A 72,089-nucleotide genomic window follows, 5' to 3' on the forward strand; every position below is an offset into this window, starting at 1 on the left:
CCCGACAGAGGTCTGCACAGCAAGTCAGCCATGGGCACACTGAGAGCCCCCGGGGCGGTCACTTATCTTTATACCCGAAGTTACGTGTACAATATTTATAATTTTTCCCCAATACCTTCTACTCTTATTAACCGGTGCACTTTTAGTAAAGACCAATCCCAAAGTGCCACCATCACCACAGAAGATGGAGGCCAAGAAGAAGAAGAAGAAGGACAGGACACGCCCCAATTCCTCCATCTTACTTCTCTAGACCCCCCTGTACAGAAATCCTAAACCCTGTGTATTATACTCTAACTAGCTTATCCCTTCACCATTCACCCCAGTGAAATCCTCCCAGTCCTCATACAGATGTTATCTCCTGTGTAGGATCAAAGTCCAGCCACCAGACACTTCTGGCAACATTCCAGGACTCCCGAGCCCCCCAAGGGTGGTCTTGGTCGCTCTGCACCCTCATCCTGAGGTGCTGAGATCCCACAGGTAAAACCAGCACAGCAATTTAACTCTGTATTAACCCCAAATTATCTATTGAGTCGTATTACGAGACTCCAAGCAGTTATAGAAATGACAGCAAATAAAGCCGCCCAGGCATTAGAGTAAATATCAAGTCAGCTAAGCCAAACAAAACCTGTAGTGTATCAGAAGAGGTTGGCTTTAGACTATTTATTGACAAAAGAAGGGGGTGTTTGTGGAAAGTTCAATATATAAGATTGTTGAAAATTGATGACCACAGAAAAGCCATCCTAGCAAAAGCAATAGAAATCAAAGAAGAAAAATATATATATGCATATAATAACCCAAGTACCAGTCCAAAAATTAGAAAACAATGTTAAAACCTAGCTGGTGGGGTAATGTATTAGAAGAAATTAAGATCTTTCATTTTATGTGTTACAACTGTTTTTATATTTCTTCCTTGTGTAATCCCCTGTTTCATTTTGCCAGCATAGTCCAGAAGATGCAAGTAGATAAGAAATATTGCTCAAGCCAAATGATTTACAAAGAATAAGAGTGGGGATTGTGAAAAATGCATGTATTTTATGATTGGCTTTTTGCAAATATTAAAATGAATATTATATGTGTTGTGTTAGAAAGTAATGCTGTATTAATTCTCTTAAGTACTGTGTTAAATATAGTTTTAGGTTATAAAAATTGTTAAAATAGAAACTATGCTATGTAGGATATTTTTTCAAAAAAGAAAGGACTTGCAGCGAGATAGCAGCCTCAAGACACCTAAATCATTCAGAGAAAAAGAATTTATTGCTCTCTTATCAGAAGAAACTAACTACTTCCTGCCTCGAAGGCGCTGTTAGGATTCGGAGGAAGAAGTTGACTATGACCAGACAGAATCCTGTATTTGAATGGAATTTATGCATCATGTATGAAGTGTATGAATATGCAACAGGCTATTGCTTTTAAGGGTTAATCCTTTGTTAACGGGTGTCCTTTTTCAGGCTCATGCTGCTCAGAAAAAGGTACCCGGACGTCCATAACTCTTTGTATTTGTTGTCTCATATTGCCCTAATTGAAATTGTCCAAATTATTATTACTCTAATTGTATTACTATTTTTATAACCATTTTAATACTATTAAACTTTTAAAATTTTAAAAACAAGTGATTGGCGTTTTTAACACCAAATAAGTGTGTATAGGGAAAATTTGCGATTTTTTCTTTCTTTCTCCGGTTCCCACTGTCCTTGCCCACATCAACATAGGCTAGTATGACTCATTCAAGAGAGATAAAAAACCCGTTTTTTTGAGTTAATTGCTTGAGCCAAATGACTTAAAGGAAAGGAAAAGGGGGGTTTATGATAAATGAGTAATGAAATGGCTGACTCTCACAATTAAAGGGCAAATATTATGTATATACTAAGAAAAGTTTTATAGATTTATAGTTATTTCCCCCTCCTCGTTTTGCATTGTTCTCATGGGATGTCCGGGGAAGCTGGGGCTTTTGGGAGGGTCGGCTCAATACTATGGCAGCATCTGACCTCCAATCAAGATGTCAGGAAGTGATCTCCACCACTGGACAGCGAAGAAGGAGTCAGAACTTTGGGAGGGGCCAAAGGGTTAAAAGGGGGAACATCCATTGTGTGGACGAGTACATGGTGGGGAAAATCCTTTGCTCCCAGTGCTGTGTTTATTTTATCAATTCAGTCTTCTGTTGTAATTTTGAGAAGATGTGCAGACCCTGAGAGGCCTTCCCTGGGTTAGAGAGACACAAGAAGCTTCCCTCAAAAGTTATTAGACTGCATTGGCTCCTTCCCTTGTTCCTATGTCCCTCAGCCACTCCCTACCTATTACCCCATTGGCCTCATCTTTGTACTGCCCCGATGCTACCATTCAGCCCCTACCTCTCGATACACAGAAACCTGGACTCTCCCCATGAGTGATGCCCTTGGACCCTGAACATCTTACTTTGCAGCTGAATTGAACATATATGGATACAATGCAAAGGCTCTCTTTGCTTCCTTACCCTGGACTTTATTAGCAGCTATTTTGGCTGCAGCAATAAGGTTTTAATAAACCTTTTAAAATTCTTGAAAGTGAGTAGCATTTTCTCACAAAAGTAAATTGTGGTCTGTTGTCACAGACATCTTTTGCGAAAAATCCTTTCTTTAGGATTTTTACCTCTTCTGGAAGGCTGAGGCCCCAGAAAGAGAATGTAAACAATTGTTATCTGCTGCTGTGGGATGCAACAGGTGCACCTGTGATTGGCCCATGTTGCATGCTTACAATTAAGGGCCAATCAGGGGCCAAGCTCTCTGGGACACATTCACAGAGAGCTCCTTTGTTGATTCATTCCTTTTCTATTCTTAGCATAGCAAGCTTCTGAACTTTTCTCTCTATTCCTTTTAGTTATAATCATAATGTAACATATATATCATAAAATAATAAATCCAGCCTTCTGATCATGGAGTCAAGATTCTTGTCTATCTCTTCACCCCTGAGGAACCCTTGCAAGCCCGGCAACAGTCTATGAAATAAATAGGGCAGGAGATCTTTCTCCTTTTTAATGCCTTTATTAAACATCAGCTCGGGTGGGGAGAATGGACGGGTTGCGCACACGCTGCTGCTGCTCCCAGGAGTGGCACAGAGGAGGAGGAAGAGTGCAGCTATGTCCGCTGGTATGCAGGCAGAGCTGGGACTTCCATCCTCACAAGAGCACCAGGAGATTCCCGGTTTTTTAGTTTGACATTCGAGGTCTTCTTTCTAGCCGACATCCTTAGGTTAGGGTGAAAGGTAAAAAGGGTCTTAGCAGACACTGGAGTCCATTCCTCACCTCTAGACATCACTTAGATCTCTTAATTCCATGGTAGCTTGTTGTTTTAGGGGTTTTTCCTGCTAGATTGGGTGAGATGTTTCCACATTTGCATACCAGCCCCAATGTCACCTCCTCCTCACAGTCCCGGGTGCCATTTTCCAGGAAGCAGCAGGGTGATACTGGACAAAGGGGGATTTCTCACCATCAACAACAGGTAATTAAAGAAAAAAACTATTAACAACAGGTGATTACAACACGAAATTATTAACAACAAATACTTAAAACTCCAACTTAGCAGCAATTGGTTTAACCTGTTAACTCTGCAACTTTAAAAAAAAAATAGACAACTGTTCTACTCATAACAGTGTGCACTCAGCCGCCAGAGGGACTGAGAAAAATGCGTTAGCAATGTCAGTTGTGGCAAACCATTTGGATGCTTTTGACTCCAGCTCATATTGGAGTTCCAGTATGTCTGGTACGGCAGCACTTATAGGTGGCATGACTTCATTCAGGCCCCGATAGTCTGCTATCAGCCTGCATTCCCCATTTGACTTCCACACTGCTCATATGGGACTGTTGAAGGGTGAGGGTGTTCTGCTGATTACTCCTTGACTCTCCAGTCAATGAATTAGTTCACGGATAGGAGTTACAGAGTCTTGGTTTGTGCAACACTGCCACCAGTGCACTGTCCTGGTAGCAATTGGTTCTTGTTGGTCTTCCACCTGCAGCAATCCTACAATGAAGGGATCTTCCCCCTGTCACTCCAGAGATCCAGATAGGTTCTGCACTCTTGGGCCTTGATGGCATAAGTGTACACTGTGCACCGATATCTACTAAAGTTTTATACTTTTGTGGACTCAGTGCCTGGCACATTGCCTAAAGCGATGAACTTCACCTTGGTCAGACCCAATACACATGGTGAAGCAGGTTGTTCCCCTGCAGGCCATGGAGGTCCATGGGGATGCAAGAATTCACCCACAGCCTGTGGAGGAGACCCACACTGGAGCAAGTGGGTGACTGAGAGTAGGCTGTGAGCCTGTGGGAGGCCTGTGGAGAGAAGCCCACACCGGAGCAGCCTGTCCTTGAAGGACTGCATCCCATAAGAGAGTGACCCATGCTGCAGCAGTTTGGGAAGGATTCAGACAAGCAAGGGGCAGTTATAGGACCCTTTGTAGGTGATTTAAAAGACCTGATCAAGCAGCTCCTGCCATCTTGCCAGCTATTCAGGGAAGCAAGGTGTGGTCACAGGGTCATTTGCAGGAGATTTAAAGGGTTCTAGGGAGTGTGGCATGGCAGTTTGCATGGCAGCAGGAGCAGGAAGGGCACAACCCGCTCCTGGTGGTGGGCTGTTACCGGGCTTGCAAGGGTCTTTCAGGGTGAAGAGATAGACGAGAATCTTGATCTCATGATCAGAAGGCTGGATTTATTATTTTATTATATAAGTTATATTATTAATATACTAAAAGGAATAGAGAGAAAAATTCAGAAGCTGCTAAGCTAAGAATAGAAAAGGAATGAATAACAACGGAGCTCTCTCTGATCTGTCCCAGAGAAAGCTTGTCTTTGATTGGCCCTTAATTGTAAACATGGAACATGGGCCAATCACAGGTGCACCTGTTACATTCCACAGCAGCAGATAACTATTGTTTACATTCTCTTTCTGGGGCCTCAGCTTCCCAGAAGAAGGAAAAATCCTAAAGAAAGGATTTTCCACAAAAGATGTCTGTGACAGTGGGCTGTGTTAGGTGGGTGTAGTGTTTTGGCTTTTTTTTTTTTTTTTTTATTTTTTTTTTCTCATTGGCCTTTTTTCTTTTTCCTCAACTTGGCTAGATTCAGCAATGGTTTACAGCCATTGTTGCTGCTGCCAGCAAGAATGTGCTAATATGAACAGAATCCCCCAAGGAGCACACAGCTATCCAGATCACTGGCTGCAGAGAGTGTCTGAGCCTGGTGTTAGTACCAGAGGACAGTGTAAAAGACACTTTCTTGCGGTATGAGCAAGTGAATCATCTGCTCTGTCTAACGGCTGAGTTTAAAGAAGTGGAAAGGCTAAGGAGTATTAGGAAGAGTGAAAGATAAATAGATTGGAGTTACACCCTTCCAACCCTGAGAGGAGTTCAGCATGAGTCAGAGAAGCCCTGATCTTATTGCCATCAGGCAAAAGGAGGCCAAGTAGATGAGGGGAAAGGAAATGGGTCCCTGCTTGGAGAGGCAAAATATTCCCCTCCTGACTCCCTTCACTTTCCCAGATGCCCTTACAGAAGAGGTACGAGGCCCTGGATCTAGACGGTCAGGCAGATGACACTAGAGAAAAAAATCTGTTTGGAGGGTCTCCCAGTTGCACTCCATCTATCAAACAGATCACAGCCTCAGGTATTAGGAAGAAAAGAAGGGTAGTTGTACTAGGTGACACCCTTCTGAGAGGAACTGAGGATCCTCTATGTTGACCAGACCCATCCCACAGAAAGGCCTGCTGCCTCCCTGGGGCACAGGTATGGGATATCATCAGGAGACTCCCTGCACTAATGTGGCCCTCTGATTATTATCCACTGCTGGTTGTCCAGGTTGGCAGGTTGGTTGACAAGAAGGATACCAGGGTAATTAAAAAGGACTTAGAGGCTCTGGGTCAATTTGCTGATGGGACAGGAGCACAGGTGGTGTTCGGCTCAGTTCTCTCAGTAGCAGAGATGAATGATGAAAGGAACAGGAAAACCTGTGTTATCAATAAGTGGCTTAAGAACTGGTGCCATCAGCACGATTTTGCTTTTTTGATCATGGGACAATTTTTTTGATACCAGGCCTGCTAGAGTCAGATGGGCTTTATCTATCTAGCAAGGGCAAAAGGATTTTAGCCCATGAGTTGGCAGGGCTGATTGAGAGGGCTTTAAACTAGGTTTGAAGGGGGAAGGGGATAAGACCAGACTCTCCAGAGATGAGCCTAAGGGTAGTAAGCCAGAGTCAGGGGTGAAGTCAGCAGTGTCACAGACATCTTTTTGTGAAAATCCTTTTCTTTAGGATTTTTCTCTTCTGAGGAGCTGAGGCCTCAGAAACAAAATGTAAACAATGGTTATCTGCTGCTGTGGAATGCATCAGGTAGATCCGTGATTGGTCTCCTGTGGATGTTTTGATTTAGTGACCAGTCACGGCAGAGCTGGCTCTCGCTCTCTGTCGGAGCCAGCTGCCTTTGTTATCATTCCATTCTATTCTATTCTATTCTATTCTATTCTATTCTATTCTATTCTATTCTATTCTATTCTATTCTATTCTATTCTATTCTATTCTTAGCTAGCCTTCTGAGGAAACCTTTCCTTCTATTTCTGTTTAGTTAGTTATAATGTAATATATATATATCATAAAATGATAAATCAAGCCTTCTGAACATGGAGTCAACATTCTCGTCTCTTCCCTCATCCAAGAACCCTTGTGACCACTGTCACACAGCAGCCCAGCTGAAGTGCATGTACACTAATGGCCACAGCATGGGTAACAAACAAGAGGAAGTGGAAGTCATTGTACAGAAGGAAAGCCATGATGTAGTCACCATCATGGAAACATGGTGGGATGACTCGCATGACTGGAGTGCTGCAGTGGATGTCTACATGATCTTCAGAAGAGACCTGTGAGGTAGGAAAGGTGGAAGGGTGGCTCTGTATGTTAGGCAGGCTCTTGACACTATAGAACTTGAGGTTAATGACAATAAGTTTGAGTGCCTATGGGTAAGAATTAGGGGAAAGGCCAACAAGACTGACATCCTGATGGAAGTTTGTTGTAGACCACCCAATCAGGATGAAGAGGTGGATGAATTATTCTATAAGCACCTGGAGGATGTTTCAAGATTGGCAGACCTCATTCTTGTGGGAGATTTTAAACTGCCAGATGTCTGCTGGCAACTCAACACAGCCGAGAAGAAGCAGTCTAGGAGATTCTTAGAGTGTATGGAGTACTGCTTCTTGTTGCAGCTGGCAAGCCAACCTACCAGGGGTGAGGCTCCACTAGACCTGCTGTTTACAGAGAAGGGCTGGTGGGAGATGTGGTGGTTGGAGGCTATCTGGAGTACAGTGACAATGAAATAATAGTTTTTAATATTTGGTGAAACAAGGAGGGACATCAACAAAGCTTCTACACCGGACTTCCAGACGGCAGATTTTGGCTTATTCTCAATGCTGATTTGGACAGTACCTTGGGAAACAGCCCTTAAAACAAAGGAGTCTAGGAAGTATGGACATACTTCAAGAAAGAAATCTTGAAGGCACAGGAGCAGACTGTCCCTATGTGCCAAAAAATGAGCTGGCAGGGAAGACAACCAGCTTGGCCAGGCAGAAAGCTTTTGAAGGAACTCAGGGAAAAAAGACAGTGTATTGAGACAGAGTAGAAATCCATTTTGATTTAGGAAAATGTACATCTTTGAATTAAGTCTGCAGCTTGCAAACACAACTGTTTGGTCTAACTGCCTGTTCTCGCAAAAAAACCTATGCTTGAAGAAACTGCTTCAGCAAAGGACAGAGATAAAGGGGGGAGCCCTTGAACTTTGAAACAGACGAAGAGAGACTGTGGGAGAGAGGGTAGGGTGACTCAGGAGTTCTTTCTGTACTTTCTGATAAAAAAAACTAGCTTCAAGGGTAACTAGCTACAAGGGTAACTAGCTGCAAGTGTAATGCAAAATCAGTAAAATTAATATGTATGAACCTATTGTGAAATGCCATGCATATGGATTAGTAAGGGAGATAAAAAGGATCTGGAGTTCCCAGAGGTATGCATGTCTTTTAAGAGGAGCAGTCCCCACATGCTCCAGCGCTGTAATAAACATACTGACTTTACAAGTTTTACAAAGTTGTGGAGTTTGTTTTCTTTTTCCGTAATTCAGTATCACATTGAAAAAAGGGGCAGGCAACTCAGGAAGTGTTTAGGATGTCATTAGGTCATGCAGAAAGAAAATTAGAGAGGTAAAAGCTCAATTAAAACTTAATCTGGTCACTTCTGTGAAGGATAATGAAAAATGTTTTTATAAATACATTAATAATAAAAGGAGGGGAAAGGCAAACCTCTATTCTTTATTGGATGCAGGGGGATATATATTTACCAAAGATAAGGAAAAAGCTGAGGTACTTAACACCTTCTTTGCCTCAGTTTTCAACAATAAAACAGGCTGTCCTCAGGACAACTGGCCTCCTGAGCTAGTAGATGAGGACAGGGAGCAGAATAGCCCCCCTGTAATTCAGGAGGAAGCACTTAGTGACCTGCTGGGCCACTTAGATGATCACAAGTCTATGGGACCTGTGGAGAGCCTGGTTCAAGCATGGCTTAAAGAAAGAGGCCATGAAGGTATACAGCTGATGGGAAAGTAAAAGGTAGCTGTAAAGCAGCATTTCCCAGGCTTGATTCTGTAAATAATTAGGTTCTCAGGTAATTTTATAAACAATAAGATTCTCAGACAGTCTTCTCATAACAGGCAAACATTCTGTCCTTGGCTGCTACTGGGAACAGATAGCTGCTACTGGGAACAGATAGCTGCTCTGGGAACAGATATGAAGGTTTTGAGAACTTTTCATATCACAGTGAGAACACTGAGCCTGATTTCAGTAAACAAACCACAGGTATTGTAAACAAAAGGAGGGGTTAGAGTTTTCTCTGTAGCCTATCGTGAGCTCGAATTTTGCAATATGCATGAAGTCAATTAACACTGTTATAAAAGGTGGCTGATTTGATCAATAAATCGGAGTCGATGCTGATCAATAAAGATGGGTTGTCTCCCTTCGCTTTCAACAGGGACCAGATGGGATCCATCCTAGGGTGATGAGGGAGCTGGCAGAACAGCTCATCAAGCCACTCTCCACCATTTATCATCAGTCCTGGCTCACTGGGGAGGTCCCAGATGACTGAAAGCTGGCCAATGTGATGCCCATCCATAAGAAAGGCCAGAAGGAGGATCTGGGAACTACAGACCTGTCCTCCTGACCTTGGTGCTTGGCAAGGTTATGGAATAGATCATCTTGAGTCTGATCACACAGCACCTACAGGACAGTTGGGGGATCAGACCCAGCCTGCATGGATTAAAGAGGGACAGGTCCTGCCTGACCAACCTGATCTCCTTTTATGACCAGGTTACCCACCTGGTGGATTCTCGGAGTCACTGCGGTCAAGATGACCCCGAGGTGTTAGAAAGTCTCTTTTTCCCAGCCCCGCAATCGAAGGAGTCAGGATTCCTTGGCTCTGGTTTTCAAGGTTGTTTATTTTCTCTTATCTAATGCATTCTTTTTCTGACCTGCTGAGGTCTATCTAGCAGGTCGGTCTGTGGCACACTGCACGCCCCTGAGGTGGTGTTAGTTTTTTTACACTAAGAACTACATGTACTTTATTTACAATAATTTTCCAATACCTATCACCTATGTTAGTCCGTCTCTACTCTAAACCAATTCAAAAGTGCCACCATCACCCAGAAGATGGAGGCTAAGAAGAAGAAAGAGGAAGAACAAGGCACATACAAATCCCTCCATCTTGGCTACTGAATCCTCATTCTAAAACCCCAAAATTCTACTTTTCCACCCTGTGACAAACTAACTATCATTCTACTTAAACTCTTGTGGCTTGTAAATCTTCACATAAAGTTGGTAATTTTCTCCATGGGTTAAAATCAAAGGCACAGGTGTCTTTGGCTTTGTGCCAAGGTCTCTGAGCTCCTAGCCAGGGGCTTGAGCCATCCAGGACAGCCAGAGGGATGTCCTGGGTTCCGACAGTGGATGAGGAGAAGGCTGTGGATGTAGTGTACCTGGATTTCAGTCTCCCATAGCATGTTCCCAGAAAAGATGGCAGCCCTTGGGTTGGACAGGGGTACTCTTCACTGGGTTAAGAACTGACTGGACAGCCAGGTCCAGAGAGTGGCAGTGAATGGTGCCACATCCAGTTGGTGGCCAGTCACTAGTGGTGTTCCCCAAGGATCAGTGTTGGGCCCAGTCTGTTTAATATCTTTATTGATGATCTGGATGAGGGGATCGAGTCTACCATTAGTAAATTTGCAGATGACACCAAGTTGGGTGCGAGTGTCAATCTGTTGGAGGGTAGGAGGGCTCTACAGAGGGATCTGGACAGGCTGGATAGATGGGCTGAATCCAATGATATGAGGTTTAACAAGATCATATGCCAAGTTCTGCATTTTGGCTACAACAACCCCCTGCAGCACTAGAGGCTGGGTACAGAGTGGCTGAACAGAAGCCAGGCAGAAAGAGACCTGGGGGTACTGATCAATGGCAGACTGAACATGAGGCAGCAGTGTCCACTTGGCTAAGAATACCAATGGGATCCTGGTCTGTATCAGAAATAGTGTAGCCAGCAGAACGAGGGAAGTGATTTTTCCACTGTACTCAACAATGGTTAGGCTACACCTTGAGTGCTGTGTCCAGTTCTGGGCCCCTCAGTTTAGGAAGGATGTTGAGATGCTGGAGCGTGTCCAGAGAAGGGCTGATGAAGGGTCTGGAACACAAATCCTATGAGGAGTGGCTGAGGTAATGGGGTTGTTTAACCTGGAGGAGGCTCAGGGGAGGCCTTATCCCTCTCTACAACTACCTGGAAGGAGGTTATAGCCAGGTGGAGGTCCGCCTCTTCTCCCAGGCAACTAGCAATAGACAGGAAGACACAGTCTCAAGCTGTGCATGGGGAGGTTTAGGTTGGACATTAGGAAGAAGTTCTTCACAGAAAAGGTGATAGGCATTGGAATGGGCTGCCCAGGGAGGTGCTGGAGTCACCATCCCTGGAGGTGTTTAAGACTGGGTGTGGCACCTAGTGCCATGGTCTGTCACAGACATATTTTGTGAAAAATCCTTTGCTAGGATTTTTTCTCCTGAGAAGCTGAGAAGCCTCAGAGGAAAAGAAAAACAGTAATTATCTGCTGCTGTGGAATGCAACAGGTGCATCTTTGACTGGTCTCATGTGGTTGTTTTTAATTTATGGCTGATCACAGTCCAGATGTCTCAGACTCTGGTCAGTCACAAGATTTTATTATTATTCCTTTCTTTTCTTTGCTAGCCTTCTGATGAAATCCTTTCTTCTATTCTTTTAGTATAGTTTTAGAATGTAATTTTCTTTTAATATAATATATATCATAAAATAATAAATCAGCCTTCTGAAACATGGAGTCAAGATTCTCATCTCTTCCCTCATCCCGGGACCCATGTGAACACCACCACAATGGTCTAGTTGACAAGGTGGTGTTACGTCATGGATTGGACTCAGTGATGTCAAAGGTCTTTTCCAACCTAGCTGATTCTGTGATTGTGTGACTGTTGCCTGTGGGATGGACTCAAGTTGCAACAGTTTGGAGAGAACTGTTGCTCATGAGATGGACTGATGTTGGAGATGTTTGTGGAGAACTATCTCCCATGGGAAGGACCCTATGCTGGAGCAGGAGAAGGACTCTTCTCCCTGAGCAGCATGAGAAAAGCAGGTGATGAACTGACCATAAACCCCATTCTCCGTTGTAGTGGGTTGACCCTGTCTGGATGCCAGGCACCCACCAAAGCCACTTTCTTACTCTCCTCTGCAGCTGGACAGAGGAGAGAAAATTTAATGACAGGTTCACGGGTTGAGATAAGGACCGGGAGAGAGATCACTCATCAAATACTGTCACGAGAAAAACAGACTCATGTCGCTATAGGACACGAAATAAAATACACGCATGCTGGAACCTCCAAGGTAAAAAAGAAGGGACGTTTATTTTCTGACTCGAACATTTATAGACTTTCAAAAGTGACAGTTGATTGGAGGATGAAAGTGCCACCTCTCCAATGACACTGGTCAAACCAACTGTCCATCAAATTTCCCCTCCTCCAGAAAATGTAAAACAGTAATTATTTACATAAAAGTGCGTGAGAAACTTCATTACAAGAATGTAAACATCAGAAGGCTTAGAAGAACATCGAAGAACAGGGTGACATCTCACCCTTTTTCCGTATTAAAAAAGAAAAATTAACAATGTTAAAAGGAAATATTAACAATGTTCAGTGTCCACTCGTGGAGGAATCATTGGAGTGATCACTCATGTTGTCTGCATCTGAGTCATAACTCGATTCATCCACTTGATGACTTTTACTTTGGTCACGGTTTCCAGTTTGCCTGTCAGCTGGATTCTGTCTCTGTGGTTGCAGGTCAGGACAAACAGACTTTGAAGGTACCCAGTGTACCCCAGTATCTGTGGATACACACGCATCCCCACGCCCCAAAGTGATAAGGTCATAGGGACCTTCCCGCTGTTTGGTGACTAAATTCCGCACCCGAACCTTCGCGCAAGGCTGATGTGTCTCATCTGCAGCCTGCAACGAAAGGTGATGATTCAAAATGACAGGATTATTTGAGTTCTGCGGCACAGTAAGATGGCGTACAAAGCTTTTGCCAACTGACTGTGTGGGGTTTCACCCCGTATTCTCCGCTTTTGTTTTCGAATGACCCACTTCAGAGTACCATGAAGGCATTCTACAATAGTTTGACCAGTCGGAGAATGAGGGATACCAAACTTGTGTGAGACACCCCACAACTGCAGGAACTGCCGCACCTTCTGCGATGTGTAAGCAGGACCATTGTAGTTTTCACAGCAGAAGGTATGCCCAGAACGACAAAGGCCTGCCTCCAGTGGGCAAGGACATTGCGGCCCTTTTCTCCAGTGTGAGCAGAAGCCCACATCGCAGAGGAGAACACGTCCACAGTGACATACACATACTTGAGCCAGCCAAACATGGCAATCTGGGTGACATAAGTCTGCCAAAGCTCCACGGCCCTAAGGCTTCTGGGGTTTACCCCTGCCGGCAAAGGCACAGCAAGCGTGTGACATTTGTCACACGACTTCACAATGTCATGAGCCTCAGTTGGCATCAACTGAAACTGCTTCTGCAAGGTATGTGCATTCTGGTGGAAAAACCCATGCAATGCATTGGCCTGCATGAGTGTGTCAGGCTGAGGTGCTACCCATGCTGGGTTAGCCCTTGTGTTACCTTCCACTACAAACCCTGGCAAATTGGTGTGACTCCTCACATGCAGAACATAGAACAGATGAACTTGGGCCTGAATGGCACACCACAAAGTCTTCAGTAAATGAAACAAGGCAGGATTACTGACCTCCTTCAAAACTGATCGACCTGACCCCTGTGCGATGTTGGCCACATAGGCAGAATCCATGACCAAATTGAAAGGTTCCTGGGAAAATTTCTCAAATGCTATGACAACAGCCTTCAATTCAACCAATTGGGCTGACCCATCCTCATGACCTTCCAGGATCTGCCACTCAGATCCATCCCTCCAAGTAACAATGGCCTTCCCTGTTTTCCCCAAACTGTCAGTGAAGACGGTGGGTCCTTGCACAGGGTTCCTGGCTATTTTTGGGCCGCAAAGAGATTTGTGTGAATTTCGCCATCTGCAGTAGCCTGTGGCTGGGCAGATGATAAGTGATCTGCCCTGAAAAGTTTTCCAGAGCACTTTGCAGGGACACACTGTTTGCAAAGCTCCAGTCAAAATCCTCCCGCTGTACCGGGAGTATGATTTTTGCGGGATCCGCACCCATCAATTGCAAACACCATTGCTGGCATTTGATTATCAAGCGAGCAATTAGCTCAGACAATGCAGTTGCCGTCTTCTGCAGCTGATGGGGCAAGAAAACCCATTCCAAGATGTGCAAGGAATCGGACCATTTGTCACTCCATTGGTCAATGATGCCTGTGGGATGCGAATCTTGAGTGGTAATGAACACAGTGACATCAACAGAGGGATCAATGCGATAAACCTGGCAAGCAGAAACAGCTCACTGAACCACCTCCAGCACCCGACATGCCTCAGGGGTCAATGTGCAAGGAGACTTTAAATCAGAGTCTCCTTTCAACAAATCATACAGAGGAGACAGTTGTGCGTCGGTCAGTCCCAAGTGCAGATGTAACCAAGTGATGACACCTACCAATTTCTGGGCATCATTCAGTGTCGTCACCGAATGCACAAATTGCACCTCCTGGTGTCGGATTGTCTGTTCCAGAATTTTGACCTCCAAATACTTCCAAGGAGGTTGTGGTTGAACCTTTTCTGGAGCCACCTGCAGCCCATGAGAATGCCCCCATCAAAAATCTGTCCCGATGCGCACTCCCCATGCGGACAGAACATCCCTTCTGCAGAGATTAGCAGGAGTTGAAGTAACATGAGGCCAAATTAAGGCCATCTGTCCCTCCAGGTTCGCGACCAGCACAGGCTGCTGGCTCACGTAGCATTACGCCGTTCCTCCCAATCCCATGACAGGCATCTCCACCAGATTCAGGGGCCACTCTGGGCGCCAGGTGGCAAGGGAGAGAACCGTGACATCCGCACCACTGTCAAGAAACCCGCGGAGACAGATCTCCATTGGATTGCGCCAGGTATGGACAGGGTACACAGCATCTCGGGATGTTCTTTGGTCAGGACAGTGGTCCAGTAAACTTGAGGTGGCCCGGTGGATCCAGAGCCACCATCTCCACAAGACCGGTCAACTGTCCTGTGAACAGAAGATTTAAAAGGCACAAGTTGAGTAATCCGCATCCCTTTTGGGATAGTGACAAGGGGGGGGGGGGTGGGGGGTGTGGGTGTGGAGACCGTGGCACAAATCTGTCCCGTGAAATCCGCATCAATAGGTCCCAAGTGCACAATGATGCCCTGAAGGGGGGCACTAGATCTCCCCTTAAGGAGAGCACTCATGCCCTCACCCAAGGGACCAAAGGCATCCAGGGGGACCTTGTGTATTTTGCAAGATTCTAAGACAACTGTTGCTGCTGTGCAGACATCAATACCTGCCGAGCCGTGGGTGCTGGCTGCAATCTGGCTAAGCCGACCTCCATCGGCTCCGGGGTCTGGAGAGAAGCTTGTGTCTGGGCACGTCTCCCCTTCGCGCTCTGCTTCCTGTTTTCCTGTTTCCTGAGCCTGGCAAAGCCTGGCCATTAACATGAACAGTCGCCTTACAGACATTTGCCATATGGTTTGGCCTTCCACACTGACCACACAAAAACATGGGAGTTGTGACCTTCTGTACCTTCTTTCCCTGTTTCTTGCTGGTCTGAGCATTCCCCTGCTGTCGCTGCCTGCCCTGTGGCACTGCCCAGACCAGCTGCACAGCAGTAGCCAAGGCAGCCATCTTCTGACCTGAGGTTCCTATCTTTGCACAGGTCTCTGCCATCTGGGAGACAGAAGGATCACCAGGAAGAGCCTCTATGATTCTCCTACAATCGGCATTGCAGTTACATCTCGCAAGGTGTGTAAGCACAAGCTTCCTTGCCTCAGGATCTCCTGTTGTAGTGTGTTCTGTTAGTTTGTTTAATTGCTCCCCCATTTTCTGTAATGGTTCTGCCCTCCCAGTTTTTCCCACCTTAGCTTTGTCAGTTATTATGTTCCCATGGCAACTCCCACCATGGTATTGTCTGTCATTTGGTTACCTTGGTTACTCCCGCCACAGTTATGTCAATCCTGGCTGTTATATGATTTCCCCTCCCCTGTGTTTCCTTATATGTGAATTTGTTCTCCTCCCTGGGCCCTGTCAATCACTCCCCACTCCTTCTAGTTTGCCAGAATCTTCTGTGCTTAGGGAGACTTGATTGGCTGTGGCTCCGGGGCCCCTCCTTTACATTGTTTCTATTGGGATTTTCCTCATGTCAGTTATCCTAAGTTCACTCCCCTACCTTCCCCTATTGGTCCTTTGTAAACCCCTCCCTGAGATCCCTCCTTCCCTTTATAACCCTGTTACACCTTTTGTTCTGGGCACACGCTGGTAGACACGTTAGATTCAACACCTGGGTGTCTGTCACTCCCTGGTTCTACAATAAATCTGACAAGTCTCCAGTGAGTGTCCGGACTCTTTACTCTCGTCGGCCAGCAGCGAGTCTGTCCGCTGTGAGCACAGCCCGAAGCCTTCTGATGCCGAGGGGTGCTCACACATTTGCAGCTGGGTGTTTGGCCGCCCTCCTGCTAGCCGGACACCTGACTTTAAGGCCACACCTCGCTGCAATCTCCCATCTGCTTCTCCACAGAGGTAGTCAGCCCCCCTGCAAATTGTAGGAAAGACTCATCAGCCCCCTGGACAACAGTCTCAAATGACTGCTTTGGAGCAGCCAGTTCGATGGTCTGAACCAACACTGTCATGCCTACTGTCTGGCACTGGTCAAGCAAAAGGGGATCAAAGCCAACTTGCCCATTAGGACCAGCACAATTGCCTGTGCCCAACAGCACATCAGTGCCAATAACACACCTGGGATCCTGCAGACTCAGCATAGCATTCCATTCCACTGCCCTGGCTGACAACTGAGTCCATTTAGACTGAAAAATGCCAAATTCTACAGGCGGAAAAAGAACACGAGCTGTAGAGTGGATGTCATAAGGCATCAGTAAATCAGCAGCAAGCACTCGAAGCAGCTGTATGACTTCAATAGACACTGACCATATGGTCCAAACTTATCACGGAGTTCCATCATAGCTTTCCATGATAAAGGTTGATAGGTGTTATGAGTCACACCCCTAAGTACAGGGAAAGCCTGGCAACTTCCTGGTAAGGTGGCAGCACCTGCTAAGTCCCGTCCCATGGGCCGCACAGGGATAGAGGCAGATGCCTGACTGGGAGGCAGCTCAACACCACCCAACATCGCGCCCCCTGCAGCATCAGCAGGGCCAGAGGAGCCATCTCCACAATCCAGCAGATGCTGTGCACAGGCACAATTAATCATTTCCTCGATCTTAGCTTTGACTTCTCGCCAGAACCGCCCATGTTCCCTCGGATGTACGGTCACCTAGCACGGAGGGAGTGTCCACAAGGCCGTCGAGGAAGGTCCACGGCCCCGGGAAACCATCGGTCTCCCACTGGCCGTGTCACCATTTGCGCTAAAAGTGAACACCTCAGCGTCCTCTCGCGCCGCAGCCCCGGTATCCGCGGGAGGCAGGGGCGGCGAGGCCAAAACAGCCGCCGCGGGGCCCGTGCTCGCCGGCAGCCCAGCAGTGCTTTCCGCTGCAGCACGGGCAGAGGACGCCGCAGCAGCGGAAGCAGGTCCCGTCAGGGCTCAGAGATCCGGTGCGGATCGGAGCGAGACCTACGCGAGGCCCCCCTCCCCCAGCACGGGGAAGGGATGGGGCGCGGAGAGAGAGACGCGGCTCGCGGAGCCGCGTCACCGCCCCGCGCCCCGGCCATGCAGGGCGGCACGGGGGCCTCCGGAACTGCCTCCAGGAGGGTCCCGCCCATGACGCGAAACCCCACAGCGGACACCGCCCCCCCGAGCGGAGCGGGGCGAGCTGCCCACCCACCGTGGCGGGGCCTGACGTAACACCGACCAATGCACCGCCTCCGGCGGCTTCCACTGCCTGCGCATGCCCGGCAGGCTGTGCAGACTCAGAGGCGGTAGATACCACCCCCCCGAAGTCGAGGCCGGCGCAGAAGCGGACGAACCCGCTCCCGCCACGCCCAGCGGGTATTTCGTGGAAACACCACAATTCTGACAAAGTTTTGTCACCGAATCAGACTCAAGCAGAGACGGAGGCTGAGCCAGGGACTCCTCGCAGCCCCCGAGCGCCGGGAAGGCACAAAGGGAGGGCGGTTCCCCCCCGTCCCGCCGCCTCTGCCCCCCGCGGAGGGGCGGGGTTGGCCTAGCCGACTCCACAGGGCCCCCAGAAGCCCGCGGGACTCCGCCGACTCTCTGGCAGCTCGGAACCAGCTGGCCGGGAGTCCAATCCACCCCGGGGGAACAAACGTCACTATCCGAGACGGAAACGTCTCCCATCTCACCGTCCTGGGGGGGAGGGAAGGGTTCTGCTTTGCGCAGAAATTTGAATTCACCCTCCTAGGTGTCCAAGACGGAAGGGTCCCCCTGGGAACACCGAGAGCTACAAAACCCAAACCCCCATCAAACTTTTTCCATTGCACCAGCAACGTTCCCACGTCTATACTACAATCATCAAGGAGAGCTTCCATGAGGTCTTCTCCCACGAGAGACCACGCCTCCCTGCAGAACGCTTCCTCAGGGTCTGAAAAAAACCCTTGCTCTCTGGCCCACAGAAATAATCTTTCAAAATCACTCCAGGAAAGCGAAGCCCGTTTCCGCTCCATGAGACCCTTCCAGAGATCCAAAACCAGGGAATCCTCCATGGAGATCACAGGGGATGCCACTATCACAAGGGCTGCAGGCAAAGTGCCAAATGGCTCGCAGTCACTGCGTCACAGCGGGGGGGGGGGGAGGGGTAAAACTCTATGACCTCATCCACTCATCCACAGCTGTCCTACACACGGCGGCCACCAGATGTCACTATAAGACACAAAATAAAATACACGCACGCTGGAACCTCCAAGGTAATAAAGAAGGGACGTTTATTTTCTGACTCCAACATTTATAGACTTTCAAAAGTGACAGTTGATTGGAGGATGAAAGTGCCACCTCTCCAATGACACTGGACAAACCAACAGTCCATCAAATTTCTCCTCTTCCAGAAAAGAATGTAAAACAGTAATTATTTACATAAAAGTGCATGAGAAACTTCATTACAAGAATGTAAACATCAAAAGGCTTAGAAGAACTTAGAAGAACAGGGCAACAGACTCTAATTAGTGATATGAAGTGAATTTATTACTAACAAAATCAAAGCAGGAAAACAAGACTTAAAATATACCCTTAAAAACACCTTCCTCCCACCCCTCCCTCCTTCCCAGCTCTACCTCCTACCCCAGCAATGCAGGGAGATAGGGAATGGGGGTTGATGCCTCAGGTTTTTATAATTTTCAGATTCTGTACTGCTTTAGTGTGTAGTTCTGAGCTTCATATTAAGGGATAGCAAGCTCTCTTCACAGAGTAGCCAGACAAAACTATTCCTTCTCTAGCTGGGGACCAAGGACAACCAATCCAAATTTCAGGCCCAAGAGCATAAACAACATGGACTGTAGACAGAAAACAAGAAGGATGGGACTTCATAACCTAAAGCTATAATTGGACAATTAACTCCAATATGCTAATGGAACAGAACTTATAAAAGCGAGAGACGTCATGAATGGTCATCCATTTTGTGACTATTTTGGGTTCATCTTGGGTGTAGCCCTGGCTGGGCTCTTGTACTGCTCAAGGTGTATCCATTGAGGCCTTTTAATAAATACCTAGTTTATTCTTTAACTCCATCTAGCCTCTGTTTTAGGTCAGCCTCAGTTCTATTTTGGGCCTATTCTGTGGAGACTGCATTTTCCAATAAAAATAAGGATATGAGAGGTGCTTGCCATGGGTAAATCCTGAGCAAGCTTTATTCTATCTCTTTGGATTCTGGCTTCATATCTGCCAGTATAGCCCTATTATATATATTTATTTATTTTTGTCCTTTTTTGCCTCGATGCAGCAAACTATGGAACAGCACATTATTTCTGATTCTGACATACCATTGTTCTTGTTACGGAGACCAGATTTAGAGGTCACAGACTGTTACTCACTGTGTGTCCTCAACTGCTAATACGAAGGAACAGAGGGCCTTCAAACCTGATATGAACTAAATAAAAAGGAATGCATCTTATGGTATTTGTATCAAATGTGCAATACTATTCACTGCAAGGAAAAATTCAACTTGCTAATTTTTTTTTTTCACACAAAAGCTCTGACAAATTAAACCTGTATAGGGAGTGAGGAAGATGGAGTGATCAACCAAGAGCTTCTAAGCATTACATCTTTGGAGTCCTGTATTCAAACAGAACTAAATATGCTGGACCGAGACCACAAGAAGCATTCAACCAAACTTTTGTAAATGTGTGTATCAATAGCTGCCTGCTAACACTTTCTGTTTCAGCTTCATCAGCTGTCTGGGGGGGGAGATTGTTTGAAGTGGCAGGTCCACTTAGCTTTTGAGTCAGTGATGTCACGAAAATGTCGCATGCTAGTCTTTTTATGAGAACAAGGGTATGCAAAGAAAAAAACAATTTAGCTTAGAAAAAACAGAACCTTGAAAAAATTAACAAATGGAAGAAAAATTCTTTGGTACATCACCGCAGAAAATCCCCTCGTAAAATCTCAAAGCGATTTCCATAAATTACTTCTGATTACTTAATTACTTGTGAGAATGTGGAAAAATGAAATGAAAAACAGGGTAGGAGGGTAAAACATGTCAACAAAGTGAGCAAAAATAAATCACAGGACTCAAAGATCATGATTAAAATTGGTCTGAAAAAAGGATCCCTACAGAGTAAAAGATACTGCCTGACGAGTGCCATCTAATGCATCAGTCAATCTTAGATTCAGGCCAGTCATACACATCTGGCATGAAGGATTCATATTCATAGGTCCAAACCTTTGATCGAATGTAACAGTTCTTGTCTGCAGGTTCAGGGTAATGGAAAGCCATGTTGTTTGCATACAAAAATTCCATAACCTGAAAAGTTAAATCACCATGCAGTTTGTGCCTTTTAATACAGTCACATAATACCTATGCTTCCACTGCAATATATTTAGGACTGACAAACTGGATAAAGACAAACACTAAAGTATTTTTACAATTCCTGAATGCCTTATCAGGGATCTGAAAACCTAATTTCAGAAATCAAAAGAGGATAATTTTGGCCCATCATCACTATCAAACTGAAGCATCCAACAAACTCAATTTTTTTATGATTGTCTCCTATTAAAGGCACAAAGAGCTGTGTTTTTTGTCCCCAAGCACCCAGTGTTCAAGAGTCATATTGTATAATTCAGCAGGTTAATGTACACATAAACCACTTTTAGTACAATCCACTTTTATGCTTCATACTCACCTTGACAGTGATATAAATAGAAACTTCCCTAATATTAGACAGTGGAGGATAAAGTCTTTTGTGTGCAAGTTCTTCATCAGTCAACTGTTCTGTCAATGCCTGAGTAAGAAAAACAAAGAAGTTTTATTTCATGCATCCCTAATGGGATCGATAACATGCTAAAAAACCCTAGAGAAACAAATTGCAATGGTTTTAATACCAGAGTGCTCTCAGAGAAGTAGTATAAGGTGGTCAAAATCTCAAACTTCTGAATGATCAACTTTTCAACCTGTGCTCTTATCAGTGAATTCTGCTTGCAAGCATTTAGTAAGAAAAGGTCCTTTTTTGGAGGCTGAACTCCCCATAACCATGGGAGTTTATAAGAGTGCAGCAATGCCTGCAGGGCAATCCAGGGTATTGTATCTGACTGAACTGGAGTTCATTTCCCATAGCAGCCCTCACATTGCTGTGCTTTGCACTGGTAGCTAGAAAGGTGTTGACAACACACCAGTGTTTTGGCTACTGCTGAGCAGCGCTGGCACAGCATCAGTGCTGTCTTTCAACATACCCCCATTAGGGGCTGGGAGGTGGCAAGATCCTAGGAGGGAATACAACTAGGCCAGCTGACCCAAACTGATGAAAGGGATGGTCCAAACCCTATGACATCAGCTCAGATATCAAAGCTGAGGGAAGGAGGATGAACAGAGGGCATTCACCATTTACAGTGTTTGCCTTCTGGAGTGTCCTGGGTAACCCAAAATATTATTGTATTCCATATCTATCTGTGTTCAAAATTGTTATTGTCTCTTAAAGACCCTCTGGTCAGAAACAAAACCACGGGGCCTGCAGGTGCGTGTCTTTTTAAAGTTGGGGGTCACTCAGATTGAGCTGTCTTGCCCTTTCCCTTTTGTTAGTGCAGGGAGAGAGCTGAGGCAGTGCAAGCAATGCCTCGCTTTTGATTTCCTTTTGTTTGCTTTTTTCCTCGAGGGGATTGCTTCAGGCGGGTTGCTGCTGTTGCCTGCATCCATAACTGTGCTTGTATACAACTGAAAGCTAAAGACACATTATCTTGAACTGTACTAAGTGCTTCTACTATTAACTTGTGATCTTGGTACCCGGCCTTTTCCCACTTTGGCAGTACTTTTGAAATCTGCCACTGGCTAGTTCCTAATGCCAATAGAGATGACTGTAAAGGCTGTTTCAATTTTGTTAGGCCACTTGCTGCAATGGTCAGTTGATTCATCAGTATTTCTGAATCAATTCCATTTAAAACTCCTAATTCTGTCCCTAATATCACAGTTAGATCTTTTCTTATTCTGCTCCTGAGATATGCCTGTCTTAGTAACCACGTTTTCCAGCCCTTGAAGGATGTTTTTAGGAAGGAGGAGCAGGCTCTTTGGATTTTTGAGATGTTAATTTGCATTATCAACTCCACACGTTTGAGAGACCATTCTGGATTGAATAATAGTTGTTGTTCACCCACATTCCTCACTACGTAGGGGCCTATTTCATACACTTCAGGTTCAAGTTTGGGTTGAGTCTGAACGATTTGAGTCCTAGTATGGGTTGTATAAGGTCCTGCTGTGGTACTAAGTGCAGTGTCTACTTTGAATTTAAATAAAAGTCCGATAGCATCACAAGCCCAAAGGCAAGTCACTTCTACAGGCTGTGTTAAGGTGAAATTACACCAACAGTCTGATTCACTTAGGCTATCACACACTTCCTGGTGTTTGTATACACCAGGAGAGGGTGAGACACGAATTGCATCTGGTCTCTCATAAGCCGTCCCATTGATGACCCGGCACCCTACCTTGATGTGGGATCTCAGCACCTCAGGACTGATGTGCAGAGTGACCGAGACCACCCTTGGGGGGCTTGGGAGTCCTGGAATGTTGCCAGAAGTGTCTGGTGGCTGGACTTTGATCCTACACAGGAGACGACACCTGTATGAGGATGGGAGGATTTCACTGGGTAAATGGTGAAGGGGTAAGTTAATTAGAGAGTGAAACACAGGGTTTAAGATTTCTGTACAGGGGGGTCTAAAGAAGTAAGATGGAGGAATTGGGGTGTGTCCTGTCCTTCTTCTTCTTCTTCTTAGCCTCCATCTTCTGTGGTGATGTTGGCACTTTGGGATTGGTTATTACTAAAAGTGCACTGGTTAATAAGGGTAAAAGGTATTGGGGAAAATTGATAAATATTGTATACGTAATTTTGAGTATAAAGATAGGTGACCGCCCCGGGGGCTCTCAGTGTGCTCATGGCTGGCTTGCTGTGCAGACCTCTGTTGGGCTGAGAGAAAATCTTTTAGATAAACAATTAATAAACACCAAGACCGAGAAAAAACCTGAAGCCTCTTCTCGTCCTTTGAAGCGCGGGCTGTCCAAGGCCACTCCAGGCCTTTCCAGGTCATTAAAACAGCTGAGAAACGGACACCTTGATTTCTTCTCCTCTAATTCCTTGAAGTGTCCACAGTTCCCGTTCCTGCCATTCCTGCTTCTCATATATCTGATTCCCATGGATTACTACAGTGGATAGGTTTAAATATTTTATCTCAGAAAGTTCTCCCATAGATCCAGTATACTGATTAAAAGCCTGGGACCAAAGCCATTCAGCATCACTTTGGATAGAGGTGCTCTCTAGTTCTAGAACTTTAATTATAATTACATACAAAACAATTCTGTAAATCAAAGTATGAACTACCCCCGACCGCAATATACTCATTTTGCCCTAGTAAGTTAAAGTCTTAGTTCATTGTCTCCTGGTGTCACTCTCCAAGGGGCTTCTGGGCCTTCTTAAATCGAGAGTGATGGATCCAGGCGTTCTGCTCCTTGATTTTGATTGCAGTGCAAGTGGTGAGAAGCACTTGGAATGGTCCCTCTCACTGTGGTTCTAAAGTCTTTTCTGTAAGAGACTTAATATATTCATAATCTCCAGGCTGTATGTTATGTACTGGTCTATCTAACTCCCTGCTCCGGGTTCCAGCCACGTGTTTCTCAATTTCTCTGAGCTGTTTGCTTAAAGCCACCATGTAGGTGGCCAGTGTTACCTCCTCAATGTGGGTGGACATTCCCTTTTGTATGCCACATGGTCTTCCATAGAGTATTTCAAAAGGGCTCAACTTTTCTTTAGCTTGAGGTTTAGTTCGAATTTGCAATAGTGCCAGTGGAAGAGCTTGGGGCCAGGGTAGATTAACTTTCTGCCCCAGTCTTACAATCTGCTGCCTAATCAAATGCTTCATTTTCTCCACCTGGCCGCTCGACTGGGGGCGGTATGGAGCATGAAGTTCCCAATCTATGCCCAGGTGGCTACTAATCTGTTACACTACTTTGGAAATTAAATGTGATCCTCTATCCGAGGACATTGTGGCTGGAACTCCAAAGCGTGGTATTATTTCTTGTAATAATACTCTGGTTACCTCTCGAGCTTTTACAGTTCTGGTGGGGAATGCTTCTGGCCACCCTGAAAATCTATCTGTCAACACCAGTAAATACCGATACCGCCCTTTCCTTGGAAGTTCTGAAAAGTCAATTTGCCACTGTTGTCCAGGCCCATGGCCTCTCCCAATCTGACCGAGTTTCAGCCTGGGGGTATTTTTGGGGTTAGTCTGGAGGCAAAGATCACACTGTTGGGTCACTTGAGTAATAGTGGCATATAAATTCCTAGCAACAATTCTTTCAATCAAGTAGGTGTATAGGGCATCTATTTCCCAGTGTGTTTTCTGGTGTTCTTCCCTTACTAGTGATCACAATAAATGGGAAGGGATTACCAGCTTCTCTTCAATGGTAGCCCACCCTTCTTGGTTATACGTCCCTCTTTGATCTTCAATCAATTTTCTATCTCTCTTATTATATCCTGGATTACCTTCAAGGGAAATTTGTCCATCTGGAATTAGGGCTCCTTCAGTAGCTACCTCACCTTTTGCTGCTTCTTTTGCCTCTCTATCCACCAGCTCCTTTCCTTCTTCCAATTCTGAGCTCACTCTTTGTTGTGCCTTAATATGCATAATTGCTACCTTTTCAGGCAGCTGAACTGCTTCTAGCAGCTGGATTATCTCTTGTGCATGTTTGATGTTCTTTCCCTGTGAGGTCAACAGTCCCCTCTCTTTCCAGATGGCTCCATGTGCATGTACGACTCCGAATGCATACCTCGAGTCTGTATAAATGTTTACTCTCTTTCCTTTTGCCATTTCCAAGGCACGGGTCAGGGCAATTATCTCAGCCTTCTGCGCAGAGGTACGTGTTGGTAAGGATCCAGATTCGATTACCTCTGCAGGTGGTCACTGCACACCCAGCATGTCGCTTCCGATTGGCAACGTAGCTGCTCCCATCAGTGAACCGGGTCTCTGCATCGTCCAAAGGAGTGTCCTTTAAGTCTGGGCAGCTGGAGTAGGTAGCTTCAATAGTCTCCAGGCAATCATGGTGTACTGCTTCTCCTTGATTTCCACTGAGAAAGGAAGCTGGGTTGACAATATTAGTCACCACTATCTCTACATCATCTTGCTCTACCATGATGGTCTAGTATTTCAGAAACCTCTGTGCTGAAAGCCAGTGGCCACCCTTTACATCCAGTACTGCAGACACTGTGTGGGATGTTACATGGCTTTGCAAGGGTTCCTCAGGGTGAGAGAGATAGACGAGAATCTTGGCTTCATGATCAGAAGGCTGGATTTATTAATTTATGATATAATACATTAAGACTATACTAAAAGGAATAGACAGAAAAGTTCAGAAGCTGCTATGCTAAGAACAGAATAGGAATAGAAAACAAGGGAGCTCTCTGTGAATCTGTCCCAGGGAGCTTGGCTCTGATTGGCCCTTAATTGTAAACATGGAACATGGGCCAATCATAGGTGCACCTGCTACATTCCACAGCAGCAGATAACAATTGTTTACATTCTTCTTCTGGGGCCTCAGCTTCCCAGAAGGAGAAAAATCCCAAAGAAAGGATTTTTATGAAAAAATGTCTGTGACAGTGGGACACTAGCACAGTAAGTTTTTGTCCGAGGGTAAACTTGCGTGCCTCTTGAATATTCAGCACAACTGCTGCTCCAGCTCTGAGGCAACCTGGTCATCCTTGCATCTAGTTGCTTGGAAATGTAAGCAACTGCCCTCCGGTATGGACCCAAGTCCTGAGCCAGTGTTCCCAGGGAAATTCTCTGTCTTTCATGGGAAAATAGAAAGAATGGTTTACTTACATCTGGAAGTCCCAAAGCTGGAGCTGACATGAGGGCACTCTTTAGCTGGTGAAAGGCCTGTGTGGCTTCTTTTGTCCCCTGGAGATCTCTGTTTCCATCGGCAATAAGAGCATAGAGGGGTCTGACAAGCAGTCCATAATTATAAATCCACAGCCGGCACCACCCTGCCATGCCTAAGAAGGTTCGGAGTTCTTTTATTGTCTGGGGTTTTGAGGTTTGGCATATGGCTTCCTTGCGAGCCTGCCCTAAAGTCCGTTGCCCAGCACTGACCTCGTACCCCAGGTAAATTACTTTCTGTTTCACTACCTGAGCCTTTTTCTTTGATACTCTGTATCCTTGGAGTCCTAGGAAATTCAAAAGGCTTACCGTCCAGGCCACACATGCTTCTCTCGTCCGAGTGGCTACTAGAAGATCATCCACGTACTGCAAAAGTCTTCCTTCTTCCTGTGGAGCTTCCCAGGACTCCAGATCTTTTGCAAGTTGCTCCCCAAACAGAGTGGAGGAATTTTTTGAAGCATTGGGGCAATCTCAACCATGTGAGCTGGGTTTTGCGCCCACTTTTAGGGCTTTCCCATTTGAATGCAAAAATTTTCTGGCTGGCTTCGTGTATGGGGAGGCAAAAGAAGGCATCTTTTAGATCTAAAACAGTAAACTAGGTTAGCTCAGGTGTTAGCCAAGTTAATAAAATATATGGATTGGCTACTACCGGATACCAATCTTCTCTTACTTTATTGACAGCCCTCAAATTCTGTACTGTCCGGTATGACCCATCAGATTTCCGAACAGGTAAAATGGGAGTATTGAAATCAGATTGGCATTCTTTCAGTAACCCTAACCGCAGAAAATTTTCAATTATTGGGCTGATTCCTTCCCTGTCTTCTTTCTTTAGGGGATGCTGCTTAATTATCACTGGTTGTGTCCCCTCCTTGAGTTTTGTTACTATAGGGGAGGCATTTTTCGCCCTTCCCAGTACATCAGAGGCCCATACCCCGAGAAATACCAGACTTAGTTTTTCTTCATCAATTTCTTCCTTGATTTCAATAGCTGTTAAGGTTAGACTTAATACCTCTATGTACTTTTGAGCATTCGCCTCCAGAGTAACCTCTCCATTTTTGAATGTAATGGTTGCTTGTAACTGCTCCAATAAATCTCTCCCTGAAAGTGCCTTTGGTGAATTGGGCATGTACAAGAATTTATGAATACCCCATTGTTTTCCCAATTTATACCTCAAAGGATTTCAAAAATATGCCCTTTCAGACTAGCCAGTTGCCCCCTGCACTACAACATAATCATTTTCCACAGGTACTAAAGCTTTATTTAAAACTGAATATGTAGCTCCCGTATCAACCAAGAATTCCACCCTTTTCCCTTCTTCCCCCAGCCTCATTGTTATAACCAGTGGATCCGCTGGGGCAGAATCCTCCGGTCCTCCTCAGTTGTTTTGTACGTGTGCAGCCATTTGTTGGTCACCCCGTCTCCGTTCTGGGCATTGATCTTTCCAGTCACCAATTCTTTTGCAGATTGCACACTGGTTCCTGCCCAGATGTGGTGGTCCTTGTCTGGGTGGTCCCTGGTTGTATTTTCTTTGCCTTTCCTCCTGTACCACTGCCACCAACCTTTTCATTCCTTGTTTATATCCTTCTTCCAGGTTACTGAACACCCTCCAGGCTTCCTCTAGCAAGGCTTTGAAATTTCTCCCTTCTGGCCCCTGAATTTTCTGAAGTTTACATCTAATATCTCCAGCAGACTGCCCCAAAAATGAATTAACTAGTTGATTTATCCCTATCTCAGACCCTGGATCCAATGATGTATGATGATGCATACCATCCCTTAAACGCTCTTAAACTCAGATGGAGTCTCAGAAGGCCCCTGCTTAAGGGAGTATAAGACAGACCAATTTATGGTTTTCGGAATAGCTCTTTCCACCCCTGTTGCTATCTAATCTTGATAATCTGATAATTTCTTTACCTCTGCTGATATATTAGGGTTCCATTCTGGGTCTTGGAGGCGGAAATGTTCCTTTACATCTGGCTGCTTGCTCTTGCAATAATCCTCTGCCAAAGTCCCTGTTGTCTTTAAGATCAATTGTTTTTCCGTTTCAGTGAAAGCATCCAGTAGTAACTGGATGTCAGCCCAATCTGGGTTGTGTTACTTGATAGCATATCATAGACGTTTGGCAGTGAGTATCGGATCAACACGATAATTCCTAGTAATCCTTTCCCATGCCTGTAAATCAAGAGTGGTAAATCGAACTTTAATCATTAATCTCCCTCCTTCTTGTCCCACTGCCTCTTGCAGAGGGGCCTGTAACACTGCTTGCCTCTTAGTTCTAGATGCAACTGGACTGTTGGGGGGGGTTGGATTCTAGTGGATGTTTCTTCCCCACCTGAGTCCTCCTCCTTTTTAGGGAAGCTCCCTTCCTCTTCATTCTCATCTTCAACCTCTTCAACCTCCCTCCTCCTAGGAGGAGCTTTCATCCACTCAGATGTATCTCGTTCTTGCTCCTCAGAATGATAGACCTTATCTGATCTCATACACCGTTGTCCTATACTACATGCTGAACAACAACATTTGATTTGCCCTCTCTTTGCCTTGTTTTCCTTTTCAAGGGCCAAGACCAGTGGATCTGAGGGCGGTCTGATCCCACAGTCCATTTGCCATTCTTGGTGATTTGTTAAAACAAAAATCATATCAGCATACAAAACCTCATCCCACTTACCTTCCCGTCTTAAAAACAACATTAACTGCAGTAAGGTATCATAATCTAAGGTTCCAGTGGGAGGCCACTTTACTCCATCCTCAAACCTGTATAAGGGCCACCAGCATGTGCAATATTGGATTAGATCCTTTTTATTCTCAGATCCCCCCCTGCTGGTGACTTCCTTCCAGTGGGTCAAGATCCACCCCAAGGGGCTAGTCCGAGGGACTTCCTTCCTCTGGTTAGTTCCAGCTATCTCCTTCTCCTTGCCCTATCTCGCTTCCACCCAAACCTCTCTTCACAGAGCTTCACAGTAGTTTCCCAGTCTTCCTCTCACACATAGCTCCAGGTGGCAGGTATCAGATGTGATTTTCCACACACAAACTTTAAGATCTTAGGTTCTGAATTAGCTTGATGAGGAAATTTTAATTTACACTCGGGGCATGTGCCCTGATGCTTATTAGAACAGCAATACCAGCGTTTCTCACAAACTCCGCACTGCAATAATACCCACGCAGCATGCCAGCCTCTTGATGCACCAAAGGCTCTCAGGAATTGCCCGCAGAGGCAGGCTATTCCGTTTATCACAGGGAACTCTAAATCCTCTACAGCAGGTTGTTCCCAGTCCAGACTTAGTATAGTACCAGCTGAAGTCCTGTAGAGGCCCTCCAAATGAACTTGTTCGTCTCTTCTATCTATCCAGTAATTCACAGGATTCACAAACTCCCAGGGGTTGAATTCAAACCACCGGGGCAGATGAACCCCTTGGCTTCGTCTAGCCACAGTAAAACCGTGCACAATCTACACCACAAATCACCACCTTTACTCAATGATCGTCCTCACCCACGCTTCTCCACTACTTCCTCTGTTTTTCTGCCAGGCGTTCCCTGCCCCCACAGCCTGCCCCAGCCGGTGCTTCAGGCCTCACTCGGCCCCTCGAGTGGCGGGTAGAACACCCCCCCCGCCCCGCACTGTAGATATACTCTCTTTTATACACCATACACTTATACACTTGCACGATTACAAACACAGTGCACTAACCACACAATGCATTAACCATACAATGATACAGTGTCCGGACACCACACACGCACACACACACACACGCACAGGTTCACTCGACCCACCCCCCAGGGTCGCTAGCAGTCCGCTCTATTAGACAATGAACCCCCATCTCTAGCCCAGCTGCTCTATCAGCTGCATCCACAGGCTGAGCACCCAGATGTCTCTGAGTGACTTACTCAGCCATCCTATCTCTCTTTTCCCCCGGGGCCCCTCAGTACACACCATATCCTCCGCAGGCCAGCAGGTCCTTGTCTGTCCTCGCAGGAGGCGAGCTGAGAAGAGCGGAGCCCTGCCAGGAAAATCCTGGGGCGCGCCTAGGAGTCCGTCTGTTCTCCCCTGCCTCTGTGGGGACAGAGACGGCTCTTCCTGGCTGGCTTCGCCAGAATGTGTTATGGAGAAAGCGAAAAGAACTCCACAACTTTGTGAAAGTTGTAAAGCCGGTATGTTTATTACAGTGCCAGACGCATGCGGAGACTGCAGTCCTCAAAAGGCATGCGCACCTCTGGGAACTTCTGGTCCCTTTTTATCTCCCTCTCAAATGCATATGCATACAGTTTCACAATAGGTTCATACATATTCATTTTTACGAATTTCGCGTGACATTTGCCGCTAGTTCTTCTTTATCAGAAAGAATTCCTAGGTCAAGCTGACTTGCTCTTAACAGCAGTTTCTGTCTCTTTTTATCTCTCCCTGTCTCCCCTGTCTCTCCTCCCCCTTATCTTTGTCTTCCATTGACACAGTTTTCCCTTTAGCCTCGGCCTTGCGGCCAGGCTGCACAGGCTAAAAGATGTACCTTTCTCCTAAATCAAAATGGATTTCTACTCTGGGGGATTTTTACTCTGTCTCACAAGGAGGAGACATGCTAAACAATTCTTGGAAAATGTAAACTAGTTTTGGGAAAAGTCTTAATATGCATAATTGTTTATGAATATGTAAGAGGCTGATGCAATAGAAATGGTATATAAAGGGTGTTCCTGAAATAGCAGGTGTGCTCTTGGTGGAATGCCAAGAGTCACCTGGTCATAAATATTTCCTTTATTGTCTTTGTCTCCTATTGTCCTTTATTAAGCTTTTAAATTTTTCCAGGAGAGTGAACATTGTTTTTCAGATAGCCCAGCATCCTGTGTCTGCCCAATCCCAGCAGCTCCTGCTAAGGCTGCAGAGTTTTCTGTTACACTTTGTTTGCCATCTGGGGTGTGCCCGCCTCTGCCATTGCAGCCACTGCTTTGTGGTTCCAGCTACAGCCCATTCTGCCATCCAGAGGGGCACTGAGACTGGCTGATCCTGTGGGTTTGTAAAGGAAGCTCCTTTTTCATCTCTTCTGCCATCACACCTGCCATTACCCACTTGCAGAGGTTTGTAAAGGAAGCTCCTTTTTCATCTCTTCTGCCATCACACCTGCCATTACCCACTTGCAGAGAGGTAGCCGAGCTCGCACCACAGTGCCCCCTTCAGCCGTGGGGGAATCATTACACCTGCCCTGCCTGGCCTGGAGCCAACAGTTCCCTTGCCAGCTGTGACCATAACTACGCCAAAGGGGAAAGTGCTTGACAGTTGAGAGAAGGCTGTTAAAGGGTTTCTGGTTTTGTTTGTTGTTGTGGTTGTTTGTTTGCCTTGTTATACATATATACTATAAAGAACTGTTATTCCGTTTCCCATATCTTTGCCTGAAAGCCCCATAATTTCAGAGTTATAATTATTTGGAGGGAAGGGGGTCATATTTTCCATTCCAAGGGAGCTTCCCACCTTCCTTGGCAGACACTTCTCTTTCAAACTAGGACAGGGAGGCAACTCATTTTGGAGTGTTCACCCTTTAACTTGTCTTTAACCAAGACACAGAGCAACTGCTACACTTGCTGAAGCCCTGCTTCCTGAAAAGTGTCCAGACATCACTCATTGATGAAAAGTAGAGAACAAACCTATTTTTTTTCTGCTTTCTTTATGTGCACACAAACTTTTGCTTTTGCCTTTAGTAAACTGCTTTATCTCAACTTACAAGTTGTTTTCCATCTTATTTTCTCTCCCCTGTCCAGCTGGGGAGTGATAGAGGACTTGGTCTGCACCTGACGTCCAGCCAAGGTCAACATACAACAGAGGCCCAAGCATTTGGCCAGTTGATTCATTGGCTACTCTGATGTGGTAGTGTCACTGTCGAGGCCGTCACAACACAAAGCAGAGACCACAAACAGTCTCAGTTGGCAACTGTTTATTATTGAACATGGCTGACCTTTTATACACCTTACAATTGTTTATGCTTCTTTCACCCTAACTATTGGCTACAATAAATAAACATAACACTATTGGTGAAAAGTTACAGTGACATCAACTAACTTTCTAAAAATACTTCGTCCAGCTGCAAGGTTCTCTTATCTTTCTTCTCTCGGTCTCCTTGGTTACAGCCTTGGAGAGAGCTCCTTATCACCTTCTTCTTACTTCTCAGCTTCTTCTCGCTCCTTTAGCTAACAGGCCCGCTGTTAGCCCCTTCTCCACAAATCCCCCTTTTTGTTTTATGAACTGTAAATATAGCTGCTATGGATTTTTGCAGGGCCCTTTGCAAAAATCCAAGCAGACAGGGGAAAGACAAAACAACAATCATAACCATCAACAAAATTCCCATTCTTAATAGAATTGTTACTATCCTTCATCCATCAATAAGTACTGATATATGGCCCTAGCCAGTGTCATCCGCATGTTCTACTTCAGCTGCGGAACCATCCATCCTATCCTTTCCTGCGTGCTCCAGGTAAGGTTTAACACAGCGAGCAGAAACCCATCGAGGACCATTATCTGTCAAAACACAAGCATAACCCCTCCCCCAGGTTATTAGTTCCACTGGACCAGACCACATACCAGTAATTAAATCCTTGACCCATACCTTGACATTTCTATGGAAATCTGGTTGCTTAGAATTCAAAGAAGAAAAATGGTAGAAGATTGGAGATAACTGTGAGTCAGGTAGGGGACGCAAAAAGTTTAACACATAAACAGCTTTATCTAATCTCACTTGAGGTGACTCCTGTTGCATTCCCCCTTTTTGTTTTTGAACCTGACGTATAAGAAGTCCGTGAGCTCTTTCAATAATTGCTTGGCCCGTGGGGACATGTGGAATGCCTGTTGAATGCTCAATGCCCCAAGCACGAAAGAATGCTTGCATTTTCTGCGAAGCATATGCTGGGCCGTTATCTGTTTTTATGTGACACGGAACACCTAGGATAGAAAAAGCATTATAAAAATGATGAATAGCATCATGAGTTTTTTCTCCCATGAATGGTGAAGCAACCATTGCATGAGAAAAAGTATCAACTGTAACATGCACATACTTAAAGCGACCAAATTCTGGCATTTTAGTAACATCAGTTTGCCATTCCTCTAATGCGGAAAGACCCCTAGGGTTGGTACCATAATACTGAGTGACATGAGTCATGTTACAGCCAGGACAAGAAGAAAGAATTGATTTTGCTTCACCAGGAGACAATTTGAATTGCTGCTGTAAAGCTTGAGCACTCTGATGAAAAAATTGATGAGATAAAATTGCCTGCTGCAACACATTGGGTACAGTTTTGATTACAGCAGCAGCTACTAAAGAATCTACATAGGCATTGCCTTCAACAAAAAATCCTGGTAATGATGTATGGCTACGAATGTGCATGATGAAGTAAGGATGTTTTCGAGTGCCAATAACTGTCCATAACTTCACTAACATGATAAACAATGGCTTCTCTTGAATATTATACAACACTGCTTGATCTAAATGCTTAACCAAATTGGCAACATAAATGGAATCAGCAATTATATTTACAGGACCAGGAAATAAAGTAAAAGCCAAAAGAACAGCAGAAAGTTCAACCAAATGAGGAGATCCCTGCTGAATCATTGTCTCATATCCCCAGTGATCATCCTTTCTCCAAGCCACAGCTGCTTTTCCGGTTTTCCCAGATCCATCTGTAAAAACTGTTATACTTTCCACTGGAACAGGAGAATAAATTTGCTTGCCTTCAAAAGAAATCTCTTTAGTCAGTGTTAGAACAGGATGAGAAGGCAAATGCTATGTGATTTGGCCTGTAAAACAAGATAAGTCAGATTGTAATTCATTATTATTTTGAAAGCACCATTCAAAATACCACTGTTGTACAGGTATCACGATGGTCACAGGGTCCTGTCCCAAAATCTCATGACAACGCCTGTGGCCCTTGATGATAATATCTGCAAAAAGCTCATAAAGTCCTGGAGCTGTTTTCCGAGATCTGAAAGATAAAAATATCCATTCCAGAATATGCAGTTGATCTTCCCCATTATCATTCCATTGACACAGTATTCCACATGGTATTTCATGGTCTTTCAAAAAAAAAAAATTGAACACCAACAGAGGTATCTATCCTGTTAACAAATTTGTGTGCTAGGGCTAATTCAACTTCTTCTAGGGTCTTTTTTGCTGCTGAGGTCAATTGCCTCTCATCAGTAGAGGAAGTGATGCCTGAGAGCAAATCAAACAATGGCTGCATCTGATGATTAGTTATGCCTAAATAGGATTGAATCCAACCTATTAAACCAACCAATTGCTGTACATCAGTAGCAGTTTTAACATCAATGTCTAACTTTACAGGTTGAGGCATAACTTGAGTGTTGGTCGCCAACATACCTAGGTATTTCCAAGGCTTGTGTTCCTGCACTTTCTCTGGAGCAATGATCAGACCAAAAGCTTTCAAATTTGTCACAGCACATTGTTTAAGAGCTGACAACTGTTGTTTGTTGTCAGATGCCAACAAGATATCATTCATGTAATGATAGCAGCAGCAGTTTTTAAATTGCTCCCGGACTTTTGACAAGGCCTGTGCCACAAACCATTGACAAATAGTTGGCGAACTTTTCATGCCTTGTGGGAGTACCTTCCATTGATATCTTTTATCAGGTTCAGCATGATTTATAGAAGGCACTCTAAAAGCGAATTTTTCTTTGTCCTGCTCAGCCAATGGAATAGTGAAGAAACAATCTTTCAGATCAATGATAACTATTTCCCATTCCTGTGGAATCATCGTAGGTGTAGGAAGGCCTGGTTGTAAAGCTCCCATTGTTGCCATTACAGCATTTATCTGCCGTAAATCATGTAAAAGTCTCCATTTTCCCGATTTCTTTTTTATTACAAATCAGGGGTGTTCCAGGGACTGAATGATTCCTCAGTATGTCCCGCTTGCAATTGTTCTGTAACTAATTCTTTCAGGGCAGTAAGCTTTTCAGTAGTCAGGGGCCACTGGCGAACCCGGACAGGCTTATCTGTCAACCATGTCAGGGCCACAACTGGACGTTCATTGCCCTGCATCACAGTGGCCCCCATTAAAAATCCGTAGTAATTTTGACGCCCCATTGAGATAAACAATCTCGTCCCCACAAACTTTGAGGAGCATCGGCAACATAGGGTCTGATGTTAGCTTGCTGGCCATCAGGATGTTTCACATTAATTACAATGGCTGACAGGCCACCTGTTGTAGCACCACCCAACCCCAGGAGTCCAAAACTTGCACGAGTGAGAGGCCACGATTGAGGCCAGCAAAGTCGCGAGAGTATTGTGACATCTGCTCCAGTGTCAATCAAGCCTGTTACTGATATAGTTCCTGGATGACATCCACTGCCGGTGAGAGTGCATGTCTTTTCTGGATGGCTCTCTGTTACTTTCTCAGTCCAGAAGACTTGAGGTACTCCTGTCGATCCAAAGCTTCCTGTGACGCGACTTCGGTCCACTGTATTTGGAACAGAACTCACAAAAGGTACAATTTGAGCAATGCAAGTTCCTTTCTGAATAGTGACAGGAGGGTCATCAATGGATACCATAGCATGAATCTGCCCTAAATAATCAGCATCAATAAGCCCTAGATGCACATGAATACCTTTAAGTGTAGTACTTGATCTCCCTATCAAAAATCACTCAATCCCTGTCCTATCGGACCATAGGCATCAAGGGGCACTTTACATATTTCTTTTGTTAGAATGGTTACTATGTCAGCTGTGGGTATATCAATGCCTGCGGACCTGCTTGTTGCCCCTGAGTATTGTTCGCAAATGGGTAGCTTTGCAGGGCTGGGAAGGCCCGCATTTGCTGTTGTGGTGGTTGTTGTTGTTGGGGTATTTGTTTCCCCATGCACCCCCTCATGCTCCTCTTTGGGTTTCCCGGCAATTGCTGACCATTTGCATGATATTTACTCCTGCATTGTTTAGCATAGTGCCCAGATTTAGCACAACGATTGCATACAACATCGCTGCTTGCACTTGGCCTAAAATGTTGTTTTCCGGACAGTACACTGTGACTTTATGTGCCCCTGTTGTCCACAATTATAACACTTTGCTGAAGGTCTTAACACTGCAGCAAGAGCTGCCATTTTATGCTCAACTGAACCAACTTTCGAGCAAGCAGTAACCATTTCAGACAAGGTGGGTTCCCCAGGTAAAGTGTCAATAATCTTTCTGCAGTCTGGGTTTGCATTTTCTTTAGCCAATTGTACACACAATTTGTCTCGCAAAGTTTCATCATCTACCTATTTCTCAATAGCCGCAGTAAGTTTTTCTGCAAACTGCAAAAACGGTTCTCTCGTCCCTTGTTGTATAGTGACATATTTCTGTTTTGGAGCTGCCATTTCCATTGTTTTAGTTAAGGCACTCATGCCAATTTTCTGAGCTTGCACCAAAATCGAAGGATCCCACCTTGCCTGTAAATCTGGATTGACAAAAGGCCCAGTGCCCAGTAGGGCATCAACACCCACAGCATGACGAGGGTCGTGTTGAGGCAACTGCATATTCGTTAAAGCGGTGGGCTCAGCCACTCGTCTCCAAGTTTCTTGAAATACACCATATTGTACTGGCTGGAATAGAATTGTAGCAAGATACGTGATGTCATAAGGTGCAAGCAAATCTGCATTACTTACACGTATTAATTGCATTACCTCTGAGGAATTAATACCATACTGAGCTACTTGCGATTGGAGGTCTTGCACAACCCTCCAGGCAAAGACGTGATGACTGTCATTCTGTCCTGTTCCAGGAGCTGCTTTGAAAACTGGAAAAACCATAGGGTTATCACAAGCAACATTTGCATTGGCACTGTTCTCCTGAGGTACTCTTGGAGCACCTAACCTTTCTATGATGTCCCAATTCTTTTCTTCAACTGCTTTCCTCCTAACAAAGTCCCAAAACTCCTGAGGGTGTTGAGGAAGCACAGTTACTTGACATGGAGGCAAAGTCCATGGGGCAGTAAGGCTAGAGCTCTTAGGAGGTAAAGGGGCCAGAGCTCCTTGCCCCAACTCAGGTGTTACTGCGGGCGACTCATCACTTGATTCGCTGTTGCTGTCACTGTCAGGTAATGGAGGATACGGCCTTGCAGGTTGTTCAAGCCACTCAGAGGGGAGTGGGAGGGCGGACGGCTGGACAAGAGAGGAGGGAAGGGGGGGGCAGATGGCTGGGTTTCTCTCTCCGCTAAAGACATTTCAGCTAACTGGCGTAGCGGTGTAGTATATGCAGGCACCATCGCCAGCTGCTGCGCAGGTCTGATAAGAAGAGACTAGGGCAGGTTGCCCAGAAGTTTTGGCAGCTTTCCCATAAACTTTGGCCCCCAGCCCAGAAGCTCTGGCAGCCTTCCCAGAAGCTTTGGCAGCTTTCCCAGAAGCTCTGGCAGCGTGCCAGGTAACTTCCATGGCACCTGGACTTGCTTCAGCAAGTTCCCCATCAGAGGTCCCCTCTGCCTCAGCTCCCCCCCCGTCAGGTTCTGTTATCCGCCCCAACTGTTCGTCCGCATCTTGCTCTGTTTGTTCTCGCTCTGTTTTTCATTCCTTTAATGCCTCAAAGAGCGAGTCCCAAGTAACTGCTAGATCAACAACTGTTTTATCTCCCACTCGAATGACTTGCCAAAGTCTGTCCCCGACTTTTTTCCATGCCTTAACACTAAATGCTGTGTCGGGACCAGTGCCAAAATTCTGTGATTTAGCACTCAGCAATATATTGCGCAGCGCATAGTCTGACGTATCATTCCCCTTATTTCTTAACAAAACTTTCCATGTAGACAGAACATTTTCTTCCTCTTTAGATAAATTATGTCCCATTATTACTAGTTGGTGGCTCACCTACTTCCAGGTGTCTTGATTGGAGGGAATCAGGTCCGGACCTCCCTGTGGCTTCCACCTGCCACTCTCAGTTGCACCAACGCCGCCTCCCCCACTACGTCCCAGTGGGTCCCGGTTGCCAATTGCTAGGACCCTGTATGGGCCCCCACCGACTATGTTCTTATCACGTCGGGGATCACCAAATGTCGCAGTTGAGGCGGTCATGACACAAAGCAGAGACCACAAGCAGTCTCAGTTGGCAACACTTTATTAGTGAACATGGCTGATCTTTTATACACTTTCCAATTGTTTACCCTTCTTATACCTTAACTATTGGCCACAATAAGTCAATACCATGCTATTGGTGAAAAGTTATAGTGACTTCACTTAACTTTCTAAAAATGCTTCATCCAGCTGCAAAGTGCTCTTATCTTTCTTCTCTCAATCTCCTTGGTTACAGCCTTGGAGAGAGCTCCTTATCAGCTTCTTCTTACTTCTCGGCTTCTTCTCACTCCTTTAGCTAACAGGCCCGCTGTTAGCCCCTTCCACAGCAGCCGATCCAGGGGAGGGTGAGGGGGGAGCAAACGGCCCAGGGAGAAACAAAAGGGCTGATGACCCAGCCTGTTCTTCACTTCACGTCTTCTGTGACTTCATTTTTGCTAATTGCTGTGCAGGTATAAGATACTTTGGTTTAGACTCAGTTCAACTAACTGCTGAGCAAGCAAAGTATACACAGGTTTAATATAGTCTTTTGGAGATGAATACCTAGGAACAATGTTAGCCTGCCGTTTGATTCTCACTATAGCAAACCCTGGGGGAACCTCCACAGCAGCTGTAGCAGCCTCCTCAGATGGAGATTCATCAACAGGCTCAGCTTCATCTTCCTCCTGTTCCTCTCCTTCACTTTCTTGCTCTAATTCCTGTTCCTCCAACTCTTCCCCTCTATCTTGTTCTGCTTTCCATTCCTTCAACGCCTCATACAACAGTCTCCAGGTAGTAGCCAAATCGACAATTGTCTCATCCCCCTTAGATATCACTTCCCATAGTCTCTTCCCAACCTTTTTCCATGCCCGGACACTGAAGGCAGTGTTGGCATCAGCTTCAAAGTCCTTTTATTTACACCATATCAGTAAACTACGAAGAGCATAATCAGAAGCTTGAACTTTTTTTCTTTTCAGTAAAGCTTTCCATGTGGACAAAGCAGTCTTTTCCTCGTTTGATAAATTATTTCCCAATTTTTTTCCCAATCGCTCACGGTGATGGTGGTCACAGGGGTCTTAGGATGAGGGAAGAGACGTAGATCTGACTCCATGTTACAGAAGGCTTGATTTATTATTTTATGATATATATTACATTAAAACTGTATTAAAAGAATAGAAGGAAAAGTTCTCATCAGAAGGCTAGTCTAAGAATAGAAAAGAATGAATAACAAAAGGTCTGTGGCTCGGACAGAGAGAGAGCCAACTCTGCCGTGATTGGCCATTAATTCCAAACATCCACACGAGACCAATCACGGATCCACCTGTTGCATTCCACAGCAGCAGACAATCATTGTTTACATTTTGTTTCTGAGGCCTCTCAGCTTCTCAGAAGGAAAAATTCTAAGGAAGGATTTTTAATGAAAAGATGTCTGAGACAGCTCACCTCGAATCAGACGTCTGAATTAGGTCCGGACCTCCGCAACGTCCTTGCTGCCTTCACTCATTATTAGGATACCCTTCAACTTTTTCTCTTTTTTCTCTTTCCTTTTTTACAGTCCAGTTGCAATCACGGCAGGCGCCCACCAGATGTCGCTAAAGAGCGTGACACAGCATAAAGCACCAAGACTCCATCAGAAGGTTGTATAAGAGCGATTTATTACAGGAACATGTTGCCTTTATAGTTTTTCAAGATATTTACATTTACTTAACAGACACATACACTGCTCATTGGTCATAAGAAAGAAACAAAGTTCTCAATAGGTGAATAAGGAGCCACGTCATTCTGTGAGCCAACTAAAGTTCATGTCTTTTAACTTTGTCTCTTTCATCACGTTGTCATGGTGATAGCCTTGGTGTCTTCCTAGAGAGAGATACGGGGCTTTCCTTATCTTCAGGAAGACTTTGCTAGCTCACAAGAACAGCACGAAAATGTCTTTCCTACAGAAAATCTTGAGTCCTTGCAAATGTTAAACACCTTTTACATCGTTATCTTTAAGCAGGTAGTTAAGTCTGTTTATCTGTTTTTGCTGCCTTTATATAAAAAGTTCTGAAATTGAATGCAGAGAATGTGAGTGTCTGCAAGTCCTATAGAATGAGAAAATATACAGTAACATCTCTTGTTGCTCTAGAGCACTTAGGAGAACTCACCTCTCCCGCTCCAAGGAACAGCACTTGCTGCTCTGCAAGTGGTTTACCAGTAGCTTTCTGTGCTCCCTGCAGTCCTACCAAGGCCACTGAATCTGTCCCTGAAAAAGCAATGCAAATCTAAGGTGAGTTGAACATATCTACTTGGCAGATCATGGTTTTAGGCAAAACTTCTGCAAATACAGAAAGGATCATAAACAAAGGGTATACCTTGAATATCATCATTGAAGGTACAATATTTCTCTCTGTGTTTTCTTAAAAACCAAAAAGCATTGTGTTTTCCAAAGTCTTTAAATTGGATAAGTGTGTTCTGGCCATATTGAGATAGAGTTGAAATTTTCCAGAGTAGAAATCCATTTTGATTTAGGTGAAATGTACATCTTTGAACTAAGTCTGTAGCTTGCAAACATAGCTGTTTGGTCTGACTGCCTGTTCTGGCAAAAAACCTATGCTCTAAGAAACTGCTTCAGCCGAAGGACAGAGATAAGGAAGGCCCCTTGAACTCTGAAACAAACTGAGAGGCTTCAGGAGACAGGGCAGGATGACCCAGGAGTTCTTTCTGTACTTTCTGTTAAAAAAACTAGCTGCAAGTGTAATGCAAAATCAGTAAAATTAATATTTATGAACCTGTTGGGAAATTCCAAGCATATGGATTAGTAAGGAAGATAAAAAGAGATCTGGAGTTCCCAGACGCACACATGTCCTTTTAAGGAGAGCCATGTCCAAATGCGTGCAGCGCTGTAATAAACATACCGGCTTTATAACTTTCACAAAAGTTGTGGAGTTTGTTGGTTTTTTTCCCACAGTTCATTATGGCAAACCAGCCAGGAGACTTTCTGTCCTTGAAGGGGCAAGAGGAAAAAAGTACCCCTTGGCACACCCTGGGGATGTTCCTTGGAGGGGCTCTGCTGGTCTCGGCTTGCATCCTGCTGGTGTGCAGATAAGTGGTATGTATCGAGGAGCCCTGGGGGAGAGAGAGAGAGATAGGATTGCTGAGTAAGTCACTCAGAGATGTCTGAGTGTGCAGCCTCATTCCTGTGCCTGCAGGCAGCCCATCCGAAACAGCGGTTGGACTAGAAATGGGCATTCATTGTTCTATAGGGTGACTGCTAGCAACTCCAGTGGTGAGTCGAGTGAACCCGTGTGTGTTTATGGTGTCCAGACGTGTTTGTAATCGTGTGAGTGCATGGTGCACGAAAGAGAGCAAACAAGCGAGTGTACCCACGGCGCGGGGGGAGATCTACCCACGTCTGAAGCGGCCAGATGAGGCCTGAGACGCCAGCTGGGGGAGGCTGTGGGGGCAGAGACCACCCTGCAGAGAAGTGGAAAAAGTAAAGAAACTTGGGTGAGGACATTTATTGTGTTTAAAGGTGGTGATTTGTGTAGATTGTGCACATTTTGACTGTGACTAGACAAACTCAGGAGGTTCCTCTGCCCCAGTGGTTTGGACTTGATCCCTGGAATTTTACTGTGTGCTGTTATTTTGATTGTGTCCAGAGTGTGTGAGGATCAGAGAAATCTGATGTGGGTAAATGCTGAAGTATTGTATGCTGAGTTGTGTTGAGAAAAGTGGGGACTTTGAGAGATACCCCCTTTCCCCGTGAGTTTGTGTAGTTCCTCCCCCGCGTTACGGTAATTTGATTCTCAGGATTTTATGGTTGTGTTTGTGGAGATTTTAGGATTTTGTTTGCAACAAGTGTAGCATTTTACGCAGAAGAACTACAGTATGGTGATTTATGTTTAACTGTGGTAAAACGAATTAAAGGAATTCCAGGAATTCCCCTCCCACAGCAATTCAAGCTCTGACTCTTGTGAATTTGAGATGGGGGGGGGGCAGTCTGTGTTTGTGGGCATATCAGAGTTTTTGTTGTAACAGGCACAGCCTTTTGCAAGGCAGTAAAGTGAGTGTCAGTGGAAAAAATGCTTTAATTAGATTGTGCTGGAAGAGAACTGGAAAAGACTGAGATTTTGTAAAACAGAGTTTAGATAGAGGAGACAAATGAGTTTCTATAAAGGGGCTTTATCAGACTTCAGCTGGTAATATAGTAAGTCTGGACTGAAAACAACCTGCTGTAAAGGTTAAGTGATAAATGCTGAAGTGATAAATGGAATAGCCTGCAGGCGATTCCCAGGAGTTTTTGGTGCATTGAGAGACTGGCACCTTGTGTGCAATGCAGAGTTTGTGAGAGGTGCTGGTATTGCTGTTCCATGCCCCAAGTGTAAATTGAAGGTTCCTGATCAAGCCGATTCAGAACCTGAGATCTTAAAGCTTATGTGTGGGGGATTGCATCTGATACCTGCCACCTGGAGGTCTGTGTGTGAGAAAAACTGAGAAAAGACAACGTGAGGCTTGGGTGGAAGCAAGATAGTATAAGGAGAAGGAGATAATGAGAACTAACCAGAGCAAAGAGGTTCCCAAACTAGCCCCTCTGGGAGGGGCTCACTGGGAGAAAGCTGGCAGTAGGGGCGGCTCGGAAAATAAAAAGATTTATAATATCTTATTGCAGTTAATGCTGTTTTAAGATGGGAAAGCAAATAAGATGAGATCTCATATGCTCATATGTTTTTCACCTTAAAGAATCACCCAGAATGGCAGAGTAACTGTGGGTTCAGAGCTCCCTCTGACCCACTGGTGTTAGCTCTTGAAAAAGAAAACAAAGCAAAGAGAAGGCAAATCAAATGTGTTGTTCAGCATGCAGTGTAAGACAGCAATGTATGAAATCAGACAAAGTTTATCATGCTGAAATTCAAAACCAAGTTCATATGATTTGTTAAAGGCTCCTCTTAAGGTAAGGGAGGATAAAGAGGACCTCCCCAAAAGGGAAGAGGACTTAGGCTCCAAAGGTATACACACTCACACCCATCCCCCTCCTGGCAGTCCAATTTCATCCAGAACTAGGAGGTAACAGACCCTCTGTGAGAGGCAGTGAGACCAGAAGAAAGGAAAAGGGTGGAATTTTGATTGATACAGGGGCCATATATTCAGTTTTAAATAAAGCTTTAGTACTTGTGGAGAATGATCATATCATAGTGTGGGGAACAACTGGCCAGTCTGTGAGAAGGCATACTTTTGCAAACCTTTAAAGTAACATGTGTATTTACAGGTTTTTGTATATGCCCAATTCGCTAAACATTCTAAAATGGGGAGGTTACTATGTAGGTAAATGATCCAAAGTATATAAAGGTGTTAGGCTTAACATTACCAGCCACTGAAACTGAGAAGGAAATTAGTAAAGAGATATTAGGACAAGTACTTTTGGGGGTATGGGCCCCTGATGTACCAGGGAGGGTGAAGAATGCCCCCCCCCCCGCATAGTAATCAAGCTTAAGGAAGGGACACAACCACTGAGAATTAAGCAGCACCCCCTGAAAAAGAAGATAGGCAAGAAATCAGCCCAATAATTGATAGTACAGGATTGAGGGCTGTCAATAAGATAACAAAGAATTTATATCCTGTGGTAGCAAATCCATATACTTTACTAACTCGTTTAACACCTGAAGTAACCTGGTTTACTGTTTTAGATCTGAAAGATGCTTTCTTTTGCTTCCCTATCCACAAAGCCAGCCAGAAAAGTTTTTGCATTAAAATAGGAATGCCCTAAAAGCGGCCGCAAAACCCAGCTCACATGGTCCATGTGTCTCAAGGCTTCAAAAATTCCCCCACTCTGTTTGGAGAACAACTTGCAAAGATCCAGAGTCCTGGGAAACTCCACAGGAAGAAGGAGGAAGCCTTTAAAATTTACTAGGACTCCAGGGATACAGAGTACTAAAGAAAAAAGCACAGGTAGTGAAACAGAAGTTTATCTACCTGGGGTACAAGGTTACTGCTGGGCAACGGACTTTAAGGCAGGCTCGCAAGGAAACATTATAAAAGAACTCTGAATTTTCTTAGGCATATCAGGGTAGTGCCAGCTGTGGGTTCATAATTACGGACTGTTTGTCAGAGAGAAATCTCCAGCAGACAAAGGAAGCCACATAGGCATTTCACCAGCTAAAGAGTGCCCTCATGTCAGCTCCAGCTTTGGGACTTCCAGATGTATGTAAACCATTCTTTCTATTCTCCCATGAAAAACAGGGAATTTCCCTGGGAATACTGGCTCAGGACTTGAGTCCATACTGGAGGGCAGTTGCTTACATTTCCAAGCAACTAGATGCAATGGCCAAAGGATGACCAGGTTGCCTGAGAGCTGTAGCAGCAGTTGGGCTGAATATTCAAGAGGCACACAAGTTTACCCTGGGACAGAAAATTACTGTGTTAGTGTCCCACACAGTGTCTGCAGTACTGGAAGTAAAGGGCGGCCGCTGGCTTTCACCACAGAGGTTTCTGAAATACCAGGCCATCATGGTAGAACAAGATGATGTAGAGATAGTGGTAACTAATATTGTCAACCCAGCTTCTTTATCTCAGTGGAAATCAAGGAGAAGCAGTATACCATGATTGCCTGGAGACCATTGAAGCTACTTACTCCAGCCTCCAGCCACCCAGACTTGAAGTACACTCCTTTGGACGATGCAGAGATGGGAGTAGCTATGTTGCCAGTAGAAAGTGACATGCTGGGTACGCAGTGACTACATGCAGAGAAGTAACAGAATTCAGACCCTTACCAACAGGCAGCTCTGCGCAGAAGGCTGAGATAATTGCACTGACTCATGTTTTGGAAATGGCAAAATGAAAGAGAATAAACATCTATACAGACTCGAGGTATGCATTTGGAGTTGTGCATGCACATGGAGACATCTGGAGAGAGAGGGGACCGCTGACCTCACAAGGAAAGAACATTAAACATGCACAAAGAGATAATCCGGCAGCTGGGAGCAGTTCAACTGCCTGAAAAGGTAGCAACTATGCATATTAAGGCACACAAGAGAGTGAGCTCAGAATTTGAGGAAGGAAATGAGCTGGCAGATGGAGAAGCAAAGGAAGCAGTGACAGGTGAAGTAATTATGGACAGATTTCCCTTGAAGGTAAGACAGAATATAATAATAATACTAATCAAAAGGGACATACAACCAAGAGGGGTGGGCTACCATTGAAAGGGAGCTGGTAATCACTTCCCATTTGTGCGGTCACTAGTATGGGAGGAGCACCAGAAAACACACTAGGGCCTAACTACTTAAAAACTTTTATAAAGTGTAGCTCCTTTCCCAGAATGACCAAGGCTGCCAGTGTTACAGAGGACATCGAAATGAAGTGTTGACTTTTAACTAGTAGTTTCCACAGGCTTTCTAGAACACATATCTGATTGAAAGAATCGTTGCCAGGAATTTATATGCCACTATTACTCAAGTGAACTGACAGTGTGATCCTGGCCTCCAGACTAACCCCAAGAATACCCCCAGACCAAAACTAGGTCAGATAGGGAAGGGTCATGGACCTGGACAGCAGTGGTAAATTGACTTTTCAGAACTCCCAAGGAAAGGGGGGTGTCAGTATTCATGAGTATTGACAAATACGTTTTCAGGGTGGCCAGAAGTGTTCTCCACCAGAACTGTCAAGGCTTGAGAGGTGATAAGAGTAAACAATACTGCTTTCAGAGTTCCAGCCACAATACCTACATGGTGGCATTAAGTAGACAGCTCAGAGAAAATTAAAAACATGTGGCTGGAACTCAGAGCAGGAAGCTAAGTGAATCAGTACATAACACAGCCTAGGAATTATGTATACTTTAAGTCTCTTACAGAAAAGACTTTGGAACCACAGTAAGAAAGACCATTCCATGTGCTTCTCACCACCATCACCACCATCAAGTTTAAGAGGCAGAATGCCCGGATCCACCACACTCGAATGAAGCGCCCCAGAAGCCCCTTGGAAATTGACACCAAGAGACAATGAACTGGGACTGAAACTTATTTGGGCAAAATAAGTGTATTGCGGGGGCGGGGCAGGGGGCGTAGTTTGTAATTTTATTTATAGAATTGTTTTGTGTATAATTGTAATTGAAATCCTGGAATACCTCTATCCAAAACAATGCTGAATGCCCTTGGTCCCAGGTTTTAATCAGTATACTGGATCTATGAGAGAGCTGGCCACTGCAGCAGGTGGCCTAGCAAAATTGAAACAGCTTTTACAGTCATCTCTATTGGTATTAGGAACTAGTCAGTGGCAGATTTCAAAAGTACTGCCAAAGTGAGAAAAGGCGGGGGACCAAGACCACAAGTTAATAATAGAAGCGCTTAGTACGGTTCAAGATAATGTGTCTTTAGCTTTCAGTTGCATACAAGCACAGTTATGGATGCAGGCAATAGCAGCTTTGATCATACAGGAAGGGGGTGAAAGTAATTTTCCAGCTGAAATTTGGAAGATTGTCTGGGATTATGTGATTGATTCTAAAAGGAAGTTTCAATCCTGGTAAACTATGGTAAATGTCACCTATGATCCTGCTTCTAATGTGGCCACTGCCTTTGTGCTTACCATACGTAATGCCACTGTTTACGTTATCCACCTCATCATTGCACTAGGATTAAATAATGAAAAAAACTGGTGCTCTACCCTTTCGAACATAGGGTGTGGGCATGAAAGGTGAATGAAAAGTGGCAAACAATAAACTTAGAATCTTGTGTTATTAGGGAACATCTAGGAAGCAATACTATTAATGCTCAAGATGTGTGTCTAGACACCGAACAAAGTATTTGCCACTTCGAGATTCATCCAGGCACTAATCAGAAAATTGTGCTTGTATATACTGGTAGAAGTTGTGTATGCTTGAGAAACTTCCTTATCAAATGTACAGGGTAAAGCATTAAGGCACACTTACTGTCGTAGGGATTTGGATTAAGTAAAAGAATTTACTTATTTCTTTTAGGAATGGGAGGAATGAGACAGAATGGAAATTTTCCAGAGTAGAAACTCATTTTGATTTAGGTGAAATGTACATCTTTGAATTAAGTCTGTAGCTTGCAAACATAGCTGCTTGGTCTGACTGCCTGTTCTCACAAAAAACCTATCCTCTAAGAAACTGCTTCAGCCAAAGGAAAGAGATAAAGAAGAGCCCCTTGAACTCTGAAACAGACAGAGAGGCTGCAGGAGACAGGGCAGGCTAACCCAGGAGGTCTTTCTGTACTTTCTGACAAAAATCTAACTACAAGTGTAACACAAAATCAGTAAAATGAATATTTATGAACCTGTTGGGAAATTCCAAGCATATGGATTATTAAGGAAGATAAAAAGAGATCTGGGGTTCCCAGATGCATACATGTCCTTTTAAGAGGAATGATCCTGACATGCCTCCAGTGCTGTAATAAACATACCGGCTTTATAACTTTCATAAAAGTTGTGTAGTTTGTTTCTTTTTCCACAATTCAATACCTATAGGACATGGCAAATATTGCTATCACTAGCTACAAAGAAATATAATCCTTTTAAAACAAATTCTGCATGCAATAATTATCTTTGGAAACAGGATGTCTTCAGGCCTTTCACTGCTTAAAACGGTTCCATTTCCATTCTGTGCATATTTAACAAATAACTACAAGCAGCATGTTCTAAATCACAGAGAAAATCACTACAGAGCCAAAAATGCACTCATGTATTTTGACTTTTAGTTCTATCTTTATTCCTTAAATGACTGTTTCTAGGACAGTGCGTTAGGGGGGGGGTTTTGTGCCAGCAGTTTTGCCATACTTCCATGCAGAATATTCACTGTCATATCTGTCTGTAATGGCTTACATAAATTCCTCAATTAGGTCATCATAGACCTGTGAGCGATTCCTTTTTTGGTATAGGCCTATATAAAATGGATCTTTTAAGAGTGTCTGAAAATGAATAAATCAAAGAGAGCAGTAGGATGAATCACTTCCTCAGTAAATGTTTTCCAGAATTCACAGTAACATATTTCACACCAAAAGATACTGCTTTTATATAACCACTATAACTGCCTCAAGTATATATCAATGTTCAGTAATTTCAGCTAGCACTTGAGGTTGGTGATGGCTGCTTTTAAAACAGAACAAATCATTACTATGAACAAATTGCTTTAATAAATCTGATTCACATTTCCAGCTTCTTAAAGTCGGGTCAACCTGACTGTCCATTTTAGTGTCCCAGCATTCAAATTACTTCCAAATGCACCATTTCACTGCCAAATTAACTGGTGTTTTTCAATCACTGATATGTAACTGTACAGTGGATTCCAAATCATTTACCCTTACATAAAATAGTTGGTTTTATACTGAATAAAAATGCTCAAATAAAAATTTTCTCTTATAGTACTAAATACTCAAATACTTTTCATAGGGATAACTTAGGGCAGGTCAAGTTCAGTCAAACTCACTGTATTATCAGTTCCAATGTCGATGCACACAGGCAAGCATTTATCTGGATGTATTCCTACACAGGCTGTATACAAACAGTTTTCCTACTGGAATTCCCATCCCATACACAAGACCCAATATTATTTCTCCATCAGTAATGACAACAGCCTGAAAACAAAAGCAGGTAAAATTATAATCATTGTAATTTATAAAGTTTAGAGCAATACCAGTTGAGGGGTTTTTACTGGGGAAAAAATCAGGTATGCTTGCACAGTCAAACAAAGAATAGATTACAAGGAATATTTCAGTTGAAGCAATAATGCTTAAATGATAGAATCTGCTATGCTCTTTTTTCTTTGCTGAAATCAACTACCCAAATCCTTGAAAGCTAAGTGAGAAGGATCCATGCTGCTGTGTGGACCTGCAGCTTGTAACTTGGGTTTATGATTTCCACTTGTAAATCCAGACATCAAAAATTTGTACAATTCTATGATGATATAAAGTATCAATCACCTCATCTCCCCTTGTGGTTCTCAATCCCACTGGCTGATACAGGATTTAACAGGAAAATTTGTGTTTTCCACCTACTAATGTGTCCTAACCCAAAGACAAGATCACCTTTCCTACTGCTATGTAACACAGTAAGCAAGACCCAGAGTGCATCCCTTAACTTTATGAAGTAAAATAAAAAGTTTGGCAAGTCTAGTTCTCATCATCATTGTTTACTCAATCCATAAACCTCATATTCAGGATAAAATGTTGCTCTTCAAGATATGCATTATCTTCATTAGCTATATTTTGCCATCATGGTCAAACAGCCAAGGATGCATTATTAAGTATTTACATTTCCATCAAATACTAATAAATCTTAAAAAGTTCAACTAGGATTAAAGAACAACTAGAAAAATAATTATATAGTGGTAGTATCTTAACATCATTCTCTGGCCAGTTGTTCACAATTGACCTTACATGGCCTCTGTCTGAGATAGAGATAAATAAGCCTCTGGAAGAAAAAAAGTAAAAACATTTTATAGGTGGCAATTAGAATTTTCCCCTTGCTTTGTAAAGCTAAATGTAAAATTGAAAGCATTGTAATAATGGATATAAATTACTCAAAGGAGAATTTCTAATACAAGTGCCTATTTGGCTACTTTGACACTCTAAAATAAGAACACAGAGAAAATACTTTTCATTATGCTACCTGGATTTTACACTATTACAGATATTCACCTTTAGAACTCCTCTAGGGCAAAACACCTCTGGTGTTATCAGACATGATATGAAAAGGGAACATGATCCTAAAGTGTGGCTTTACCTTAATGAATCTCTGTTCATTACATTACACAAGATGAGGAGAGAGAAAAGAAAGGAAAGACAGGGATTGAGCATACTGTCTTCTCCAAGACCAAGAGAACACTGCTTCCCACTGCTGAGTGCTCCTTCATAGGAACATGGGAGGAGAGGCAAAGGAGCAGAAAGGAGCAGAGGTGAAGTGTCTGTATTTCTTCTGCTCGAGTAAGCCCTCTTGCTAGGAGAAAAGGCAGCATGAAAAGCTCAGCAGAGGTGGTAACCGATAAATTACCAACACTTGGAAAGTGCTGGTTCTTGGAAAGAAAGGAAGTTGAGTACCAACCCTAGTTCCAATCCATGCTGCTGTTTCTTGTACAGACAACTTCTAGAGGGGGACGGTTTTCAAACTGGTCTTTAATACATACAGAGACATGGAAGAGGAAAGGAAGTATGTGAGAACTAAGAGTACATCTTTGACATCCCCTGCCTCACATCAAGAACAAAACCATGCATTTCTTACTGTTTTTATCATAGCATCCATGTCCTCATGGCAGCAAAGGATTAGCCCTTCTTCCACACAGCATCCAAACTCTCAAGCAAAAAGACTCTAGAAATATACTTTGAATTGTGGTGAGAATATAATGGAAATGAGCTGAAATGACTGCCAGTCTGAACTGGTTTCCTCAACAGAGATAATAACCTGAAGAGATGTTTTAAAGCCACTGCTGAACCCAGACCAGATCCCAGCCAAGCTATATTTACTGTGTCAGAATAACTGAAATCTGACTCCCAGCAGCACAGCTTTAATACAGGGGCTATCTGCATCCAATGGAATCTGCTGAGCTACCATGAGTCAAGCCTGTCTCTTCCTGCTTTGCCAACATCTGTCCTCACCCACTGCTCACTGGCCTCTGCTCCTGCATTTAAGATGTCATGCCGTGCTGCTCTGCAGAGCACTGTGAAAATTTCTCCAGCACTGGGCCCCTATGCTACCAGCACAAAAACATTGGTCACAGTTCCAATCCTGCCAAAACCATGATTAGCCTGAGTTTCCTCCAGCAAATCTGCTGTACAGGGATGCAGGCACTCATGTTTCTGCCTCTGTGCAGGCTGTGTGCAGGATTGCACAGGAGAATATACCTAATGAATCTACCTGAAGTTACCCTTCCTGAACAGAGGGTGAGATCAGATGACCTCCAGAAATCCCTTTCAATCTACACTTTCCTCCAAATGTTCTGTCCTGACACAGATCCTTAGACTCACAGATGTGATTTGGAGTTGGAGAAAGCCACAGCACTCTCCTCAGAATTAAAGAGCTGTACTGCATCTAGGAAGAGCTGGAAATGGGGCTGAAGCTCTGCACTTGTAGTATTTAGTGACACATAATCACTTCTGTTTTCAAATGTTCTGTTTTCCAATATAAACTGGGTCTTGAGATATTATTTAATCAACTTTTACTGCCCTGAATTGGCACAAATCTTGTGTAGTTGAATCCAAAGAAAAATGAAATTTCCAAACTTCAGGCAAGTATACAGAGAAAATTATAACAAAAGTAGCAGCAATATAGATCTATTGTTCTTACTTTGGTCTCCTGAAGATGTGTCCATACTGGGAGCAGGCAAGGCCTACTGTTGGTGTGTATGCAATTGGCATTAACTGTTCAATATAATCTTGTAATACTCTATGGAATAACTTTTAGTTTCTCTCTTGGATTCCCATTATGTAGATATACCTAAAATTAGCATAAAGAAAAACAAAACAAAACAAAACAAAACAACCCAACCATTTACTGTTTCACATTTATGCTTATAAAACAATGTGAAAAATGCCAAAGCAAAATCCACACTTGCTTAATATTATTTCTTCATGGAATTCCTGCTTTCACTCAAGTCAGGCTTTAAGCACTAAGCAAAAGTTGGAAAAGAGAGAGTAGCAGTACTAAACAGCTGAAATAAAAATACTGGATGTGACATACCATGCATGCTAACAAGTTAATGTGCAAACATGCATTATGATAAAAGATAACTCATGGATTTGTTACAGGATACAGCTGGGAGTCTCATTACTGCTAAAAAAAAATTAACAATGAAAGTCTTTCACCCCAAAAATGTAAGGTCCTAACAGGTCATGTTAATCCTAACATTAACACAGTTATAAAACAAATTAACTTCTAACAAAAAGTTAATATTGAAGGATTTACCTAGGTGTGTAAATTAAATCTACATTTTTGCAAATTTACCTACCAGTCTACATGTACCAAATCATATTCAGTCTTGCTGACCCAACAGCAAAGATAATGAATTAGCAATTCTTCTTAGGTTACAGCAACCAGTACGGATTACGTGACTGTTTCAGATCAGCAAGTGATATGATGTGGATTTAAGTAATCTTTGCGTTTTCATGAGAACAAAAGCTTATTGATATGGTCCAGTAAGCCTCAAACCATTCCAGTGTTTCTCTTGCCTTTAGGAGACTGCTTAAGATTACATGCAGATATGCAAAGGCTTATATGGAAACAGTTACAGGATGCTAAAAATATGCCATTCTAAAAAAAAAAGGAAATAAAACCCAAAATAAATCGAAATCCTTCAAATTCTTTTTATTTCTAACCAAAGTAGTAGGTTAAAGAAAAAAAGGACTAGTACAGAAAAAATTACACATTATGAGACTCAAAATTCTAACCCTGTGATTCCTTTCTAACATTAACTGCTATGTATGATAAACACTGTTTTTCATAACTATTAAACTCTTGATTTACCTTCATTCTAACATCTTTTACCAGCATGGGCTAGCTGTTCCTTCCTTTCCTCCAATAGTTCTATGCTCAAACAACCTGCCAAACAAATTTATATATTCCAGAAATACATATTACAGATTACAGCAAGATATGCAGCTTTGTTACTGGCTAATTTGCACACATTCTTTTTCGTTACCTTATGACTATGGAATATGAGAAAAAAGCTCCCCAACCACATTTAGCCACATGATGAATGCATGATTGATTAAAGCAGTTTTCTGAGCAAAAGTGAAAAATAACCTCTGACAAAAACCCAGTGGAGGCACAAAAACTTTGGTTATCCCCATACAATATTTTTCAGCAATTTCCATTTATTGTATGACAAAACAAGGTCAGAGGAGTGCTTACTTTTCCAAGGGGTCTGTCTGTCATTTTTGAAAAATTCTTATGGAAAAGTAAGGCTTGAATGTCTTGTGTCTCTATTTTAGGAGGCAGAAGTCTTTGCAACTCAAGCATTTGTCGTTCATGTAATGTAAAGGCCATACCCTGCAAACAAGAGAGGTGAGAAGTAGCAGTTCTTCCTCTAGCATTTCTCTGTGTAGTGTATTTCAGTTTGACACTTCTGACTATCCACTGCATTCTTTTCTCGTGGCAGGTGCCACAGCAAGCAGAGTTTTGTCAGGAAAATTAATCCACAAACATCAGAGGTTTATGTCCAAAAAGGAGACAGACGAGTCCTTTTACTTTATTAGAATAAAGGGAGAGGCCATAGGGCATTCTCCTGGGGTCTCTCAAATTTTTGGAGGATGCAGTCTCCTTTTCATCCTAATTTCCCGGTCACATTTCCCTTCTCTCTTTCCCCATTGGCTGAGGTACTTGAGAGGTAGAGACTTCCCGGAACTCCTGATACCAAAGACTTTCCTCTAATGTATAACCTTCCCTTTTAATTTTTAAGTCTTATGGAATTTAGGGGTTTTCCCCATTGTTTCTTTCATCTTTCAATATCCAATTTCATTTATCAGCAAACCTACAATTTATTTGTAAAAGCAAATATCTTTTTCCATTCATCAACCAGTGGGATTCTTCCCATTGTTTCTTTCAACTCTCAGTGCTACTTTTATCTACCAGCAGACCCACAGCTTGTTTGTAAAGACAAATCCATCATTGCTCTGAGTTTGGATATATTTGTCTCTGCTGGGGTTCTCCTCATCTTCTTTCGGTATCCCTTTTGACCACAGCTTTTCCACAACCCTGAGACCTTATGCCCTTTGCCAGATTTCATTTTCCTCTGTGAAACTGGAGAACAACTAAGCAATCCCACTGCAGACAAAGGTTTAAAAGGAAAATAGCAGCTGCTTGAATTGCTTCATAGGAACATAAGGTTGACCAAGAACATGTGGACCATCCAGTCTGGTCCATACAATCATGGACAATAATATTTAGTTCACAAAGGTTTATATGAATGCCTCTGTTGGTTGCTTTTTTCTACATATTTTCAGTAATCCAAACAGATCCCAAATTATTGAACTGTCCTAATACTTCTATTGAGATCACAATTCAACCAAAATCCTTCATTTTTACTTAAAGCTTGAACTAATCTATTTGTCTGCTACCAAAACACCTCATTTGTAACAAATTAGGTTTCTGAACAGTTAAACCACAAAAATATCCCATCATGTCCATTTTTCTCTGTTTCAAGGTAAACGAAGAGTTTAATTTTATTGTTATTTAAATATTTTAAATTATTTAACAATGACATTCAATAAAACTGGCTTTTAAAAATTATTTAACAATGACATTCAATAAAACTGGCTTTTCACTTAGAACACAAAAAAGCCTGCCGTGAGCTACTTGCTAAGTGGAGACTGACAGGCATCTTCATGGAGCAGTTAATTCCTAGGTGTAACTTTGCAAAATGTTAACTGATTCAAGTCGAGATTCACAGCCAACCTATCTCAAAGTGTTGACCCCATTTCCAACAACAATTAAACCCACTTTAAGTTTGCCACTTCAAAAGAGCAATGATAAACTTTCCTTGTCACACTATCCAACTGGGGCAGTTCAGTGAATGATTAATATTTGTGATGCAGGAGCCAAAAACTCAGGAAAGCCTTTGCTGTGTCAAGGTTGTGCATCAATCTGTGAGCAAAAGGAGAATCTGATAGGAAAATGTCTGATAGTTGTAATGTTTTAAAAGAGATGGAAACAAGAAACATCAGTTCTGCTCACAAACAACACTTCCTTAGCTTACTAAAGCAGTTAGATTAAAAAAACAAGATCGCATTTAACTTTCCCCACCCTGGAAGCATAATCTTACTGTTAAGTTGAAAAAAAAAGGTTTAAAAAAGCTTTCTAAGGTTTGTTTTGCACCTTTGTCATGGTTTGACACTGGCACAATGCCAGTGCCCCCATGAAAATACATTCTCCCTAGTGTCTGCTGTGAGATTTGACCAGAAATAGAGCAAAGCAGGCTCCAGCTTAGGAATAAAGGAAAGAATTTTATTAACTTGCAATATGAAAAAAAAGGAACACACAGAACTCAGAATGAAAACCTTCCAAAAACATTCCTCCTCCCATTCCTCCTCCTCCCCAATTTCCACCCCCACATGAAATAGAACCTTAGATTCTCAATCCAGTTACCACACCTCAGATAATAAACTCTCAGTTCGTCACCATCCTTCAGATAATAAATTCTCGGTTCATCAAGAAGAGAGGAGTCCCTCCTGTACCATAGGCTTCCCCAGGAAACAAAGTTGAAACTTCTTGTGTTTCCATGTCACACGTGGCACCACCCAGAGAACATTTGCCATCCTGATATCTTCCTTCCATGTACAGTGCTCTCACCACTGCACATGGACCAGAGCTGATTCTAGGGTTCCCCTTTTAAGGATGCTTTGCCAAATTCTAAAAAAGCAACAGTCTCTCACTTTCAGGACACCAGTCCCCCCCAAATGCACCCCCTGGGGCCGAGGGGTCTCGAGAACAGAGATCTTTTTCACTGAAGATCGAGGGCACCACCACCCTCCGCATCCGTCGTCTCTGTTCATGCCACTCCTTCACATAATATCACTGCACTCTCTTGGCTCCAAGCCATTGCCTCCCCTCAAATGCAGTCTCTGTGTTACAGGAAAAAAAAAGTTCTGTCCACAGCTTTACAAGAAAAGTTCAGCCAAAGGCCATTCCATCATCTCCTCCCACCTAGGATTCTTCTCAACTCTTCTGACATCTTTCACTTGCTCAAACCTTCACCACACTTGCCCATTTCCTTCCATTTTATGTTTGTCTCTCTCCTAGGAGGGTTTAATGTTCTGCAAATTTTCATTGTCCAAGAAAAGGGTTTAAATCTCAGGCTCTGCCTGCCCAGAACTCCCATGGCTACCCTGCTGGGCACCTTCTTGCCGCACCCCCCCCCCCCTTCTCCTTCTTGGCCGACCATGCTGCCAACACATGATATCGAATTTCAAGGTGGCACAAGCACAGGCACAGGCTCTCTCCCGGGGTTGGGGGGGCTGCCCAATACCTCTCAGTGTTCCTCAACCCTTTCATCCTGCAATGGCCTTCACCTCCCTTCTCTGTCCAAGGCTCCAGCCTACCTCAACCACGGCCACATGGCTTCCCCTCCCCCTGCCCAGCCGGCAGCTGGGCAGGGGGAGGTGTGACCTCCTTCACCCACCGGAACCAAGAGAGCATTCCCTTGGGAGTTCTCTGCTTTTAACCGCCTGTGTTCTCAGAGGCGTTTCCACGTCCTCAGTGGCATCACCAAGGGCCAATATTAAAATCTGAGCACTGATTGGTTTGATCACAACCTCCCAAAAAACTCACTTCCTTATCAAACCAGGACAGCCTTGCAATTAAATTCCAAATTCCTCCTGCAATCAGAAAAGTTACAAGAAAAAGATTAGTATTACCTCACCGTAGAATAAAAGATAAATCCATATTTTCATCTCTGCTTATGTTTGAATAGACTTTCACTGGTATTTGTAGAAAGCATACCCATTAGCAAAAAATCTCTTAATTTAGAGTCTATACTGTGTAATTCAGCACATTTGAATGGTTTCTAACCAATATAATTATTCATTAGGAAAAATATAATTAAGAAAATTAGTATTTTTACATATTTTTTCTAATTGCGTATTTAAATCCCATTTAATATCTATTGTTTTGATTATACTGATTTAAGAAGTCCACTTGCTTTTCTGCACTAATTCTATACTATGCTCTAAAGTAATAAAATATTTGAAGAGCTAGAAAGCAAGAAAAAGAACACAAAACCCCTGTGTTTTGCAAAAAAATTTTGTTAATAATTTCTTTCAAAAACCTAAGAATTTAATCCTAAAATAGAATTGGTTTTATTTCTATTTTTGCATTTCTGACAACGTTTCACATAAGAAATTAGACATTAAATACTGTACTCAATTTATCCTTTTTTCTGCTAGTAGTTGCGAGTCATTCACAAACCATCGTTTTCTTTCCTCATTTAAGTGATATTCTCAATTATTCTTACAATACTGTCGGTAAATAAATACCAGGTGACAGTTTATTCTTTAACTTTTTAACCATTGCTGTTGTTTATTTTTTCCTGTGTGTAACATCCACTTTAGCTATATGATTCTTTTTTCTGAAACCAAGTTGAATAATCAAAAATTTCCATGGACAACACCACCAGGTAACAGCACCAGCTGAAAAAAAACCAGAATCACACAGTAAATGCCATTTTCCCCCCTATATTGCAAAGGACCTACTTTAGTTTCACTGCTGCATACTTCACAAGAAATATTGATTCTCTGGGAATATAAATGCATCTTCCAAAGTTGCATAGAAGTGAACCATGGAAACACACATCTCAGCTACCTTCCCCCTTCCCTTAACTACCCACTAATTTGTTAAAATCAGCAGTTTATGTCTTTTTAAAACAGCCATTTCTCAACACATACTATACTTGCAGTGCAAGCGATTTAGGATACAAATCTGAGTACAGGTAGTAAACAACCATAATATTTTTATGGATACTTTAGGTACTACAAAAACAAAAATTATGCCAAAAGATTTGACATATTAAAAAGGAAAAAAGATTAGTCTCTGATGGTGTTCACAGGGGTTCTTGGATAAGGGAAGAGACGAGAATCTGATTTTATGTTTCAGAAGGCTTGATTTATTATTTTATGATATATATTACATTAAAACTATACTAAAAGAATAGAAGAAAAGGTTTCATCAAAAGGCTAGCTAAGAATAGAATAGCAAAGAATGTTAACAAAGGTTTGTGGCTCGGCTCTCTGTCCAAGCCAGCTGGGCTGTGATTGGCCATTAATTACAAACAACTCTATGCGACCAATCACAGATCTACCTGTTGCATTCCACAGCAGCAGATAATTATTGTTTACATTTTGTTCTTGAGGCCTCTCAGCTTCTCAGGAGGAAAAATACTAAGGAAAGGATTTTCCATAAAAGATGTCTGCGACATGTCTCTTTTCAGAGAAGAAGACAAATAAACACTGGTCAGTAAACCACCAATGTTACTAGCTTAAGGCATGTCAAAGACTAGAATCCCTTCAGTGGTACCATACTGGCTCCACTGAAATTTTACTGTAAACTAGCTGAAATATCTCACTTGCAAAACCTACATACTCACCATTAGAAACTTTCAAGTGCCTTAAAAAAAAAGTCTACCCAATTTCTGATTTCCACTATTAGCATGACACTAGGACATGGTTTTTCCTTAATTTCCCTGTACAGTGAAACCAGTGTCCTTAAAGTATCTGGGTCCTTAATATCCAATGAGCCCTGATGTGGAAGGGGCTCACAGCTGGTCTGTGAGTCAGAAAGAGTTAGTTGAAGAAGAGAAGCTGATAAGAGTTGCCTTTGTCCCTGAAAGAAGTTCTATCAAGGCTGTCGGCATGGAAACGGAGGATAAGAAGAGATAAATGAGGGGCCTGCAGTTAGATTTTGGTGGAAAACAGTGGTGGAGATCACCTTGCTCCAATGAACATTATGCTGATTTATTGTGGTCAATGAATAGGCATAAACTTTGTGAAAAGGTATAAAAAGACACCATTCTGCAAAACTAAAGGAGAGAGAAGCCTTCTCAAATAAATGGTGTTCTTGTTTGTTATGACCGTTTCAACAGCGACACCCTGAGGTTAATACTAAGCAGAACAGCTACCCATCTTTATTCAGTCTATTCATATTTTCTTTTTCCTTGTCTTTAGGACACCTGGATTTGGGATAATGTTTTTGAACTGAAAGAGGGTAGATTTAGACTAGATATGAGAAAGAATTTTTTTATTATGAGGGCAATGAAACACTAGCACAAGTTACCCAGAGAGTTGGTAGATGCCCAATTCCTGCAAACATTCAAGGTCAGGTTGGAGGGGACTCTGAGCAACCTGGTCTAGTGGAAGGTGTGCCTGGCTCATGGCAGGGAGGAATGGGTTAGATGACCTTTAAAGGCCCTTTCCAACCAAAACCATTCTATGATTATCAGTGTATCTAGAGTTACAATAACATGGAACATGGTGAATTGGAAAGTGGTACTAAGTAATTCCAGATGTTTTTTTACATGACAATTACATCTTACCACATTAAGATGCTTTAGTTTCTGCCCAGGCCTAACTCAGACATCTGAATGCCATCAGCTTCCATTTAATTCTTGTTCCAACTAGAAAAGAACTAGAAAAAGACCCCTACACTTGCTGTATTGCAATTCATTATCTTTGTCCACAACCAACAGCTGCCTCTTGTTTTGGATTTGAGATTGCAGCTTCGTACAGCACCTCACAGGATGGAGATTTTCCTTAAACTAGTGTGCCTGAAAGCTGCAGTATTACAAATTTCCTAGCCTTTTCCCTCATTTTATAAATCATAGTGCAGTTTGACAGAACCAGTGAGCAAATCTCAGTAAATCAGGAGACACTCAGAAATTCTTATCAGCTGGATGGATGTTCTCAAAGGTACTTAAAAAGTTTTGATGACCCACTGGTAGGGGACATGATGTTCATTGTAAATTCTCATCAGGTTGAACAAAGACACCAGACACAAGTCAGGGAACTCTTATCTCTTTATTGTACAGTCACCATAATTACAGCAAACAGCCCACTGTTTAGACTCAAAATATGTTGGACAACAAGCCCTTAATTTTGTACAGTACACTTCAATAAGTTCTCAACTCTCATAACAAACTCCTCAAAAGTGCTGGCTCACAAGCCACAACACACTTCCACAATCTCCCCATTCCCACAACAAACTTCAGCATGGAGTATGGGGTAAAATATGCAAGCCATGCTTTACCCAGGCAAAGCAAGGGGGAGAGAAATATAGACAGAAAAGGGAGAAAGAGAACAAAAAATACCACCAGTCCTTAGATCCCACATTGGTCCTGCCACATGGATGGTCCAGAGCTAGGGTTGTGAGACAAAAAAGGCAAGAGAGGAAAAGGATGGTGAGGGGACAGAATACACTTCCTTTTAAAGTTAACCTGGTGCACACCTGTTGTGGTTTAGGAATTGTCTTCCTCAATTTAGTACTAAAAAGAAAACCATAAGCCACTCCCCTGTCCCCTCAGGTGGGAGACCCAAAAGGCAAAGATCGTGGCGTTGAGATAAGAACAATTTACTGGAAACGGCAATAAGATAAGAAAACAAACAGTAACAGCAACAATACTAATAACAAAAGTGTGCAAAGAGATTTACATGCAAAATGCTCACCAATCCTGGGACAATGAAACAATGATGGATGGCCTCCCTCCACCTACCATGCTTTCTCCACCAGAAAAGGAACACCTTTCTTCTTGGAAGCAGTCCTTGCTTCCTCCCTCCCCCACCTCCCCCCCCCCCCTTACCCCCAGAATATAACATAAGGTGGTATAAAATAACTATGTCTTTGTAGCAAACCCCATGGGGCTGGGTAAGGCCCCATGGAGAATTGAACAATAGGAACTGCTGAGACAGCAAAATAAGTTCCTGTCTCTCTGACCCCTGCCCCAAAGCTTATCTCTGTAACCCTATAGGCTATGTTACCTAACCCTTACTATTGGTCAAGTTTGGATCCCCCTTAACCCTATAAAAGAGGCCTACTTTAGCCTATTTGACAGAAGAGGAGTTGTTGCTGGGACCCTTCACAGGCTCCCCCAACAAAACCATCACTGTGGAACCACTAGGACCTCCTTCTCCTCTCTCGACCATCTGCTGCAGCCTCAAGCCAAGGGCTACGTACGTAGCAAGCTAAGAGCTGAGATCCTAAGAGAGCTGATACCACTATAGAGCTGGCAATCACCAAGCTTGCTAAAGGGGGTAGCACGCAGAGTCGGCCTCGAGCTAGCCTAGCTTTCGGGCACCCTGTCTCCCTGAGGACTGGGCTCCTGGGCTATCTTGCACTGCTTGATTATAAGGCCAGAATAGAGGCTTTATTATACGTGGCGCTCTGACTCGACGACGTGAACCCCCCCCCACAGGAGGCGAAACTCGTCGATTGAGCAGCGGACCCCCCTGGGGATACTGTATCCCCCTGGGGTTACTGTACTGCCATTCAGACGCCGCTCCTCCTGTGAAGAGGCCTCTCCGTTTTAGTGTCAGTCCGACACTCAAAATTTACATCCGAACGACAAAAATTCCGAGGAGAACTGACGGAAGCAGACGCCTTCCAGCAGAATTCTGGACCCCAACTCAGCTGAAGAAGCGTAAGTATCAAATCAGCTACTATTGCGCGCATTTTTTCTGGGTCCTAAACTCCTTTTTCGTTTTTTTTTTTCTTTTTTTTTCTTTTTTTTCTCGTTTTTTTCTGCTGGAAGGGCTAAATTAACATGGGTTCAATTTTTAGTACTTTAAAACCAACTAAAATCGAGAGAGAAATATACTTAATAATCTTGGAAATCTTATCTTCTAATAACTTTTCCTTTTCTACCGGCAAGCTCTCTAAAAATAACCTTAAAAATTTCAGAAGATGGATTCTTTCGCAATACCCTGAAACTGATCAAGAAACGATCACTGAAAATTTGTTTTGGGACAAAATTGGAAACAAAATATATAACTCACAAACTAACCAGGACTTTTCTGTAACTAAGTATTTACCTTTATTTCATATAACTAAAACCATTGATAAATCTAACAGAGAAAAAACCTTATCTCTAGCAACAGATACTTCCTTTCAAATGATAATTACACTGATAAGGATTCTCAGGAATGTAGCTCGCATGCCTCGCAATGCCAGGGTCCTAAAATTCCCCTCTCCTCTGCCTCTCCCAAGGCAGAAGCTGTGCCTTCCACCCCAGCTCCCAAACCCACCTCCCCCTCGTCTGCGGGTTATGTGCCGCCCGATGCCCCACATACTGCCTTATCTACAACTGCAACCATCCCCTCTTCTCCCGGCTCGGCTTCCCCCTCGCCTCCGGTCCCAGCCCCCCCTCTTCTTGCCCCTGCTGCCCTCCTCCCTGCCGCGGACCCACCCTCGCCGCGGACCCTCCCACCCCCCCTCCTGCTCCCCCCACAGTGACTCAGTCTCTCCCCGCTGCATAGTCCCCCGCCCCCGCTCGTCCCTACCTCTGCCAACGGTACCCCCACTCACCCCCCCCCCCCCCGCTGCACCCTGCCTGCCACAGCAGAGGGTCCCCACACATAGCATCATATCTCAGTCCCAGCGCACCACCCCATACCCGCGGCACCTCAGACTGGTCCCACTGCCTCCTCACCCTCACTCCCCCCATGCCCACACCCCCCGTCCTCCCAGCCCCCCTGCCCCGGAAGCGATACGCGGAATAAATAGACTCCACAACCAGAGATAGTTATGAAGTGGGTATGTATGTCGGCGCCCGGCACAAGCGAGATAGCTCTCGTGAAAAACTTGTGCCCCGAGCTTCAGTCTGACCCACATCTTTATTCACAAAGGTGTTCCATATGCAATAGTTTGCACAACTTTTTCATGCATATTCAACCCCTGGCCCCGCCTGTCCTCGCCTCGTATGCTAAATAGTTCCATGCCCTTCTGGGCATGCGTGGTTCGCTGTGGTGGTCGCACGGGGGTCTTTTGGTGGTCTCTGAGGCTGAAGGTTGTGGTCTTCCTCCTGGCTGAACTTTTGAACTTTTCCCTTTGCACGTGCGCCCTTGGTCTCTTGGTGCTTATCTGAGTATGTCTGTGGCTTTGATTAGCTTGGAGCCAGAGGAGCTCCTTTATCTGGGTTCCCTTGGTCTCCTCTGGTATTGTTCTTTATGCAAGAAGCTTCAGAAATTTGCATTTCTGTGAAAAATGCATGTATTTTATGATTGGCTTTTCGCAAATATTAAAATGAATATTATATGTGTTGTGTTAGAAAGTAATGCTGTATTAATTCTCTTAAGTACTGTGTTAAATATAGTTTTAGGCTATAAAAATTGTTAAAATAGAAACTATGCTATGTAAGATGCTTTGTTTAACAAGAAGGGCTTGCAGCGAGATAGCAGCCACAGGACACCTAAATCTTTAAGAGAAAGAGAATTTATTGCCTTCTTATCAGAAGAAACGCACTACTTCCCGCCTTAGAGGCGCTGTTAGGATTAGAAGGAAGAAGTTGACACTGACCAGACAGAATCCTGTGTTTGAATGGAATTTATGCATCATGTATGACATGTATGAATATGCAACAGTCTATTGTTCTTAAGGGTTAATCCTTTGTTAACGGGGGTCCTTTTTCGGGCTCGTGATGCCCAGAAAAGGTACCCGGACGTCCATAACTCTTTGTTTTTATTGTCTCATATTGTCTTAATTCAATTTGTCCAAATTGTTATTACTCTAATTGTGTTGCTATTTTTATAACTATTTTATTACTATTAAACTTTTAAAAATTTTAAAAACAAGTGATTGGCGTTTTTCACAATTTCCTATGCCCTTTGTACCATGGCAGGGGTTTCTTAAGTTGAAGGGTTAAAATTCAACACATAGTTCTACAGGCTAAACTTTAAATGCTTAATTCATATTGCTAATTCAAGTGCATTCCAAAAATCTCTATTTCAGTTCCCCCTTTTCTTAAAATATAGTAAATTCTTTTACTATAAGGGTCTTGATCTGAATTTAAGTCAACACGGCCACGCGTTTTAACATCCTCCAATTCCACATGAGTGTTAAAATAGACATTATTAAACTTACAGTAACTAAAATTAATAAAATTATAATGGGGTGACATAAAGTGTTCATGATCCCAGTTGCAGTTGGTGACCATCCAAATAGTGCATCCCACCAGTTATGATTTGTGTCTTGTTTTACTCTTTGCAGGACTCTCTTTATTTAGGCTATGTCGTGATGGACAGTTACCAGATTTCTCTGCCCACTCTCTGTTGCCTTCTGATATAAGGCAAAGCGACCTGGTTTCGAGGAGCAGCACGGTGACCCAAACCCACCAGGGTCGCTCGGGCCAAAGAGCATGCAGACAACAATGTGGCAGACGGTCAAAGGCCTTTATTGTCTCATCTCTTGGGGTTTTATAGTCTAAGGGGCTTCTCTACGTCAGAGGAGGTCTGCAGTACTATCTATGGTTAGTAAGGAGTGGAAAGTTACCAGCATTACTATCGTTAGGGGGGCTACATTCCTAGTTACATTCCTAGGGTGATCTCTTATCTCAGGGGATTAGGGGAAAAGGAATCCTGCCGCTTTCCGTCACATCGCGTGATCTTCCGATCACCTGTCCCTATCTACCACAACTCTCTTGAATCTCTTTTACGATTTTGATTAGATCTTGATGTTTCATTGATTGTTTTACTAGGGTTAAATTCATTCCAATGGGTGTGGGTGATAACTCGTTGTATGTTGTGTAGTTTGCTCTTATTAACTGGTGGGATATGACTGGTGCTGAATATACAAAGTCACACCCAATAACCTTCATAAAGTTGCAAATACAAAAATTGGAATGATTCTTAACAGATAAGATTACCTTATTCTTGTCAATTTCTAGGACATCACACACAGTCCTTAAACACACACAGCCATCTCCTATATACACTAGTATAGTTTGTTGGTTAGTGTTCGGCTGGATCTCAAAGTGGCAGATGCCTTGGTCAGTGTCAAGGCATACGTCTTGTGAGCTGATCAAATTACTTTCACAGATGAATCCCTGTTGCTCCTGAGCAATGCAAGGCTCTAAGTTAATGGTTTGCCATCTCCCTTGGATTTTCCAAGCCCATACTCTATGTTCTGAGGAGTATAATACTAACTTCTCATGATTTAACCCTAAGGCAATAATGGGGTGAATAACATAAACTGTGGCATTACGTATTGTGAGCACAAAGGCTGTAGCTATGTTAGTGGTGGGATTATATGTAAAATTTACCACGGTCCACCAAGATTGGAAATCTCTCTCAAAGTCTGTAGCACTGTCCCAGACAGCCTTCCGTACTTCAGTTGGAAACACCTCTTCACTTCCTTCTCTTATGATTAACACAGCTATTGATTGTATCCATAACTGTGTTTGTATACAGCTAAGGGCTAAAGATATGTTATCTTGTGCCCCCTTCAATGTGTCTACTAGTAGGCTATGGTCTTGATCTTCAATTCCTCTCCATCTTGGCAGCACCTTTGAGACTTGCCACTGACTATTTCCCAATGCTAATAGAGATGACTGTAAGGGCTGTTTTAATTGTATCAGGTCGCTCGTTGCTGCAGCTAATTTGTTCATTAATATTTCAGAGTCAATTCCATTCAAAACTCCTAACCCAGTTCTAACATCCCGGTTAAATCCCTTTGTAACCTGTCTCTGAAGTGTACTTGTTTTTGCAGCCATTTTGTCCATCCCTCGAAGGATGATCTTAGGAAGGGGGAGCAAGCTGGCTGAACTGTTGGGATATTAGTTTGCATTAACAGTTCAACACGTTTAAGGGCCCATTCTGGGTTAAATAACAGTTTTTGTTGACCTGTATTCCTTATTACATATGGGCCGATTTCATAAACCTTAGGTTCAAGCTTAAATGGGGTATTTTGGGTTTGTGTCTGAGTGCTGGGTTGGGATGTAACAGGCTTGGCTATAGCACTTATTCTAAATTTGAAAGACAGCCCAATAGTGTTGCGGGCCCAGAGGCAAACTATGTTGACAGTTTGTCTTAATGTGAAGTTGTACCACCAGTCTAATTCATTTGGACGATTGCAAACCTTCTGGCGCTTATTCACACTGATATGGGTTGCTTTACCATGGGTAGTCCCATTAATCATTTGACAGCCTATCTTAATTACCTCCCCTATGGTCCCTTGAAGTGACCACAGCCTTTGTTTCTGCCATTCCTGTTTTTTATATATTTGGTTACTGTGCATGACCAAAGTTGTTAGATTTAAACCTTTTAAATCGGAAGGCTTTCCCATGGATCTGGTATACTGAGTAAAGGCTTGGGACCAAAGCCATTCAACATTACTCTGGCTAGGAGTACTTTCTAATTTTTGGATTACAACTGCGATTGTAAACAATACTTCAACAAAAATCCCCGCCCACCGTGATACATTCATTTTGTCTGGGTAAGTTTCAGTTTCAGTTCACCATCACCTGGCGTTATTCTCCAAGGGGCTTCTGGAGCTTTCTTAACATGGCTGTGGTGGATCAAAGTGCTTTGTTCCTTAATCTTGATTGCAGTGAAGGTAGTAAGGAGCACTTGGTACGGTCCCTCCCATTGTGGTTCCAGGGCTTTCTCTGTAAGAGACTTAACATATACATAGTCTCCAGGTTGCACATCATGTACTGGTGCATCGAGCCCTGTACCCCGAGTTCTAGCCACATATTTTTCAATTGCTCTAAGTTGTTTATTTAGAGCAATCATATAGGAAGTTAGTGATACTTCCTGGGCAGACGTTCCCTTCTGCACCCCATATGGTCTCCCATAGAGCAATTCAAAGGGACTCATCTTTTCTTTAGTCCTGGGTTTGGTTCGAATCCGCAGTAATGCCAATGGGAGGGACTGAGGCCATGGCAAACTAGCCTCTTGTCCCAATCGTACAATTTGTTGTTTGATCAAATGATTCATTTACTCTACATGACCACTTACTTGATTGTGGGTTATATGGGGTGTGAAGTTCCCAGTCTATGCCCAAGTATTGGCTAACTTGTTGCACTAATTTTGCAGTGAAATGTGGTCCTCTGTCTGAGGAGATTGTGGCTGGGACTCCAAAGCATGGTATGATTTCCTGTACCAGTACCTTAGTCACCTCCTGAGCTTTAGAGGTCCTGGTGGGGAATGCTTCTGGCCATCCTGAAAAGGTATCTGTTAGCACCAGTAAAAACTTTTACCCCCCTTTTCTTGGCAACTCTGTAAAATCAATCTGCCATTGCTGCCCAGGCCCATGACCCTTCCCAATCTGGCCAAGTTTTGGTTTGGGAATATTCTTGGGGTTGGTCTGGAGGCAAAGGTCACATTGTTGAGTCACTTAGGCGATAGTGGCTCGTAAATGTCTAGCTATGATCCTTTCATTTAGATATTTATATAGGGCATCAATTCCCCAATGTGTTTTCTGGTGTTTCTCCCTTACTAGGGACCATAATAAATAGGAGGGTATTACTAATCTTCCTTCTATGGTGGCCAATCCCTCTTGGTTATAGTCTTCGTTTTGCTCATGGATTAACTTTTTGTCCAATTTGTTGTATTTTGGCTTACCTTCGAGAGAAATTTGCCTGTCTGGAACCAGGGCTGCCTCAGTTATTACCTCAATTTTTGCTGCTTCTTTTGCTTCCCTATCCGCCAGCTCGTTTCCTTCTTCTAATTCTGAGTTTATCTTCTGATGTGCTTTAATGTGCATGATTGCTACTTTCTCTGGCGACTGGACTGCTTCTAGAAGTCGCAGTATTTCCGGTTCATGTTTAATGTTTTTCCCTTGAGAGTTCAGCAGTCCTCTCTCTTTCCAAATGGCTCCATGAGCATGCACTACTCCAAATGCGTACTTTGAGTCCATATATATGTTTATTTCTTTCCCTTTTGCCAGTTCTAAGGCCCGAGTTAGAGCAACTATCTCGGCCTTTTGTGCAGAGGTGTTTGTTGGCAGGGGCCCCGATTCTATGACCTCTTTGCAGGTAGTAATTGCATACCCGGTGTGTCGTTTTCCACTGATGATATAACTGCTTCCATCAATAAACCAGATTTCTGCATTCTCGAGAGGGATATCCTTCAAGTCGGGGTGGCTGGAATAGGTGGTCTCAATGGTCTCCAGGCAGTCATGTTCTACTGGTTCCCCTTGGTTTCCACTGAGAAAGGAGGCTGGATTGACAATGTTAGTCACCACAATCTCCGCATCATCTTGATCTACCATAATGGCTTGGTATCTCAGGAACCATTGTAGGGAAAGCCAGTGTCCACCTTTCACCTCCAGCACAGCAGACACTGTGTGAGACACGAGCACAGTCATTTTCTGGCCCAAGGTGAATTTACATGCTTCTTGGATGTTTAGTACAACGGCTGCAACAGCTCTGATGCATCCAGGCCATCCTTTAGCTGCTGCATCCAATTGCTTGGAGAAGTACGCAACTGCTTTTCAGTATGGGCCAAGGTCTTGTGCTAATATTCTCAAGGCGGTCCCCTGCTTCTCATGGGAGAACAAGAGGAAAGGCTTACTCACGTCCGGCAATCCCAGGGCTGGAGCTGACGTGAGAGCTTTTTTCAGTTGGTTGAAAGCTTGCGTAGCTTCCTTTGTCCATTGGATGTCTCTGCTTCCAGTTGCAATCAGTTCATATAAGGGCTTAACAAACAGTCCATAGCTATAGATCCATAACCTGCACCACCCTGTCATCCCCAGGAAAGTTCACAGTTCTTTTACAGTTTGAGGTTTTGGGGTCTGGCATACTGCCTCCTTCCGGCTTTGGCCCAGGGTACATTGTCCAGCACTGACTTCATAACCCAGATAAGTTACTTTCTGTTTAACTATTTGGGCCTTTTTCTTTGATACCCGGTACCCTTGGAGCCCCAGAAAGTTCAAGAGGCTTACTGTCCATGCCACACACGCTTCCCTTGTCCGTGTGGCTATCAGGATGTCATCTACATACTGTAACAGCTTTCCTTCTTCTGGTGGGGCTTCCCAGGTTTCTAATTCCTTTGCAAGTTGTTCTCCAAACAAAGTGGGGGAGTTTTTAAATCCTTGTGGGAGTCTGGTCCATGTAAGTTGAGTTCCCCGCCCACTTTTGTGACTTTCCCATTCAAATGCAAAAATTTTCTGGCTGGCTTCGTAGATAGGAAGGCAAAAGAAGGCGTCCTTTAAATCTAAAACAGTAAACCAAGTTAGTTCAGGTGTTAAGCAAGTTAATAATGTGTAGGGATTGGCCACCACAGGATACAGATCCTCAGTTACCTTGTTCACGGCTCGTAGATCTTGTACTAATCGGTATGACCCATCGGGTTTGCGGTCTGGTAGGATAGGGGTATTAAAATCAGATTGACATTCTTTTAATAATCCTAAATGCAAAAAGTTCTCAATCACTGGGCTAATACCTTCCTTATCCTCCTTCTTCAAGGGATACTGCTTAACCCTGACAGGTTGCTTTCCCTCTTTTAGCCTGATCTGTATAGGGGAAGCGTTTTTTGCTTTTCCTGGTACATCAGAGGCCCATACCCTAGGGAATACCTGATTCATTATTTCTTCATCAATTTCAGTTTCCCTCATGACTTCGCTAGTGGTTAATATCAAACTTAATATTTCTACATACTTTTGATCATTTACCTCCAGAGTCATCTCCCCATTTTTAAATGTAATAGTTGCCTGTAATTGGCTCAGCAAATCTCTGCCCAAAAGTGGCTCAGGGGAGTTGGGCATGTATAGGAATTTGTGGATCCCCCACTGCTTTCCCAGTTTGTATTTTAGCAGCCTAAAGAAAAATGCCTTTTCAGTTTGGCCAGTCACTCCTGTAACTATAGCATAATTGTCACCCTGGTTTTTTAAGATTTTCTAAGCCTTCTGATGTTGACATTCTTGTTGTGAACTTTCTCACACACTTTCTGTAAATAACTCATTGTTTTTCATTCCTTTATGGAGGAGGAGAGAGTTGATGGACTGTTGGTTTGACCTGTGTCGTTGCAGAGGTGTCACTGTCACCTTCCAATCCGCTGTGACTTTTGTAAAACTATAAATATTGGAGTCAGAGAATAAAACTTCCCTTTTTTCCCTTCACCTTGAGAGCGGTGGTGTGCTTGTGTTCTTTCGTGTCGTTCAGCGACATCTGGTGACCGCCGAAATTTATTGCAGCCTAGGCTGAGATACGGACAGCGGATTGCGGTGAGATTTTCTCCCCCTCTTTTTTGGTGCTTTGCCTGCTGTTCTTGGGGCAATGGAAACCTCTGTGGTTTTCCAGGATGATTCCCTCATTTTGAATCTCTGGAGGAGGGTCCTGGAGTGGAAACAGGCGTCTGTTTCCTGGGATGGTTTAGAGAGATTGCTTCTGTGGGCCCGAGAGCGAGGTTTTTTTTCGGACCCTGCGAAGGCGTTCAATAAGCAGGAGTGGTCTCTCCTGGGGGTCCACCTCATGGAGGCCCTCTTTGATGATTGCACTGTAGACGTGGGACCGCTGCTGGTGCAGTGGAAGAAATGTGAGGAGCTTTGGCGGGGGTCTGGTTCTTGTACCCCTTGGAGTTTCCAGGGAAGCCCTTGTATCTCGGATGTGGATGTGGAGGAGATTGAGCTCCTGTGTGATGTGGAGTCCCCCTCCCCACCCCACGACGGTGTGCTGGGGAGTGGCCATTATCCGCCCGGGGTAGATTAGGCTCACAGCCAGCTGATCCCGGGTCCGGGGGGCTCTCTGAATTCGGCGGGCCGTCCTTGCCCCACCTCGCCCTGTGCGGGTGGTGGGGCGGGGGACGGGTTGCCCTCTCTGTGTGCCTTCCCGGCCTTTAAGGGTCAGCCTCCGCCCCGACTTGAGGCTGCTGCGGTGACAACCTTTTGTCCGAACTGCGGTGTGTCCACCACGTTCCCCCTGAGCGAGGTGGGGGGTGGGCTCTCCCACCCCCGAGTCGGGTTCCTCAGCGGGGGGAGTGATTTCGCCTTCCTCCGGGTCTGTGCAGCCTGCTGGGCATGCGCAGTCAGTGGAGGCAGTCGGGGGCGGGACGTTGCCCGCCTCTGGGTCTGCGCAGCCTGCTGGGCATGCGCAGCCAGTGAAGGCAGCCGGGGGCGGGGCGTCAGTCGGTTCTCCGTCCGGCCCCACTCCGGTGGGCGGGCAGCCCATCCCTCTCCACTCGGTGGGGGCGGTGCCCACTGCGGGACCTTGCGGCTTGGGGCGGGCTCTCATAGGGGGCTTGCCCGGCTCCTTTGTGCCGCCCCGCAGTGACGCGGCTCCGCGGGCCGCGCCTCCCTCGGCATCCCACCCCGCCCTTGTATCGGGGGATGGGGGCCTCACACCGGTCTCATCTGTGGCCGCGCCGGTCTCGTCCGGCGCCGTGCCAGATTTGCGAGCCGTGCTGGCAGCTGCAGCTGCCAAGGTGGCCCCTGCCGGAGCTGCAGCGCAGCAGAGGACTGGGGTGTTTACCTTTAGTGCAACTGCTGACGCGGCCGGCGGGAGGCCGGTGGGTGCCCGGGGCCATGGCACTTTCTTGTCAAGTCATTGGACGCTTCCTGTGTGCCAGGTGACCGTGCGTCTGAGGTACCCTGAACGTTTCTGGCCAGAGGCAAAAACCAAGACTGACAAGATGAATGAACTTGTCTCCTCCCGGCATCTGCAGGGTTGAGGGGCGGATTCCTTTGGCTCTGCCGGTGCTGCAGGGGGCGCAGGGACGAGTGGTGTTGCCCCGGCTCCCAGTCAATCACTCCCTCTTGTCTCTGGGGGGCCCAAGGATCGGGGCACAGCAGGTGCAGTGGCTTTGCCAGGGGGTCCCCAGGCTTTCCCTGTGCTCAGGGGTGTCACTCATAACACTTATGAACCCCTTGCATATAAGCTGGAGAAGGAACTCCGTGAAGCGGTTTCTCAGCATGGTTTGGGGTCTGCTGAGGTTATGCACATTCTTCGGAGACTTGCTAAGGACACGCTGACACCTCACGATGTCTGTTGTGTGGCACATTCTCTTTTTGACCCTGTGCAATTTGGTGTTTTTGAGACCAAGTGGGCTCATCTGGCGGCCCAAGTGGTGAGGCGGAATGCTGCGCTGGCGCTGGAGGACCCCAGGCGTGGAGTTGTTGTTGACATGCTGATGGGGACAGAGCGTTATGAGAATGTTCAGGGGCAGGTTGGATATGATCCCCTTGTGCTTCAGCAATGCAAAACGCTGGGCATGGGAGCGATTGTGCAGACCCTGGAAATGGCTGCTCCGAAGCAGCCGTTTTCAACCGTTGTCCAGGGGGATGATGAGCCTTTTATGGTATTTGTGGCGAGGTTGATTGCGTCCGTGGAGAGGCAGGTGCCTGATCCTGTGGCGAGGGACGTTACGATTGCAAACCTTGTCAAGTGCAATTGTAATGAAGCTTGTAATAAGGTTATAGCGGCTATGCCTGGTGATCCTAGTATCTGGGAGATGGCAGAAGCCTGTGCGAACATCATTCCC

At 44.1% G+C, this 72,089-nt stretch overlaps 1 pseudogene; it reads right to left on the minus strand.

Annotated features, from left to right (window-relative positions):
* Positions 1–10,771: 10,771 nt before the first annotated feature.
* LOC134431524 (uncharacterized) lies at positions 10,772–28,652 on the minus strand (annotated as a pseudogene).
* Positions 28,653–72,089: the final 43,437 nt, after the last annotated feature.

The sequence above is a fragment of the Melospiza melodia genome, chromosome W (assembly GCF_035770615.1).
Source record: "Melospiza melodia melodia isolate bMelMel2 chromosome W, bMelMel2.pri, whole genome shotgun sequence".
NCBI lineage: Eukaryota > Metazoa > Chordata > Aves > Passeriformes > Passerellidae > Melospiza > Melospiza melodia.